Below are 51,567 nucleotides of genomic sequence, written 5' to 3'. Positions count from 1 at the left end.
AAGCCATTTATTCAAAAATGTTTATCACCCAAATTGAAGGTTTTTGGAACAAGTTGTAAATTACTTTGGAATTCTTTGAAGCTGGTTTCTGTTAAATAGGATTTGAACTTACACAAAATATGTCAAATGTATAAATGTCATGTTGCAGGTTTAGTAGATGAAGCAGTTTGGTCTTTTTTTTTTTTTATTTCACCAAATTGAAGGTTTTTTAACAAGTTGTAAATTACTTTGGAATTCCTTAAAGCTGGCACCTGTGGTTGAAAATTATTGAATAGGATGTGATTCTGCACAGTATATATCATCTTTACTTAAATGGAGCCGACAGTTAGAAATATGAAGCCATTTGGTCAATTTTTTAATCTCAGCCAGTCGAGGGTTTTTTTGCAAAAGTTGCAAATAACTTTGTAATTCTTCAAAATTGGTGTCTGTTTTTGAAATATGCTGAATAGGATGTGATTCTAAACAATTAATGTCTGATTCACTAGCATCCAGCCAGATGTTTAAACGATAAATGCATTTGGTTGAAAAGTTCTTACCTCACCAAGTTGAAGATTTTTGAAAAAAGTTTTGAATAAGAAGTGAATTGTTAAAAACTGGTGTTTGGTGCTGCAATATATTAAATATGAAGTGATACTACAAAATATATGTCACATTTACTGAAATCCAGCTGCAGGTTTAAAACATAAACCCATTTGGACATAAAGTGTTTATCACACCAGTTGAAGCTTTTTAGAACAAGTTTTAAACAAGAAGGGAATTCTTTAAAACTGGTGTCTGATGCTGAAATATGTTGAAAAGGACATGATTCTACACAATACATGTGACAATTACTGATATGGAGTCGCATCTTCAAAAGATAAACCCATTTGGTCAAAAAGTGTTTATCTTCCAAGTTTAAGGTTTTTGGCAATGGTATTAAAAAACTGGAATTCTTTAAAGCTGGTGTCTGGTGCTGAAATTTCCCGATAAGGATGTGATTATACACAATACAGAATCTAAACAATGTATAAATTCACTCAATCCCAGCCGAAAGAATGAAAGACAAAGCTATTTATTCAAAAATGTTTATCACACCAAATTGAATTTTTTGGAACAAGTTTTAAATTACTTTGGAATTCTTTTAAGCTGGTAATTGTTGAAATATATTGAATAGGATGTGATTCTGCACAGTATATGTCATCTTTATTTAAATGCAGCCGAGGGTTAGAAAGATAAAGCCATTTGGTCAAAATGTTGTATCTCAACAAGTCGAAGGTTTTTTGCAAAAGTTATAAATAACTTTGTAATTCTTTAAATCTGGTGTCTTTTTTTGGAATATGCTGAATAGGGTGTAATTCTACACAATATATGTCACATTTACTGAAATCCAGCCATTTGGACATCAAGTGTTTATCTTACCAATTGAAGCTTTTTAGAACAAGTTTTAAACAAGAAGAGAATTATTGAAAACTGGTGTCTGGTGCTAAAATATGTTGAAAAGGACGTGATTCTACACAATATCTGCGGCAGTTACTGATATGGAGCCACATCTTTAAAAGATAAACCCATTTGGTCAAAAAGTGTTTATCTTCCAAGTTTAAGTTTATTGGCACAGGTTGTAAATAACTTTGGAATTCTTAATGCTGGTGCCATGTGCTGAATTATGCTGAATATGATGTGATTCTACACAAAGTATGTCATCTTTACCTAAATCTACCCAAAGGTTTAAACCATAAACCTATCTGGTCAAAACTCTTCATGTCAGATGTTGAAGCTTTTTGGAACAAGTTATAAATAACAAGTGAATTCTTAAAACTGGTGTCTGGTGCTAAAATATGTTGAAAAGGCCATGATTCTACACAATATATGTCACATTTACTGAAATCCAGCAGCAGATTTAAAAGATAAAGCCATTTGGTCAAAAATGTTTATCTCACCAAGTCGAATGTTTATGGCACAAGTTGTAAATAACTTTGGAATTCTTTAGAGGTTGTGTCTTTTGCTGAAATATGCTGAATATTAAAGAATTCTACAAAATATAGAATCTACAAAATGAATAAATTCACTCAAATCCAGACTCAACAATGAAAGATAAAGGCATTTGGTCAAAAAGTTTTTATCTTCCAAGTTAAAGATTTTTGGCACATATTGTAAATAACCATGGAATTCTTAATGCTGGTATCTGGTGCTGAAATATGCTGAAGAGGACGTGATTCTACACAATGTCGTCACCTACTGCTGAAGGTTTTAACGATAAAGCCATCTAGTCAAAATTGTTTTGACTAGATGGCTTTATTGTGGCTTTATTGGCTTTATTGGGTCGAAGAACAAGAACGAGAAGAAGAGGAGTGCGTGTTCAGAAGCAGTGAGAGAGGAGGAAAGGAAAGAGCCTGGGAGTAGGGAGAGTAGGGACTTTGAATATTGGGACTATGACAGGAAAAGGTAGAGAGTTGGTCGACATGATGCAAAGAAGGAAGGTGGATATACTGTGTGTCCAGGAGACCAGGTGGAAAGGTAGTAAGGCTAGAAGTTCAGGAGCAGGCTTTAAGTTGTACTATTATGGTATTGACAAGAAGAGAAATGAAGAAGGAGTTATCTTGAAGGAGTTTGTTAGGAACGTCCTAGAGGTGAAAAGAATGTCAGATAGACTTATGAGTCTGAAATTGGAAATTGAAGGTGTGATGCTCAATGTTGTTAGTGGCTATGCCCCGCAGGTGGGAAATGAATCTGAAGAGAGGGAGAAGTTCTGGAATGAGTTAGATGAAGTGATGCAGAATATTCCCAGAAATGAGAGAGTGGTCATTGGTGCAGACTTCAATGGACATGTTGGCGAAGGCAATAGAGGGGATGAAGAAGTGATGGGCAGATTTGGTATCCAGGACAGGAATGCAGAGGGACAGATGGTGGTAGATTTTGCAAAAAGGATGGAAATGGCTGTAGTGAACACCTTTTTTCCGGAAAAAAACAGGAACATAGGGTAACTTATAAGAGTGGAGGTAAGAGCACACAGGTAGACTACATCTTGTATAGATGAGGTAACCTGAAAGAGATCAGTGACTGCAAAGTAGTTGTAGGTGAGAGTGTAGCCAGACAGCATAGGATGGTGGTTTGTAAGATGACTCTGGTGACAAGGAAGATGAAGAGGACAAAGGCAGAGAACAGGACACAATGGTGGAAGCTGAAAAGGGAGGAGTGTTGCATGGTTTTCAGGGAGAAAGGGTCTGGGTGGTCACGGTGAGCTTACAGATGATTGGACAACAGCAGCTCGTATTATCAAGGAGACAGATAGGAGAGTACTTGGTGTGTCATCTGGAGGGAAAGTCGATAAGGAGACTTGGTGGTGGAATGAGGAAGTGCAGGAGTATATGCAGAGAAAGCGGTTAGCAAAGACGAAGTGGGATACTGAGAGGACTGAAGAGAATAGACAGGAGTTCAGGGAGATGTGGCGAAAGGTAAAGATACAGGTAGCAAAGGTAAAACAAAGGGCGTACGATGACTTGTATGCTCGGTTGGATAGTAAGGAGGGTGAGAATGATCTATACAGGTTGGCGAAACAGAGATAACGATGGAAAGGATGTACAACAGGTCCAGGTGATTAAGGACAGAGAGGGAAATGTATTGACAGATGCTAGAAGAGTGATGGGAAGATGGAAAGAGTACTTTGAAGAGCTGATGAATGTGGAAAACAAAAGAGAGGCAAGGGTAGAAGAGGGGACTATTGTAGGCCACAAAGTAGCACAAATTACTAAAAGGGAAGTGAGGAAGGCATTGAAGAGCCATGAAGAGTGGAAAAGCAGTTGGTCCTGATGATATACCCGTGGAGGTGTGGAAGTGTCTAGGAGAGGCAGCGGTAGATTTTCTGACTAGATTATTCAACAGGATCTTAGAGAGTGAGAAGATGCCTGAAGAATGGAGACAAAGTGTGATGGTGCCTATTTTTAATAATAAAGGGGATATGCAGAATTGTGGCAACTATAGAGAGATAAAGTTGATGAGCCATACAATGAAGTTATGGGAAAGAGTAGTGGAAACTAGACTGAGAGCAGAAGTCAGCATCTGTGAACAGCTGTATGGCTTTATGCCTAGGAAGAGTACTACAGATGCAGTATTTGCGTTGAAAATGCTAATAGAGAAGTACAGAGAAGGCCAGAGGGAGCTGCATTGTGTTTTTGTAGACCTAGAATAGGCATATGACAGGGTGCCAAGAGAGGAGCTCTGGTATTTTATGAGGAAGTCTGGAGTGGCAGAGAAGTATGTTAGACTGGTGCAGGACATGTATGCTAGCTGTGAGACACTGGTACGGTGTGCTGTAGGGGTAACAGAGAAGTTCAAGGTGGAGGTGGGACTCCATCAGGGATCAGCTCTGAGGCTCTTCTTGTTAGCAATGGTGATGGACAGGCTGACAGATGAGGCTAGACAGGAATCTCCATGGACCATGATGTTTGCAGACATTGTGATCTGTAGTTAGAGCAGGGAACAGGTTGAGGAAACTCTAGAGAGGTGGAAGTATGCTCTAGAAAAGAGAAGAATGAAAGTTAGTCGCAGCAAGACAGAATATATGTGTGTGAATGAGAGGAACTCAGGTGGAACGGTGAGGCTACAGGGAGTGGAGATCAAGAAGCTGGAGGATTTCAGGTACTTAGGGTCAACAGTCCAGAGCAACGGAGAGTGTGGAAAAGAGGTGAAGAGACGGGTCCAAGCTGATTGGAATGGGTGGAGAAAAGTGTCAGGGGTACGATGTGATAGAAGACTATCGGCCAGAATGAACGGAAAGGTGTACAAGACAGTGGTGAGACCAGCGATGATGTATGGACTAGAAACTGTTACAATGACCAAAAGACAGCAGGCAGAACTAGAGGTTGCAGAGATGAAGATGTTAAGGTTCTCTTTGGGAGTGACCAGGATGGATAGGATCAGGAATGAGTCCATCAGAGGGACGGCACAAATTCGATGTTTTGGAGAGAAGGTCAGAGAAGCCAGACTGAGATGGTTCGGTCATGTACAGAGAAGGGATAGAGAATATATTGGTAGACGCATTCTGGAATTGGAGCTGCCAGGCAAGAGGTCTCGAGGAAGACCAAAGAGAAGATTTATGGACGTAGTGAGAGAGGATATGAAGGTAGTTGGTGTGAGAGAGGAAGACACAGAGAATAGGGTTAGATGGAGAAAGTTGACTCGCTGTGGCGACCCCTGACGGGAAAAGCCGAAAGAAAAAGAAGAAGAAGGCGTCCTATTGGTCGGCCGTGCACCACGTGACAGGGGAGATGCGGAAGATGCATCAGCGATGTTGTTTGAAGTGAAGCTGATGGTGCACCCTCTCAAATTGCAAATAATAACAAATTTGATGGCAGACATCTCAAAGATCGTGAAGACGAATGTTTAACGTGCCATTTGGTGCGTCTACTGTATTATGTTGGTAGATGATAATGCAAAGAGGCAGGAGGGTTGTGGGTGACGTGTGACATAAGTTTGTTAACTGGACAACCTGTCTCTACGCCTTGCTTCCGTGTACCGAAATAAATTCCCACCAAGGAATCCGATCTTAGCGCAAATGGATTGTGTTTGACGACAAAAGACGACAGCCCCGATCCGTCCACCACACTGGTCGCGTTTAAAGACTGTCAGACCGGGATCGTGGCAAAGTTCTCCCGTTTGTAAAACAATAGAAACCAATTGTGGCATCAGGAGGATGGACGGAATGTGTTCTGTGTTCTGACTTCTTCATGAAAAATTAAGCGTCTGTGTCGTTTCGGTCATCGGAACTCAGAGTTGACGTTTTTCTTGTCATTGAATGGCTGCGATGGCTGACCCTGGATCAGCTTCTGAAAGGAGCAATGCATGACTCAAAAACGAGTCATGTTCTCTGACTTTTGTATTAGTGGCTGTATTTGTACTAAGGAATCAATTACATGCTTGTGGTCATGTGGCACTCTCGTCTGTTGTTTGTACACATTTTCATCTGCTTGTTCATATGGGAAACGAAAACATTATTATTGAAAATCTCTGGTAAAACTGTTACAATGTTTTTTTTTTTATTTTACTGAGTTCTAAATTCACCTTTCTGTGAAAAGGATTTTTTAATCATCTCTGAACAAGCAAGGCTGATTTGTAGCGACTTGCACAAAGATCTACAGACACATTTTTAATTGCGTATTGTAAATGTGTAATACTGAAACACATCTCTTGTGTGTTTTGTAATAAATTTCAGGATGAGTAGAAAAGTCTGATGTTTACTACCTTTCAAGGGAAATCCTGCTTTTCCAATCCAATCTGTATCCTGTCCTACAACCCACTGAAGGGATTCAATGCAGCGTTGGTCTGTTCTGCATCTGAGGCTTCCACCATCCAAGGCTGGACCTGCAGCTCTGATATCAAAGGAATGGCTGTTTCGACGAGGTGGAACCGTGGCCAGTAAGCTTTCCTTTCACGATGGAAATGCTCCCTTACTTGTTGGCTTCCAACTTCTTCTTCCCCAGGTAGTGTTGGAGTGAAGCTTCTCCAGCTGGCATTTGGTAGAGGTGATGGTGGGGATCTAGGTGGTCATTTCATGTTCTTCAACTGTTGTACTGGGGGGCTTTTCCAATAATTATTTGGAGGCACGAATCGGAGGCAGCCGCTGTCAAGCCTGCAGTAGCTCCCCTCCGTCGCTCCACCGAGATGCACCGATGATCATCTCCATTGCCATGGTAAAGGCTGGAGGGGATGTGACGCAGCCTGCCCTGAAGCCCACTTCCAATGATCACCATGTTTTGTACTCTGTGGTTGTTTTACAGAATAAGAAATGCTGGAGGAAGCTTCTGACCAGGTTTGTGGTGGTTTCATGCACTTGGAAGAGGTTGAAGGCCTCCCAGATGACAGATGTGGGGATGGATTAAGAAGCCTTGGCTCGATTTAGGAATAAAACATGCAGGTCTCTTCTGTGCCCTTTGAAGATTTTATTTGTTTTTGTGTTTCAGGTAAGTTTGGAGTGAGAAGTTATGACTTGTTGTCACAAAGACATGCACCGGGGGTTCAAGATATGTTTAAAGAGGACAGAATTCACGCAGAGGTGCACTGTTTGTCATAGCTTAATTTTGACATTGATTTTCAGTCCAGTCAAGGTGCTGTGAGACTTCAGTGTGTTGTTGGTGCTGATTGCCATCACCCTGTTCATAGGTGAAACTAAAAACTTGAATGTTGTATTTGAATATTTGACAATTTGGTTAAAATAAGCTCAAAATGATCATTACAGTCTAAATCAGCTCATTTTAAAATGTTGATTTGAATAGGTGTCAGTGCCCAGTATCCAGATAAAGTGGGGCAAAACAGTATTTAGTCAGCCAACAATTGTGCAAGTTCTCCCACTTAAAAACATGATAGAGGTCTTTCATTTTCATCATTGGTATACTTCAACTATGAGAGACAGAAAATCACCTTGTCTGATTTTTAACAAACTTATTTGGACATAATGATGGAGAATAAGTAGTTGGTCAGGAACAAACATTCATTGCAATACTTTCTTATATACCTTTTGCTGGCAATGACAGGTCAAAGGTTTTCTGAAAAGTCTTCATAAGGTATTCCAGGGGCGGGCAAACTTTTTGGCTCAAGGGCCGGATTGACTTTTAAAATTTGACAATATGATACATGTAAAACAAAAAATGTATTTGTGAACAGTACATATCAGACTCTTTTGATATTCGCTTTGAAAATAAAACCAACTTGGTTTTGAAGGCTCTGACATTTGCTTGCATTTCATTCACAAACCGTTTTTTTGGTTGGATCTTCACGTCCAGCTCATTCATGTGTGTCAGTAGGTCCACAGTAAATGTTAAATAACAAAGCCAATCCGTGTCATTCAGTTCAGGACAAATTCTCAAGAGTTCTGAAGTAGCTCCAAAAATTGATAATCTCCACTTTGAGCTCCCTCATTCGTTGATCCAACCATACATATCAAGCATGAATTCTGTACCAATCTTTGATGGGCCAGATGTGGCCTGTTTAAGAATAAGAACAACTTTATTTATCCCAAAGGAAATTGTTGTGCCAGAGTTTCAAGTAAAACATAACAATAATAAATAATAGTCGGAAGGAGGGAGAATAAGAAATACAAATAAAACCATAAAGTGTCAAAGGCAAGGCTATAAAGTGTTTTAAGGTCTTAAAAAGTACAAAGACTTGAATATCCCCTTCGGCTGAAGGGTTTGCCTACCCTTGATGTATTCACAGGGTTTTTACACACTGTTGCTGGTAGTTTGGCCCATTCCTCCATGCAGACCTCTTACCTCTTGTAGATCCTGCCTACAAAGCCACTCCTTCATTGCCCGGGCGGTGTGTTTGGGATCATTGTCATGCTGAAACCCAGCCACGTTTCATCTTCAATGCTCCTGCAAATGGAAGGAGATTTTCACTCCAAATCTCAGAATCCATGGCCGCATTAATTCTTTCCTTTCAGCCTTTCTGATCAGTCGTTTGGTCCCTTTGTAGAAAAACAGCCCCAAAGCAATGCTTCACACTGGCAATGGTGTTATTTTGAATGTGATTCAGCATTCCTTCCCCCAGCTACGACACACTTAGCTTTTACTAAAAAGTTGTATTTTGGTTTCATCTGACCATAGGACATTCATAGTCCTCTTTTGGATCATCCAAATGCCCTCCAGTAAATTTAGATGACGCGATGGGACACATGCTATCTCAGTAGAGGGACACATCTGGCACTTCAGGGTTTGAGTACCTGGCGGCGTAGTGTGTTACTGATAGTAGCCTTTATTACTTTGGTCCCAGCTCTCTGCAGTTCATTCTCTAGGTCCCCCTGTGGGCGTCTCATCATTTTGAGCCCTCGGGGTGAGCTCTTGTGTGGAGCCCAAGATGGAGGGAGATTATTAGTGGTCTTGTATGTCTTCCATTTTCTAATAATTGCTCTCACAGTTGATGTCTTCACACCAAGCTGCTTTCCTAGTCCAGATTCAGTCTACCCAGCCTGGTGCCGGTTTACATTTTTGTTTATGGTGTCCTTAGACAGCTCTTTGGTCTTGGCCTGATTGAGTTTGGAGTGTGACGGTTTGAGGTTGTGGACAGGTGTCTTCTATCCTGGTAACCAGTTCAAACAGGTGCCATTAATACAGGTAAGGTGTGGAGAACAGAGGGGCATCTTAAAAAAGAAGTTACAGGTCTGTGGGAGCTCTGTGATATCTTGTTTATTGGTAACCAAATACTTATTTTACTGAAGAATTTACCAGTTAATTTATTAAATCTCTTTAACCCCAGCACTGTCTCTCATAGTTGAATAGCAACAGAGTGAAATGTTCAAAGCCAAAAATGACTCGGATTGGGACAAAGTGGGGATAAAAAATGGATGAACTTTTCCTTGTTTTATTCATTATGAACATTTTCCATCAGCCGTGTTACAGGCACTGCTTTTCCAGGACATATTTGCAAATGTTAACAGTATGTATCTAATTAAAAGTAAAAAAAAAAAAAGGTTAATGTGTAAATATCTCGTTACAATGTGAACACCTGCAGTTTCCAGACAAGTGCAGCTTATGTGTTTGTGTTTTTACCCGCTGTGGTTTATATTCAGATGAGCTCCAGATGTCCAGATGTCACTTTCTAGGACTTTCAAGTTGCACAACAGTGCTCATTATCACAGCATCTCCTCTGGTCCTGCTCACTCTAGGTGAAATGCAGGGGGTCCAGGGCGGGTCGGCGTTGGATCTCAGGTAAGACAGAACAACAAGGTGCTCAGAGGACGTCAGTCACTCCTACAGAGCCAGGATGGGAGATCTGTACCCAGGGTCCTGTGGTTCTTTGTTTTCCTGCAGACGGGGATGATGTTGGAGGTCTTGGAGCAGACCGGCGCACAGAAGGAGACTCCTGGGCTGCTGGGTGACTGGACTTGGACCTGATTCATCAACAGTGTGTCAGAACTTCTCTCCATTCAGTGCATTTAAAAACCTCTGCATGTCAACGATGGTGGTCTGGCATCAGTTAAGCCACAGAATGCCAGTATAAGAGTACAGAGAAGCGGGACTCGGGATGAAAGTGTCCACGGAGGGGATTCCACAGGTCCCACATCTCTTTTCTTAATTCATAATTTAAAGTACAGTTAATTCATATGGTTAGAATTAGAATTAATTCATATAGTTTGAAGTAGAATTAATTTAAATAGTTCGAAGTAGAATTGAACCGAAGAGTTTATGACCGTTTATGTCGGTCACTGAAGGCTCCGGGGTTCCACGATGTGTTTCCGGTCAAGAGCGCTGTCCAGCCCCGCGACGTAAGTTCACTTTTACAGAGAATAGTGACGATTCCTCGACCTACAACCGAATTGACCGTGTTTATAACAACCACGAAGCAACTCCCGGTGATTTTTGACGGTAATTTAGGTCCTTTCGGCCGAGAAATCTCGACGACGTCACTGATTTCGTGAGCTGAGGTAAGGCTAACTAAGCCGCTCCGCTAGCCAAACAGACTAGCTCGCAGCCTTCCGCCATCTTGCCTCGGAGCGCGTCGGTAATTGAATGTTGGCGACTCAAACGACAACGAAAAAGCGGTGGTCTAACCGAGCGCGATCGGCTCCGTCCGGACCAGCAGTCGTCGTAACAGCCGGTATTAGCCGGTGCGGGGCGGGGTTAGCGTTCAAGGCCGTCGAAGGCTGTTTGGGGTGCCGGGGTCGCCACGGGACGAGATGATTTACCGTCGTGTTTAAAAATTGTTCTGCTGGTAGTGACGAAAACATGAATGTAATTAAATGTAAATGTGGATTTAAATCCATTTTACTGTTGTCTTGTGTCTTGTGTTATCGTGAGCAGTGCAAACGTCCCGTTTCCACCTGTGTCTTTTCTCCTCAAGGGCGACTTTTTGCCACTTTCCAGGTGGATTTGAAGGGGACACGATTCCAAGAGTCTGGTTGTTGAAGTCCTGGGTTTACTTTGATGCTTTGGCGTCCTGTCGGGGGGCCGTGCACCACGTGACCGGGCAGATGCGGAAGATGCATCAGCCATGTTTTTTTTTTTGTAAAGCAGGAACATCGGCCTCCACGGGGACCTCCGTCTCCGGGGCGAGACGGAGGTCTTATCTTATCTTATCTTGACCTCCACCTGTGTTCTGCTCTCACTGCAGATCACAACGGCATCTGCAAAGGTCACGGTCCGTGGAGATTCACGTCTATCCTCATCCGTCACCGTTGCGAACAAGAAGGGGCTCAGGGCCTATCCCCAACAGAGTCCCGCTTCCACCTTGAACTTCTCTGGTCCCGTCTTACAGCACACCGCACCACTGTCTCCCAGCTAGCATACATGTCCTGCACCAGTGTAACACACTTCTCTGCCGCTCCAGACTTCCTCATAGGATACCAGAGCTCCTCTCTTGGCAACCTGTCGTACGACTTTTCAAGGTGTACAAAAAGGCAATGGGGCTCCCACGGGCCTTCTCTGTACTTCTCTATGAGCATTCTCGGCGCAAATACTGCATCTGTAGTACTCTTCCTTTTTCCATGTGTATTTTATTTAATTTTCTCTTTCTCTTGTCATGAAGTGTCCCGCCGTGCATTTGAGTCCTGGTATGGCCTTTGATAGATCCCTCTTTACCTTAGGCTTTAGCCTTAGGCTGTAGCCTAAGGCAGAGAGTGTGTGATGATTTATGGTTAGAGCAGTGTAGCACCCAACCTCTTAGTTAATGCAGTGATAGTACAATGGTTCTGGCCCTGGGAACGTTACTTAGATGAAATTTTCAATGGTAAATAGGAGAAACAATAATACTTAATTCTTTGATAACTTAAACTTATTTATGCTTTTTGATTAGAGCGGTGCCTCCATCTCCTAAGGATAAAATATGAATTAAGACAAACACAGATCTCTTTAAGTACAAATTTAAAGTTTAGTTTCACAAAATTAAAAGAAAGAAAAATGAAATAAAATTGGTAGTGCGTTCATTTGAGATTTTGTCGCTTTGCAACTACATAAACATATTCAAAAACCATGTACATCCCTTCAAGTTCAGTCCAGTTCAAAAACCATAACCTTAAAGTACTTTTTGTTTTTCTCAGAAAGTTCAATCGTGGCAGGCCTGATTCGATGCTCGGGATCGTTGGACCAGAAAAACAGAAAATGTCCGTTTCACTTGTTCACAAGCCCCAAAATAAAATGCATGTGCTTTGATGTACTCACTAATCCTTTTGGTGTTGAAGCAATGGATAGTCAAATGTTGTCCATCACCATGCGATTCCCTCTCGGCAAACGGGTTAGCAATGACTTGGCATCACGGCATCACGAAGTGCACTCGGTGAAACTCATCGGTTAAGCCTCAGCAGAAACGTCCAGAGAATTCCTCTCGGTCCACTGAGCATCAAAGGTCTCCAATTCCAAGCTCATATACTTTACATACAGAGTATGAAATTAACTCGCGGTAAAATGCTAACAATGCTAACGCTCGATTAGCATCGCATATGTGCACTTCAACATATCGTCTAAGCATAAAAATCATATACATCGAGTACTCACTCATCACAGGGTTAAATAGTCGAAAACAGCAACGTAGACTCTGCATCCACACTGTTTTATGACCATTCTCCTTTCAGCTTAGCTTCACAAACTTCCCTCGGCAAACGCAGCAGTCGAATGCCTCGCGCCTAGATGTTCTATTGCCTTCCTCATTCAGATCCCGCCCTCACGCATGGGATTGGACACTAAGTGTACATCAACCAATACAATTCAAGAAAATACCATATTGACACTTAACAGTTCGGATGCAAACAAAAGCACATGTTGAGCTGTACGTTTCACACAAGCTTGTGGCGATTAAAAGCACGATTCCCAAATAAATGACAAAAACCTTAGATAAGATTAAACCTTGTTTTTAACCATTTATGAACACATTTTAAACATGAAATATTAAATGTTTTACAGCCATTTCAGTCTTATTTAATTTTACTTAAATGTTAAAACATCTTTACATTTTAGCCTGTATGGTCTGTAATGAAATTTTAGACGGGCTACATCCTCCCCCTTCTAAAAGGTGTAGATGTCCTCATCTAACTGTACTGTTTAGACTTAGATCTGTAGGGGCATGTTTTAGGATGTTTCACAAGATCAGGGTTTCCTCTGGCACTGAGGTTCAAGTGAATGACCATGCTCTGGTGCACAATAGTCACAGGTTCCCCAGCTTGAGTTCCAGGTTTATCATAGGTCAAGCGAATCACTGGTTTTACTTCACGCGTTGACTTTCTGCTTCTAGGGCTCGTTTGAGTTCTCAACTCCACATCAGTGTCTTCAGCTGTATCATTGGTATCTGCGTCCTCGTTGGAGGACTGATATTCCTCTTCCTGTGAACTGACAGAATGTACTTTCTCCACCTCCGGTTCACTCTCAGATGAGGGGAAATTTTCAAAGGGAGTATGCTCTGGGGTGGTTCGGTCTGGTATGGACAGTGGTTTCCTGACCTTATCATAGGTTGGGCACTCGTAGACACACTCATACTCAGATTCAGAGTTTGAAGAGATGTCAGATGTCTGATCATTTTGGTGATGTGTTTGATGTCTTAGAGTATGTTGTCTCCTGGTAACTGGTGTTCTGACTCTTTTAGTTTGTTCAGAATTATCAGGAATCCTGACAAGATAACCAATTTGTAGAAGGTGGTCTCTGTGTTGAGTTTTGACACTTCCAGTTCCTTGTTCGGGTTTGACTCTGTCTACAGGTAAGTTGGAAAACTTTTTAATCACAATATAGGGTGTGGATTTCCATCTATCTTGTAGTTTTTGTTTCCCAGTGAGGCCAACATTTCTTACGAGGACTCGGTCTCCTTCTTGTAGAGGTTGGTCTCTTACTCGTTGATCATAACAGGTTTTGTTTCTCAGATGGCTCTTGGTTGCAAACTCTGCAGCTAAATGGTAAGCTTTTTGGAGTTCTTTTCTCATTTTGTCCACATACTGTAGGTGAGACGTCTCTGAATTACCGTCGAGAGCTGTACCAAAACAGAGGTCAACAGGCAATCTGGCATTGCGCCCGAACATTAAGTAGTATGGGGAATATCCAGTGGACTAATTTTTAGTGCAGTTATACGCATGTACTAACTGACTGATATGTTGACTCCAGTTTTGTTTCTGCACATTTTCAAGCGTTCCAAGCATTGAGAGAAGTGTTCTGTTGAAATGTTCTGGTTGAGCATCACCTTGCGGATGATAAGGTGAGGTGCGCGACTTTCTTACTCCAAGCATGGATAAGAGTTCTTTTATAAGGCGGCTTTCAAAATCTCTACCTTGGTCTGAATGTATTCTAGCGGGTAGGCCATAATGAACAAAGTACTTTCCCACAATACTTTGGCAACTGTAACTGACTTTTGGTCCTTTGTAGGAAATGCCTGAGCATACCTTGTATAACAGACCTGGGAATTGTACAGCCCACGGGCCACATCCGGCCCGCGGGATGGCACTGACTGGCCCGTATGACAGACCTGGGCATTGTATGGCCCGGGCCACATACCTTTGGTTGACTCTGACCGCCAGTGTAAGGTTAATTGGAAATTACAAAATAAACATACTTTCTAATTTCACCTCATCCATGGGCTAAAGCTGCACTGCTTTTATTCTGAAGTTGTTTTTTTTTCTAATTCACGCACATAATAACGTAATGCGTATATCAAGACATGCGCGCGATTGAATCACAAGAAGACAACTTTCACCCTCAAAAATGTCCACTCAGGCTAAAAAAAGAAAGGTAGATGCCGAATGTAGGATTTTCAACAAAAATTGGACAGCTAAGTATTTATTTACTGAAGTTGGAGGTAAAGCTGTGTGTTTAGTTTGCGGGGAGCAGATCGCCGTGTTTAAGGACTACAATTTGAGTCGGCATTACCAGACAAAACATGCAGAGAAATATAAAAACCTGACTGATGACGAAAGAGCGCGGACATCGGAAGCTTTGCTAGCTAAGCTGCAAACGCAGCAAGGCTTTTTTACCAAGCTTCATACATCCAGGGATCTAGCAACCAAGACCAGCTTTGTGATATCCCACAAAATAGCCAAAAACAGCAAGCCATTCGCAGAGGGGGAGTTTGTGAAAGAGTGCTTGGTAGACTCTGCAGCACTAATATGCCCTGAAAAAAAAGCGGCATTTGAGCAAGTCCCGCTGTCCAGGCGAACCGTGGCGAGAAGGATCGAGGACATTGCGGGGAATCTGGAGCTACAGCTGCAACGTGAAGTGCCAAGTTTTGACTTTTTCTCCTTGGCTTTGAACGAGAGTTGTGATGTCCGCGACACAGCCCAGCTACTCGTATTTGTCCGTGGGATAGCGCCGGACTTCAAGATTACGGAGGAGCTGGCAGCAATGCGGTCGTTAAAAGGGATGACGACAGGGAGCGATCTCTTCACTGAGGTAAATGCTTGTATGGACACGTTGGGACTGAAATGGGACAGACTGGCAGGTGTCACCAAGGACGGTTGTCCAAATCTTACAGGGAAAAATGTCGGACTTTTAAAACGCATGCAGGATAAAGTGACTGAAATTGACCCTGATCAGAAATTGGTATTTTTACATTGCATTTTACACCAACATGTGTTGTGCACATCAGTGCTAAAAATTAACCATGTTATCGATGTTGTTACTATAATAGTTAACTTCATCAGGGCGCGGGCACTGAATCACAGACAGTTTATAACACTTATGGAGGAGCATGAGAGTGAGCACAGTGACATTGGCTACCACACTTCTGTGAGATGGCTCAGCCTGGGCAAAGTGCTAAAAAGAGTCTGGGATCTGAAAGCAGAAATCCAGGAGTTTTGTGAGACAAAAGGCAAGGCCATCCCAGAGCTTGCAGATGAGGACAGGATGGCAGATTTTGCATTTGCTGTTGACGTGACTGCACTGATGAATGAACTGAACACCAAGCTGCAAGGCAAGGGCCTTTTTGTGCATGAAATGCACAGCCTGGTGAAGGCTTTTGTGAGAAAGATACAGTTGCTTTCAAGACAACAGGAGAGCAACACTCTCACTCATATGCTGACCCTGGAAGAAGTCACACCATCAGCTGATAACCTCTGCAGGTACTCATCCATGCTAGGAGCATTGCATGGTAAGTTTTCAAGGCGATTTGAGGATCTTAGAACAATGGAGAATGACATGCACATGGTTTCCTCTCCCTTTACCTTTACCTTCAGGTGTGGATGATGCACCCAGTGATTTTCAGCTGGAACTCATTGACCTGCAGTCTGATGTAGTACTGGCAGAGCACTTTAAGTCAGGATCTCTGCTGGATTTCTACTCTTCTCTCAAGGAGGAGAACTTTCCAAACATTAGGAGACATGCTCAGAAGATGTTTGTTCTCTTTGGCTCTACCTACATTTGTGAACAAACATTTTCAATGATGAAGTTTACAAAATCCAGGTATAGATCCTCCCACTGATGATCATCTGTCAGCTGTGCTTCACATCTCCACTTCAGACATTCAACCTGACTTAGATGCACTTGTTAAAGCCTAGCAGAGATTAGATTTCTCTCACTGAACAAGAAAGAAGAACTTTAAAACACCATATGAGGTAGCTAGAGCTCCTCTCTTGGCAACCAGTCGTACGTCTTTTCTAGGTGTACAAAAAGGCAATGGGGCTCCCACGGGCCTTCTCTGTACTTCTCTATGAGCATTCTTGGCGCAAATACTGCATCTGTAGTACTCTTCCTTTTTCCATGTGTATTTTATTTAATTTTCTCTTTCTCTTGTCATTTACTGTCCCGCCGTGAATTCGAGTCCTGGTATGGCCTTTGCTAGCTCCCTCTTTACCTTAGGCTGCAGCCTAAGGTAAAGTGTGTCTGATGATTTTTGGTTATAGTAACCTTGGTTGCCACTGGCTGTAATCATGGAAACGCAATAGAAGGAGCTCCAGACAGATCTGGAAATGACTGGAGGTGGAAAAGACGGAGGACGGCTGCTTATATAATGCCCTTCCGCGTAAGCTAGTCTCGTTTACGGACATACCACCCTGAACACGCCCGATCTCGTCTGATCTCGGAAGCCAAGCAGCGTCGGGCCTGGTTAGTACTTGGATGGGAGACTGCCTGGGAATACCAGGTGCCGTAAGCTTTTTCATGTTCGTCCTCTCTGTCTACAGCAGGGGGTGCTCTCTCTCAAGAGCGCCAACATTTCACACACGGACACACGCCGCTCATTCCCTTGTGTCTGTCCCACCGGAGTCACCGTGAAGCCCGGCGCGACACGCATTCAGTCATAGTTTCCCGCCTTACCTTTCGGGTCACTTTCCGTTGTCTCGCCGCCTCCGTCCCTCGCTCACCGCCTTTCTCGTCATCCCTGTACAGTATTTCTCCATGTGTGCTGAATTTCTTTTTCTCTCGTTTGTGCCTCTCGCTGTTGAATAATCCAGCCGCTGACCTCCGTACCACTGGCTCTCCTAGGCACTTACAGGCCTCCACATGTACGGTAAGTCATCAGGACCCACTGCCTTTGAACTCCTCATCCTCTTCGATGCCCTCCTCGCTTCTTTTTACACTTGTCTCTGGTCCTTTTGCGGTCGGCAGTAGTCAGCGCTTCTACCCTTGGCTCTCTTTCATTTTTCCCCATTCATTCATCATATTCATAGGAGTCTGGTTGTTGAAGTCCTGGGTTTACTTTGATGCTTCGGCGTCCTGTCGGGGGGCCGTGCACCACGTGACCGGGCCGATGCGGAAGATGCATCAGCCATGTTGTTTTTTGTAAAGCAGGAACATCGGCCTCCACCGGGACCTCTGTGTCCGGGGCGTGACGTAGGTCCTATCTTATCTTATCTTGACCTCCACCTGTTTTCTGCTCTCACTACAGATCACAACGGCATCTGCAAAGGTCACGGTCCGTGAAGATTCACGTCTACCCTCATCCGTCAGGCCATTCGTCACCGTTGCGAACAAGAAGGGGCTCAGGGCCTATCCCCGACGGAGTCCCGCTTCCACCTTGAACTTCTCTGGTCCAGTCTTACAGCACACCGCACCACTGTCTCCCAGCTAGCATACATGTCCTGCACCAGTGTAACACACTTCTCTGCCGCTCCAGACTTCCTCATAGGATACCAGAGCTCCTCTCTTGGCAACCTGTCGTAGGCCTTTTCTAGGTGTACAAAAAGGCAATGCGGCTCCCGCCGGCCCCCTCTGTACTTGTCTATGAGCATTCTGGGCGCCAATACTGCATCTGTGGTACTCGTCCTTTTTTCCATGTGTATTTTATTTATTTTTCTCTTTCTCTTGTCATGAACTGTCCCCGCGTGCATACCAGTCCTGATATGGCCTTTGGCAGCTCCCCCTTTACCTTAGGCTGCAGCCGAAGGTAAAGAGTGTCTGATGATTTTCGGTTCGCCGCCTTTCTTGTCATCCCTGTACAATGTTTCTCCATGTGCGCTGTATTTCTTTTTCTCTCGTTTGTGTCTCTCGCTGTTGAATAATCCAGCCGCTGACCTCCGTACCGCTGGCTCTCCTAGACACTTCCATTCCTCCACCTGTACGGTACGTCATCGGGACCCACTGCCTTTGAACTCCTCATCCTCTTCGATGCCCTCCTCGCTTCTTTTTATGCTGGTCTCTGCTCCTTTGCGGTCGCCAGTAGTCACCGCTTCTACCCCTGGCTCTCTATCATTTTTCCCCATTCATTCATCAGGTTCCGAGGAGTCTGCTTGTTGAAGTCCTGGGTTTACTTTGATGCTCCGGCGTCCTGTCGGGGGGCCGCGCGCCACGTGAGCGGGCAGATGCGGAAGATGCATCAGCCATGTTGTTTCTTGTAAAGCAGGAACGTCGGCCTCCACCGGGACCTCCGTCTCCGGGGCGATGGGGGCGATGGGGGCGATGGGGGCGATGCGCCGTCGCTCCGGGCCGAGCGGCGGAGACGGCGTGGGGGTTTATTTGTGAATGAAGTCGTGAGTGAAGCTGACGGTGCGGGGAATGCGTTGGTGTCGAGCGAGGGCGCGGGGCTATCGCTCCTCGGCCTTTTGGCTAAGATCAAGTGTAGTATCTGTTTTTATCAGTTTAACATCTGGTACGTCCCCTATCCTTGGACCTAATATTAAATTGATTTTTGGAACAGGGAGATGGAATAGGGGCTTGCTCCGTCCACTCCGCGCATCGACCTGGTATTGCAGTATCTCTGGGAACGGTGCACCCCCCGCTTTTGTGTCCGGTGTCAAGGTTGCCGTGTCCTCCAACAACGTCATACGTAACCAACATACATGGGATCCAGATCTTGTCTGTGCCCTGCGTGACCAGCGACACTGTCCCCGTTGTTTCTGCCGGTAGGGAGCGGTAGATAGCGACACACGAGCGTGTCTGCCTGAAACCCTGTCCCTACCATTCGCCCCGTGCAGCCCAATAAAATCCCACTATGGACCAGAACTGAGCTTAAATGAATCGCATTTGAAACGGATGGATTGCCCCCGATAGACTGTGTCAGACTGGGCTCAGGGGGAAGTTCTCCCGGCCGTAGAGCGGCAGAAACCCCTCGCGGCATCAGGAGGACGGACGGAACGTGTTCCGGTTGTCCTCTGACTTCTTCGTGAAAATTGAAGCGTCCGTGTCGTTTTCGGCGTCCCGGCCCGTCAGAACTCAGAGTTGACGTTTTTTTGACGGAGTGTGTGTGTGTGAGAGATTCACGCAGGGCGGTGTGTGTGTGTGTGTGCGAGACGGATGGTGTTTGAGCTCCCGGATCCTGCAGTATTTGTGAAGAGTCCGCGTGGGTTCCCCCCCCCGATTGAGTACGCGGTGCATACCCCCACTTCTCTAGATTGACCTCCACCTGTTTTCTGCTCTCACTACAGATCACAACGGCATCCGCAAAGGTCACGGTCCGTGGAGATTCATGTCTACCCTCATCCGTCAGCCCGTCCGTCACCATTGCGACCAAGAAGGGGCTCAGGGCCTATCCCCGACGGAGTCCCGCTTCCACCTTGAACTTTTCTGCTATGGCCTTTGCTAGCTCCCTTTTTACCTTAGGCTGTAGCCTAAGGAGTGTCTGATGATTTTCGGTTCGAGTAGCCTCGGGCGCCACTGGCTGTAATCATGGAGACTAAATAGAAGGAGCTCCTGACAGATGTGGAAATGACTGGAGGTGGAAAAGACAGAGGACGGCTGCTTATAAAATGCCCTTCCGCGCGGGTATCCCTCGTTTACGGCCATACCACCCTGAACACGCCCGATCTCGTCTGATCTCGGAAGCCAACCAGGGTCGGGCCTGGTTAGTACTTGGATGGGAGACCGCCTTGGAATACCAGGTGCCGTAAGCTTTTTCATGTTCGTCCTCTCTGTCCCCAGCAGGGGGTGCTGTCTCTCAAGAGCGCCAACATTTCACACACGGACACCCGCGCTCATTCCCTTGTGCCTGTCCCACCGGAGTCACAGTGAAGCGCTCATTCATAGTTCCTCGCCTTACCTTTCGGGTCACTTTCCGTTGTCTCGCCGTCTCTGTCTGTCGCTCGTCGCCTTTCTTGTCATCCCTGTACAGTATTTTTCCATGTGTGCTGTATTTCTTTTTCTTTTGAATCATCCAGTCGCTGACCTCCGTACCGCTGGCTCTCCTAGACACTTCCATGCCTCCACATGTACGGCATGTCATCAGGACCCACTGCCTTTGAACTCCTCATCCTCTTCGTTGCCTTCCTCGCTTCTTTTCTTAAGAATAAGAATAAGAATAAGAACAACTTTATTAATCCCGAAGGAAATTGCAGTGCCAGAGTTACAGAAAATATAACAGTAATAAATCATAAAAGAAAGTTGTCGTTGCACATGGCAGGTGCACCGCGAAAGCGTGGATTTACGATCGGGCCAGAAAACAATCCAGAGTGTCCAAGTCCCTGAAATGCTCCTGCTTCTTGATCTCCACTCCCTGTAGCCTCACCGTTCCACCCGAGTTCCTCTCATCCCCACACATGTATGCTGTCTTGCTGCGACTAACTTTCGTTCCTCTCCTTTCCAGAGCATACCCCCACCTCTCTATAGTTTCACCGAGACACTTTACAGTTTATAGTTTATTTTGATTTCTAATTCTGCCTTTTATTATTTATTACTGTTATATTTTCTGGAACTCTGGCACAACAGTTTCCTTCGGGATTAATAAAGTTGTTCTTATCTTATCTTATCTTATCTTATCTTATCTTATCTTATCTTATCTTATCTTATCTTATCTTATCTTATCTTATCTTATCTTATCTTATCTTATCTTATCTCGACCTCCACCTGTTTTCTGCTCTCACTACAGATCACAACGGCATCTGCGAAGGTCACGGTCCGTGGAGATTCATGTCTACCCTCATCCGTCAGCCCGCCCGTCCGTCACCAAGGCGAACAAGAAGGGGCTCAGGGCCTATCCCCGACGGAGTCCCGCTTCCACCTTGAACTTCTCTGGTACCGTCTTACAGCACACCGCACGCAGCACTGTCTCCCAGCTAGCATACATGTCCTGCACCAGTGTAACACACTTCTCTGCCGCTCCAGACTTCCTCATAGGATACCAGAGCTCCTCTCTTGGCAACCTGTCGTAGGCCTTTTCTAGGTGTACAAAAAGGCAATGGGGCTCCCGCCGGCCCCCTCTGTACTTGTCTATGAGCATTCTGGGCGCAAATACTGCATCTGTGGTACTCGTCCTTTTTTCCATGTGTATTTTATTTATTTTTCTCTTTCTCTTGTCATGAAGTGTCCCGCCGTGCATACCAGTCCTGATATGGCCTTTGGCAGCTCCCCCTTTACCTTAGGCTGCAGCCGAAGGTAAAGAGTGTCTGATGATTTTCGGTTCGCTGCCTTTCTTGTCATCCCCTGTACAGTGTTTCTCCATGTGCGTTGTATTTCTTTTTCTCTCGTTTGTGTCTCTCGCTGTTGAATAATCCAGCCGCTGACCTCCATACCGCTGGCTCTCCTCGACACTTCCATGCCTCCACCTGTACGGTACGTCATCGGGACCCACTGCCTTTGAACTCCTCATCCTCTTCGATGCCCTCCTCGCTTCTTTTTACGCTGGTCTCTGCTCCTTTGCGGTCGCCAGTAGTCACAGCTTCTACCCCTGGCTCTCTATCATTTTTCCCCATTCATTCATCAGGTTCCGAGGAGTCTGCTTGTTGAAGTCCTGGGTTTACTTTGATGCTCCGGCGTCCTGTCGGGGGGCCGCGCGCCACGTGAGCAGGCAGATGCGGAAGATGCATCAGCCATGTTGTTTCTTGTAAAGCAGGAACGTCAGCCTCCAACGTGACCTCCGTCTCCGGGGCGATGGGGGCGATGGGGGAGATGCGCCGTCGCTCCGGGCCGAGCGGCGGAGACGCGGTGCATACCCCCACTTCTCTAGATTGACCTCCACCTATTTTCTGCTCTCACTACAGATCACAACGGCATCCGCAAAGGTCACGGTCCGTGGAGATTCATGTCTACCATCATCCGTCAGCCCGTCCGTCACCATTGCGACCAAGAAGGGGCTCAGGGCCTATCCCCGACGGAGTCCCGCTTCCACCTTGAACTTTTCTGCTATGGCCTTTGCTCGCTCCCTTTTTACCTTAGGCTGTAGCCTAAGGAGTGTCTGATGATTTTCGGTTCGAGTAGCCTCGGGCGCCACTGGCTGTAATCATGGAGACTAAATAGAAGGAGCTCCTGACAGATGTGGAAATGACTGGAGGTGGAAAAGACAGAGGACGGCTGCTTATAAAATGCCCTTCCGCGCGGGTATCCCTCGTTTACGGCCATACCACCCTGAACACGCCCGATCTCGTCTGATCTCGGAAGCCAACCAGGGTCGGGCCTGGTTAGTACTTGGATGGGAGACCGCCTTGGAATACCAGGTGCCGTAAGCTTTTTCATGTTCGTCCTCTCTGTCCCCAGCAGGGGGTGCTGTCTCTCAAGAGCGCCAACATTTCACACACGGACACCCGCGCTCATTCCCTTGTGTCTGTCCCACCGGAGTCACAGTGAAGCGCTCAGTCATAGTTCCTCGCCTTACCTTTCGGGTCACTTTTCGTTGTCTCGCCGTCTCTGTCTGTCGCTCGTCGCCTTTCTTGTCATCCCTGTACAGTATTTTTCCATGTGTGCTGTCTTTCTTTTTCTTTTGAATCATCCAGTCGCTGACCTCCGTACCGCTGGCTCTCCTAGACACTTCCATGCCTCCACATGTACGGCATGTCATCAGGACCCACTGCCTTTGAACTCCTCATCCTCTTCGTTGCCTTCCTCGCTTCTTTTCTTAAGAATAAGAATAAGAATAAGAATAAGAACAACTTTATTAATCCCGAAGGAAATTGCAGTGCCAGAGTTACAGAAAATATAACAGTAATAAATCATAAAAGAAAGGCAGAATTAGAAATAAAAATAAACTATAAACTATAAAGTGTCTCAGTGAAACTATAAAGTGTCTTAGTAAGCAGTGATAAAACTATAAGTGTCTTAGTAACAAGTGAGGTAAGGAGTGCACAATAGTATGATAGAAGGGAACATTGTAGTGTAGCTGTTATGAGATGAGATGAAATATGATGAAATATTGCACAGTGTGACTGTTATGAGATGAAAGATTGCACAGTTTCTGAATATTGCACAGAAATGAGATATTGCACATTTTTGTTTGTTTTTAAGTTAAAGATAGGTTGTTATGGTTGCCGGCAGCTGAATGGAGAGGAGTTAGAGGAGAGGAGTCTGATCGCCTCAGGAGGAAAGACCTCCTGTGGCGTTCAGTGGAGCTCCTCGGTGGTATCAGTCTACGGCTGAAAGAGCTCTGACAGGACGTCAGTGTGGCATGCAGGGGGTGATGGATGTTGTCCATGATGCTGAGGAGCTTCTTCAGCATCCTCCTCTCTGACACCTGCACCACAGACTCCTGCTCCACGCCCAGGACAGATCCAGCTCTCCTGATGAGCTTGTTGAGTCTGTTAGCGTCAGCTGTCTTGAGCCTGCTGCCCCAGCACACAACAGCGTAGAAGATGACGCCGGACACCACCGGTAGAGTGGTAGAACATCTGCAGCATGGTCCTGCAGACATTGAAAGATCTGAGCCTCCTGAGGAAGAACAGGCGGCTCTGACCCTTTTTGAAGATGGCGTTGGTGTTAATAGTTGTAAAGTTGTAAATAGTTGACAAGTTGTAAATTACTTTGGAATTCTTTAAAGCTGGTGTTTGGTGGTTTGATGCCAAACTTATCTGGTTTTGTAGCAATATATTGAATCAAAGGGCAACGTTTCTGATGGGTAAAGCTGTTCATCAATTGTGATGGGACGACCAGGTCTGTACAGTCATGGCCAAAAGTTTGGAGAATGACACAACAATAGAACCATCTGGCAAACACCTAAAAACCATGAAGGAACAGACATTGTGAAAGTGGCAATCTCAAAACTTTTGGCCATGACTGTAGAATGTGAAGACCACGGCCTCAGCTACATTTCACACCTTGCATTGTACTCCCAGCAAGTGGCTGCCTGCCATTAGTGCCATATTAGAATAAAAGCAGGTGGTCATCAGAAGGAAACCCCAAGGCTCAGGAATCTCATATCAGTTTCGAGCTGGTAAAGGGCAGTGTTTCCTCAAAGCGTCTCCAAGTGCTTGTTTATTCGGGAATGTGGGTATTCTGTAAGTCTTTCCAAAGAGTGTGGTTCAGTCCTGCTCTATATTTGTACAGCATCATGGAAACGCTGTGTTGGTGTTTGGTGCTATATGAATAATCAAATTTGATTGCTCGTGACTCAACTCAGCAAGCTTTTGTGGCTCGTTGGTCTAGGGGTATGATTCTCGCTTTGGGTGCGAGAGGTCCCGGGTTCAAATCCCGGACGAGCCCGAGCCCTTCCAATGCTACATTCTGCTGTGTCATACGGACGTATCCGGTCTACTCTTCGCACACACCTTGCATCCTCTGCTTCAGCAGCGATGTTCAACCATCACAGACTTTTCCACCCAATGATTACTTATATAGAAGAAAAAACTCCCAAGTGTCAGCTTCACAAGGAAGACACCTTTGTAGTATTTGGTTTTCAGGACCACCTCGCTATAATGTCATCCAGAATGGTGAGACTGAAAATAGAGTCTACTCGTAAGCCCTTTAGTACCAGGGCTTACAATGGGCCCATGGCATTGCTGGCTACCTTCTCGTTTTCCATTGCAGTAACCAGGCACTTCACCGTTTGCTTGGGGCAACAGGTGAATCTGCCTTCAGATTAGCATGCAGGCTCTGATTATTCTTCAGGGGAGCCTGGTCTTACAGCCCTCAAGGATTTTCTTTGGGATTGCTTCGGCAGGACACTGGAAACAGGCTGGATCCTCTCCAAAATACTTTTGTACTTTGGCAGGAGGGGGCAGGACATCATACATGGATCTGATGGTCAAGCTCAGCTTGTGGCCTCCATGTTCCACTGCCGCTCCAAAAGATCATACTACTTTTTACACCATCTCAGCTCACCCAGCGGCCATGCTTGGTGAGGGACAAAGCTCTGGCAATTCAGTCTGCTTCTTCCTGGTGGTGCATGTCCAGTACCACCAGCTGGTGCTGCTCAGCGGGAGAAGCCTTCCGTCATGTGGGATATTTTTGTTTTCCTGCACCTCTTGCCATGTTGAATTGGCCCACAATGTCCCTTTGTCTCACGGCAGACTTTGCCTTTGCTTTACTTTTCATTTTCTCCCAGTCTCTACGGTAGAAGCAGCACTGCCGCTGAAGAGCTGTTGGGACTCTTTGACATTGTCTCATGTCTTGCTTAGTAATACTTGTATTTCTCCACCAGGCCCAATTATGGTGGGGATAGGGCTCCATTGATTGTGATCAGCGTTGCAGAGAAAATCAAGTCACATCTCATTTGCCATTAGGTTTTCTCACATTCAATACCTTTTCAAGGGTGACATTTTACCAGTTCTTCGGTCTTCCCTGTCCGGTCAACGTCAAGGTACGCTCTCACCTATCAGTTGTCTTCAACGTAGGTATCCTGTGCAACAAAGGAGTCGGAGCTAATATCCCGGTTCAAATGACAACAAAACAAAACAAACTTACTTGCTCACATTACAGCGCTGTGAAAAAGTAGGAGCAAAGGAGATGAGAGTCAGGGAATCATCAGTGATATGAATCCGGGACCTCTCGCACCCTAAGCGAGAATCATACCCCAAGACCAACGAGCCACGCCCACTGCTTGCATGTTGACTCTTTTTCGCGCTTTATTAAATCTCTATTTTAGTTTGTTTTCTTTATTTATATTCCCTTCATCCACCTGGATGAGCCCATGAGGCGGGGCAGCTAAATGACTCTGGTGACAAGGAAGATGAAGAGGACAAAGGCAGAGCAGAGGACAAAGTGGTGGGAGCTGAAAAGGGAGGAGTGTTGCATGGTTTTAAGGGAGGAGTTGAGAAAGGGTCTGGGTGGTCACGGTGAGCTTACAGATGATTGGACAACAGCAGCTCGTGTTATCAGGGAGACAGATAGGAGAGTACTCGGTGTGTCATCTGGAAGAAAAGTAGACAAGGAGACTTGGTGGTGGAATGAGGAAGTGCAGGAGTGTATACAGAGAAAGCGGTTAGCGACGAAGAAGTGGGATACTGAGAGGACTGAAGAGAACAGACAGGAATTCAGAGAGATATAGCGAAAGGTAAAGATAGAGGTAGCAAAGGCAAAACAAAAAGCGTACGATGACTTGTATGCTCGGATGGATAGAAAAGAGGGTGAGAATGATCTATACAGGTTGGTGAAAACAGAGAGATAAAAATGGAAAGGATGTACAACAGGTCCGGGTGATTAAGGACAGAGAAGGAAATGCATTGACAGATGCTAGAAGAGTGATGGGAAGATGGAAAGAGTACTTTGAAGAGCTGATGAATGTGGAAAATGAAAGAGAGGCAAGGGTAGAAGAGGAGACTATTATAGACCACAAAGTAGCACAAATTAGTAAAAGTGAAGTGAGGAAGGCATTGAAGAGGATGAAGAGGGGAAAAGCAGTTGGTCCTGATGATATACCTGTGGAGGTGTGGAAGTGTCTAGGAAAGGGAGCAGTAGATTTTCTGACTAGATTATTCAACAGGATCTTAGAGGGTGAGAAGATGCCTGAAGAATGGAGACAAAGTGTGATGGTGCCTATTTTTAAGAATAAAGGGGATGTGCACAATTGCGGCAACTATAGAGGGATAAAGTTGATGAGCCGTACAATGAAGTTATGGTAAAGAGTAGTGGAAACTAGACTGAGAGCAGAAGTCAGCATTTGTGAAAAGCAGTATGGCTTCATGCCGAGGAAGAGTACTACAGATGCAGTATTTGCGTTGAGAAAGCTAATAGAGAAGTACAGAGAAGGCCAGAGGGAGCTGCATTGTGTTTTTGTAGACCGAGAAAAAGCATATGACAGGGTGCCAAGAGAGGAGCTCTGGTATTATATGAGGAAATCTGGAGTGGCAGAGAAGTATGTTAAACTGGTGCGCGACATGTATGCTAGCTGTGAGACATTGGTACGGTGCGCTGTAGGGGTAACAGAGAAGTTCAAGGTGGAGGAGGGACTCAACCAGGGATCAGCTCTGAGCCCGTTCTAGTACGCAATGGTGATAGACAGATGAGGTTAGACAGGAAACCCCTTGATGTTTGCGGATGACATTGTGATCTGTAGTGAGAGCAGAAAACAGGTAGAGGAAAATCTAGAGAGGTGGAGGTGTGCCCTGGAAGGGAGAGGAATGAAAGTTAGTTGCAGCAAGACAGAATATATGTGTGTGAATGAGAGGAACTCGGGTGGAACGGTGAGGCTACAGGGAGTGGAGATCAAGAAGTTGGAGGATTTCAGGTACTTGGGGTCAAAAGTCCAGAGTAACGGAGAGTGTGGAAAAGAGGTGAAGAGACGGGTCCAAGCAGGTTGGGATGGGATTGAGAAAAGTGTCAGGGGTACTATGTGATAGAAGACTATGGGCCAGAATGAAAGGAAAGGTGTACAAGACTGTGGTGAGACCAGCGATGCTGTATGGCCTAGAAATGTTTGGAACAAGGTGTAAATTACTTTGGAGTTCTTTAAAGAATTCTAAAATAATTTTAAACTCGTTCCATTAACCTTCAACTTGTTGAGATTAACGCTTTTTGACCAAATGGCTTAATCTTTTATCCCTGCGACTGGATTTCAGTAAATGTGACATATTGTAATAGAATTACGTCTTACTCAAAACATTCTAACTCCAGACACTAGTTTTAAAGACTTCCATTGTTATTTAAGCTTGCTCAGAAAAGATTCAACTTGGTGAGATAAACACTTGCTGACTAATTTCCTTTATCTTTAATCCTGTTGCTGGTTTTCAGTAAATATGACATTTAATCTGTAGAATCACATTCTATTCATCATATATCAGCACCAGACACCAGCTATAAAAGAAGTACAAAATTAAAAAATGCTAAAAAAAAAAAGTGATGCTCAACAATATATAGTTTATATTTAATGAAATCCAGCCACATGTTTAAATGGTAAAGCAATTTGTTCAGGAAGTGTTTATCTCACCAAATTGAAGGTTTTTGGCACAAGTTAAAAATAATTTTGGAAGTCTTTCAAGCTGGTGTCTTTTGCTGAAATATGCGTAATAGGACATGATTCAACACAATATATTTCATATTTACTAAAATCCAGCCGCAGGATTAAAGGATAAAGCCATTTGGTCAAAATTGTTTTTCTCATCAAGTTGATGGTTTTCGTGTCATTCTTTAGAGCTTGTGTCTGTTGATGAAATATGCAGATATGGATGTGATTCTACACAATACAGAATCTACGCAATGTATGAATTCACTCTAATTTAGCTGCAAGAATGAAAGATGAAGCCATTTGGTCAAAAATGTTTATCTCGCCAAATTTAAGGTTTTTTGAACAAGGTGTAAATTATTTCAGAATTCTTTAAAGGTAGTTACTCTTGTTGAAAAATGTTGAATAGGATGTGATTCTACACAATAAAAAATCTACACATTATATAAATTCACTAGAATCCAGCAGCAAGAATGAAATGTAAAGCCATTTGTCCAATTATGTGTACCCTGCAAAGTGTAAGCTCTTTGGAACAAGTTGTAAATAACATTGGAATTCCTTAAAGCTGGTGTCTGGCGCTGAAATATGCTGATTAAGATGTGATTCTAGACAATATAAAATCTACAAAATGTATACATTCACTGAAATCCAGATGCAAGAAGGGAAGAGAAACCCATTTGATCAAAAATGTTTATTTCGCCAAATTGAAGGCATTTGGAACAAGTTGTAAATTGCTTTCAAATTCTTAAAAGCTGGTGTCTGTTGCTGAAAATTGTTGAATGTGATGTGAATTTGCACTCTATTGGTCAACTGTAATGAAATCCAGGCGGAAGTTTGAAAATAAAGGCATTTGGACCTAAAATGTTTATTTCACTAAGTTGAAGGTTGTTTGGCACAAGTTGTAAATATCTCTAATTCTTTAAAGCTGGTGACCGGTGATGAAATATGCTGATCTGGATGTGATGCTACACATGACAGAATCTACACAATGTATTAATTCCCTCAAATCCAGCCACAAGAAAGATGAAGCCATTTGGTCAAAAATGTTTTTCTTTTTTTTTTTGAACATTTATTAGAACAGGTTCCTTAACAGAGTTTTATACATTCTTACAAAACCTCATAACAAGATATACATTATACAATACTCTTTATAGGTCACTTATTTCCTCAATAGCAAGTGAAAAATAAAATAAAACTAAAAAAAAAACAGAAAAAAAAACAAAAAAAAACCAAAACACAAACACCAAGAAAAGCATCTAACTCAGTCAAATAGAGATAATATCTTCAACTCTCCAAATATTTTTTAATGGGTGCCCATTTGTCAAGATATAGGTCTGTCTGAAGTCGTAAGTTTGCTGTTATGCGTTCCATGCAGTTTACATCCTTAAGCCTCTGACGCCACTGGTCCAGGGTAGGTGGGTGGGGTTTGAGCCAATTTACTGTGATCATTTTATGTGCAATTAATAGAAGAACTCTAAGCGTAAACACCTGTTTTTTCCTTAGGCCGCTTGTTGATGCTGTACCCATAATAAATTGCTGTGGATCAATTGGTCTGTTTAATTTTAAAATCTCACTTATTTGTTTTTTTTATCTCTTCCCAGAATTTCATCAGTTTAGGGCAGTCCCAAAAAATGTGGGAAAAGTCCCCCGTTATGCCACAGCCCCTCCAACACAGGGGAGAACAGCTATTATCATACGAAGCTATTATCAAGGGAGATTTAAAATACCTTATTCTTAACTTCCAGCTGAACTCCCTCCATGTTGGGCTGCTTAAACATTGTTGCCAGGGCAACCAAGAACTCTCCCGTTCTCCATCAGCAATCATGGCATTAGATTGCAGTTCCCACTTAGCTTTCACATCCAGTGTGTCTACTGAAGTGTCCATATGTATCCTGCCATATATATCTGATATTGTATTTTTAATGTTCATTTTGTTCTCAACTATCTCAGTCCAATATTGTTCAAAATTAGTTGAAGCTTCTTTAATATTGTCCCATTCTTTGTGTGTCATCAAATAATGTCGAATTTGAAAATATCAAAATAAATCCTTAGAATCAATGTCGTATTTTGCCTGAAGTTGTGAAAAAGCCCTCAGAGTTCTTCCTTCAAATAACTGATTTATTGTGATTAAACCTTTCCCTGCCCATCTAATGAAACCACCGTCCATCTTTGCTGGCAGAAAGTCACCTGCTGCTGTTATTTTTGCTGCCCTCGATAGAGCTAGAGGTAGATTCAGGAATCGTCTTGTCTTTTCCCAAACCTTAAGTGTATGGTTGACATATTCATTTTGTATCTTAAGTCCACGTCTTGCTTTTGAATTTAGAAAGGGGAGAGTTGAAAGCGAAACATTTTTAACTGAACCTTGCTCTATATGCACCCATCTTGTGTCCATATCTAGTTTTATCCATGAGACCATTTTTCCAAGTTGTGCTGCCAGGTAGTAACTTCTTAAGTGTGGCAAGGCCAATCCGCCCTTATCTCTGGGTGCACAGAGTATTTTCAATCTCACTCTGGGCCTCTTGTTCTGCCATATATATTTGGAAATGAGCTTATCCAGTAATGTAAAGGTAGATACAGGAACAGTGATAGGCAGAGCATTGAACAGAAACAGCATTCTAGGTAGGACATTCATCCTGATACTTTCTATCCTCCCAACTAAGGACAAAGGAAGCACCTCCCATCTTTCCATGTCATTTTTGATCTGAGAAATTAGTTTGCCATAATTTGCCTTATATAGCTGACTTGTGTCGTGTGTGAGAATGATTCCCAGGTATCTAAAGCCCCCTTTTGACCACTTGAATTTCACCTGTCCGTCCAAGCATGTCGGCCAGCATCCTGTTATCATCATTGCTTCTGATTTCCCCTCATTCACCTTGTACCCTGACACCTCCCCATAGTCCCTCAGGCATTGCATAAGGGCCGGTATAGATGACTGAGGGTTTCTTATAAACAAAAGAACGTCATCCGCGAACAACGAAATTTTGTGTATCTCCCCTTCTTCATCTACTATTACCTCGATCTGATCGTTTGTCCTTATCAATTCAGCAAGCGGTTCGATACACAATGCGAACAAAATAGGTGAGATTGGGCTCCCCTGCCTAACTCCTTTTTTAAGGTGAAAAAATTGGGAGCGGTACCCATTCACCCTGACCCTTGATATTGGGTCTTTATTCAGTGCTTCAATCCATTTATAAATGTCATATCAAATCCCATTTGTTCCATAGTAAATTTCAGATATGTCCAGTCCACTCTGTCGAACGCCTTCTCAGCATCTAGACTGAGAAGCATTGACGGGTGAACTGAATGTCTTGCCACTGATTGTGCATTTAATGCTCTTCTAATATTTGCTCCTTGTCGACCTGGTATGAAACCGGTCTGGTCTGGATTAATCAATTTACCTAAATACTTCTGCATTCTATTTGCTAATATGGCACTAATAATCTTTACGTCATTCCCCAACAAACTGATTGGCCTATAGGCACCACAATCTAATGGATCTTTCCCCTCTTTGTGTATAACCGCTATTACTGCCTCAGACCAGGTCTTAGGTGGGTCAGATAGGTGGGTTTTCTCAGATAGGAGCTATTAATTCGTCCGCCTCAGATGCAGAGAGTTTTCTTAAATCAAGATTTTTGAATATATCTTCTAATTTCCTTTTGTCTTGTGTTTCTCCTGATGTATCATAAAGATTTTTATAGTAAGTTTGGAATGCCTCAGCTATCTCCTCTGGGTGGGAGACCTCGGTCAGAGAGGAGGGGTGTTTTATCTTAGGGACAATACGGCTTGATTGTTGTTTCCTCAGTTGAAAGGCAAGTAGCCGGCTTGCCCTATTTCCCTTTTCATAGTACCTTTGGCTTGTGTATCAAAGTGCTCCCTCTGCTTTTTGTGTGAGAAGTTCATCCAAGGAGGTTTTACTTTCTTGTATTTGTTTAAAGACATTTTTGTCCCTTGTCATTTTGTGTTCATGTACTAGTCTTTTTATGTCACTTTCCAGCTGTTTTTCCTTTTCCGTTCTCTGTCGGTTTAATCTAATCGCAATTTCAATACATTTCCCTCTCAGCACCACCTTTGCCCCATCCCAAAGAGTCGAGGGGGATACTGATCCATTATCATTAATTTTGAAGTACTCATCAATTGCTTTTTTTATGTTTTCCTTTATACTTGAATCTGTCAACAATGAAATATTTAGTCTCCAGTATTTGAAGTGCCAACCAAAGCCTAAATTTAATTTCATATATACAGGACCATGATCAGATAGGGTACCAGGTTCAATAACACATTCTCTGACTTTATATAAGCTTTGTTTTGAAATGCAAATCAAATCAATTCTTGGGTATGACCCATGTACCATGGACAGAAAGGTGAAATCTCTCGTGGTCGGGTTCTTAGCCCTCCAAACATCCACAAGTCCTAATTCCTCCAACATATGTTTTGCTGCCCTGGATTTCCTGCTAATGGGCCCATAATCATAAGGAGTTTTATCCAATTTTACATTTAAAACACAATTGAAATCTCCTCCTAAAATTATAGTACCTCTGGCTTCTCTTGCCATTACAGTTGCCACTTCTTTAAAGAAATTGGGGTCATCTTCATTAGGGGCATAGATATTCATGATAGTTAGCTCTACTCCACTCAAGGTTCCCATAATAAGTATATATCTCCCCGCTTTATCCTTCACTTCTCTCTGAATTGCAAAACTAATTGAATGACTAATTAAAATTGCTACTCTCCTCTTTCTGCTGTTTGAAGAAAAAGCATAGAATACCTGTGCAACCCAGTCTCTCCTCAATTTCTTATGTTCTACCTCATTTAAGTGTGTTTCCTGTAGTAACGCTATTGAGCAATTACATTTCTTCAACTGAGTCAGCATTTTCTTTCTTTTTATAGGATTATTTAATCCTTTGACATTATAACTGACAATCCCTACCTCTGACATAAATCGGCATTTCTTATTTTCATTTTACTCTCCCCAGATTCACCTTTGCATAAAGTAACTATCCTTGCCCTCGTAGTAACAAAAATCACTTGTGCCGACCTAACCGACATGTCAAGGAAATAAGAACTCTTAAAACACAGAACAGAAAAAATAAAGTAAACATATGTGACTTCCAATAGTCCAGCTGAGTACAGATATCTGTCCAGCTCCTGTTGTAATGCAGGCAGAGGGTTGTGATTTAAGATTCCCTCTGGGCAAAGTGCACTGAGTGCTGTCCAAACCACAGACCAAAGAAAAAAACAAAATCTTTGGTGAGGCGGTGATCCCAACACGGGTCTCATCGTAAAAAAATATTAATTGAAAATAATAGCAAAGTTAACTCTCCTCTCCTCTCAATAACTTTACAATATGATTCACTTAACTTCAGCATATTTGGCTGTTTAAACTATGAACAGTAATACACATAGAACTTTAAGATTGACAGTAATAACGTTATCTAATTATTTTAACATTACCCGGGCACAGTACTCCTCATCATTTTAGTCCAGCAAAACCGCCCGCAGGTCTGCGGCGGACAGTGATGTGTCCTTTCTTTCTCTCTTCCCACCATCCTGTCTTGTATGTATCATGTATCTTTTGAGAGTTCCCATTCCAGTCTCTCTCTCTTGCGAACCTGCAACTCGATGCCCAGCTTCTTCAACGTTGGCACAGCATCCACCAGCGGAGGAAATGTTTTTACTCCCGACTCCAAGTTGATTCTCAGCTGCGCCGGATAGCGGCACATTGCCCGGATCTCCTTCTCCTTCAGCTGCTTGATCACTCCTCGGACCCGCGTTCTCTTCCTCTGTATTTCTGGAGAGTAATCCTGGTTAAAGTAAATCACTCCCTTCTGGAACTTCACTCGTTTTTGGGCCCATGCTTGTCGCAGCACTGCTTCCTTTTTCTGTATAATCCAGAAACCTCACGATAATGGAGCGCGGAGGCGCTGAACTCGCAGGCTTTAGCCCCAGTGATCTGTGTGCCCTCTCGATTTTTATATTTAGCTCGGGCGGGAGTTGTAGCGCCGTCTCAATTAAGTTCCTCACAAAACCAATCATGTCACCTTTCTCACTTTCCTCGGGGACTTGATAAATTCTCAGATTGTTGCGGCGCATCCGATTCTGTAGATCGTCGCACATGTTCGTCAGGGCCGCCTCCCGTTTCAACAGGTGCCTCAGCATCCTGTCATGGCGCTGGCTTGTGTCTTCCACCTGGCATACCCTGGTCTCCGCTTCCTCAGTTCTCCGCTCTAGCTTCTCCATCCTTTGAATCAAGTCCGTGACCGACACCTCCAGTCTAGTTAATTGTTCCTTAGTGTCTGCAAATGCTTGCTTATTTTCTTTCCTCAACTCTTTCAACTCGCGAAGAATGTTCTCCATGTTCTGTTCATCTGTTTTTCCGCTCACCTGGCTTGGGGAAGATGGCGGCCGATTTTTTCCTTTCGCTTCTTCTTGCTGTTTTTGCTGTTTTGCTGCGTTCCGTGTGTCTCTGACTGTGCTCATCCCAATTTGCAATGCTTCAGACTCACTTTTCCACCATTAAACTGTCAAGTATTTTTTCATAAACAGCCGAATACTACCAATTTTCGGGAGAGCTCAACTCCGTGCATGTGTCTCAGTACATTGCGTCACCGGAAGCCCCATGTGGAGGATTTTTGCTACAAGTCTCACGAGTGTTTGGCTTGCAGCCGATGACCTACAAGACAGACGAACAGAAGATAGCATATACCATCAGTCTACTCACCGGAGCTGCACTACGCTGGGGGTCGGCGGTGTGGCGGAGAGACGGACTGCCGTGTCGGTCCTATGCCGCTTTCACCGCCGAGATGAGAGAAGTTTTCGACCACCCTCTCCAGGGAGACGACGCAGCGAAACGCTTGGGCGACCTCACCCAAGGGGGACAGAGTGTGGCTGAGTATGCTGTTGAGTTTCAGACCCTGGCGGCAGCGTGTGACTGGAACGACCTGGCACTACGATACGCCTTTCAGAGAGGACTCAATGATGAGCTGAAGGACGAGCTGGCGGGGAGGGACGGACCTAAGGACACTCCGCCCAAATTCATTTGCCCGTCCTTTGCCCTCGGCCCCAGGACCCGCCGCGTCGGGGGAGGAGCCCATGCAGCTGGGCCGAGCGCACCTCACCGCTGAGGAGAAGACTGCCCGGCAGCGCCGAAACGCCTGCCTCTACTGCGGTGAGGTGGGCCACTACGCCGCCACCTGCTCGGCCAGGCTGGGAAAAGCCAAGGCTCGCCAGTGACCGGGGGGGCTCTGGTGAGTTGTACGGTGATCTCCTCCCCGCAGGCCCACCTACGGGTGCCAACCTCGCTGGAGTGGGGCATGCACCAGCGCTCGGTCTCGCCACTGGTAGACTCAGGGGCAGAGGGCAACTTCATAGACGGGGCCCTGGTTAAAGAGCTCCTCTTCCCCACCACAGCTATCCAACCACCCCGCTGCGCCCTGTCATTGAACAACCGCCGGCTGGCCCATGTACAGCGCCAGACCGTCCCCGTCCGTATCCGGATTTCTGGTAACCATTCCGAATCAATCTCCTTCACCATCCTGTCTGGACTTCACTCCCCCCCTGGTGCTCAGGTTCCCCTGGCTGCAACTACAAAATCCCCACATCGACTGGGCCGCCGGCAAAATCCGGACCTGGAGCACATCATGCCATGCAACCTGCCTGACCTCCGCCCCACCCCCGGTAGTTCCGCAGCCCCAGATCGACCATTAACCCCGGACCTATCCTGCGTCCCTTCCGAGTATCATGACCTCACCCGGGTATTCGACAAGGACAAAGCCCTGACCCTCCCCCCTCACCGGCCTTATGACTGCGCCATAGACCTCCAGCAGGACGCAGTTCTACCCAGAGGTCGACTATATAATCTGTCAAGACCCGAGAGAACCGCCATGGAAGAGTATATCAGAGATTCCCTGGCGACGACCATCCACCTCTCCGGCCGGGGCGGGGTTCTTCTTCGTGGGGAAGAAGGATGGGGGCCTCAGACCCTGCGTGGACTACCGGGGTCTGAACAGGATCACCATCCGGAACAAGTACCCTCTTCCCCTTATTGACTTGGCTTTTACTCTGCTCCACGGGGCCCAGATTTTCATGAAAATGGATTTAAGAAATGTGTATCATTTGCAATATCTGGTGGACTGGAAGGGCTATGGTCAGGAGGGAAGATCCTGGGTTTCGGCTCGGCGGATCCTGGACCCCTCGTTAATACGGCAATACCACCACGACCGCCCAGGCCGGCTCCGTGGGGCGTAGGGAGGCGCCCGTTGAGGGGGGGGGTACTGTCAGGATCTCCTCTCGGCAGCCGAGAGGAGACATGGCTGGGTCCAATTGAGAATCAGCAGCTAGCTGCCGCTAATCAACATCCCCATAAAGAGCAGCGGCACGCACTGCCTGGCGCCAGAGAATTGTAACCCTGCTATAACTCTACTGAGACCCTGCCTAAATAAAGAGATCGGATTCCAGCCCTGTTGGTGTGGTTCCCTGCCCGAGTCCGCCCCCGACTCGTGACACTATCCCATATAGCATGATTTCAGTAAATGTGAAATATAGCGTATAGAATCACATCCTATTCAGCATAATTCAGCACCAGACACCAGCATTAACCATTTCCAAAGTTATTTACAACTTGTGCCAAAATCTTTCAAATTCGTGAGACAAACACTTTTGGACCATATAGCTTTATCTCTGAAACCTGCGGATTGATTTCATTAAATCTGACAAAAATTTTGTAGAATCACATCTTGTTCAGCATATTTAAGCACCAGACACCGGCTTTAGAGAATTATCTTGTGATTTAAAAGGTGTTCCAATAAGCTTAAACTTGGTTAGATAAACTATTTAACCAAATGGCTTTATCTTTTGAACCTGCGTCTGGATTTTGGGAATTGTGAAGTATTTTATGCCATTTAAGCATATTTCAGCACCAGACATGAGTTTTAATGATTTCCAAAGTTATTTTCAACTTGCGTGAAAAAGCTTCAAACTGTGGAGGTAAACACTTGTTTACCAAATGGGCTTATCCTTTAAACCTGATGCATGGTTTCAGTAAATGTGACATATATTTTATGGAATGATATTTTAAACGTTTTTGACAACCACATACCTGCTTTAACGAATCGCGTAGTTATTTCCAACTTGTGCCAAAGTCTTTCAACTTTGTATGTTTAACACTTTTTGACCAAATGGCTTTATCTCTGAAACTTGCGGCTTGATTTCAGTTAATGTGACATAAATTGTGTAGAATCACATTCTATTCAGCATATTTCATCACCAGACACCAGCTTTAAAGAATTCCAAAGTTATTTACAACTTCTGCCTAAAACCTCAAACCTCTTGAGATAAACACATTTTTTTTTCCAAATGGCTTTATCCTCTTAACCTTCGGCTGGATTTAAGAATAAGAATAAGAATAAGAATAAGAACAACCTTATTAATCCCGAAGGAAATTGCTGTGCCAGAGTTACAGAAAAATATAACAGTAATAAATAATAAAGAAAGGCAGAATTAGAAATAAAAATAAACTATAAACTATAAAGTGTCTCAGTGAAACTATAAAGTGTCTTAGTAAGCAGTGATAAAACTATAAGTGTCTTAGTAACAAGTGAGGTAAGGAGTGCACAATAGTATGATAGAAGGGAACGTTGTAGTGTAGCTGTTATGAGATGAGATGAAATATTGCACAGTGTAGCTGTTATGAGATGAAATATTGCACAGTTTCTGAATATTGCACAGAAATTAGATATTGCACATTTTTGTTTGTTTTTAGGTTAAAGATAGGATGTCAGATTTCAGTAAATGTGACATTAAGTGTGTAATCATGTCCATAGGTCAGCAACAGACACCAGCTTTAAAGAATCCCAAAGATGTGCCAAAAACCTTCAACTTGGTGAGTTAAACAGTCTTGACCAAATGGCTTTATCTTCCATTCATGTGGCTACATTTGAGTGAATTTATAATTTATTGCATAGATTCTGTATTGTGTAGAATCACATCCTTAGCAGCATATGTCATCACCAGAAACCATCTTTAAAGAATTATAAAAATATTTCTAACTCTTTCCTAAAAGCTTCATCTTGGTGAGTGAAATACTTGATGTCCAACTGGCTTTATGGTTTAAACCTGCGGCTGGATTATAGTAAATGTGACTTTTATTTTGTAGAATCACATCCATTTCAACATATTTTACCACCAGACACCAGTTTTAAAGAATTCTCTTGTAATTCAAAACCTTTTTCCGAAAATCTTCAACTACTTTAGATACATAATTTTGACCAAATGGCTCTATCTTTTAAACCTGCTGCTGGATTTCAGTGAATATAACATATATAATGTAGATTCACGTCTTATCCAGCACATGTCAGCAACAAACACCAGCTTTAAAGAATCCAAAAGTAATTTACAACTTGTTCCAAATTCATTCAATTTGGCAAGATGAACATTTTTTACCAAATGGCTTTATCTTTAATTCTTCGGCTGGATAATAATGAATTTATGCATTGTGTGGATTTAAGATTGTGTATAATCACATCCATTTCAACATATTTCAACAAAAGAAATGGGCCTCAAAGAATTCCAAAGTAATTAACAACTTGTTCCAAAACCTTTCAATTGTGAGATAATTTTTTTTGAAATAATGGCTTTATCTTTCATTCTTGCAACTGGATTTTAGTGATTTTATACATTGTGTGGATTTGATGTTGTGAAGAATCAGATAAAATTCAGCATATTTAATCCCCAGACACCAGGTTTAATGAATTACAAATTTATTGACAGCTTCTGCCAAAAACCTTCATGTTGGTGAGATAAACACTTACCGTCCAACTGGCTCTTTATTTTAAACCTGAGGCTGGATTTAAGTAAACATAATATATATAGTGTAGATTCACGTCCTATCCAGTATATGTCAGCAACAGACACCAGCTTTAAAGAATCCAAAAGTTATTTACAGTTTGTGCCAAAAATCTTCATCTTGGTAAGATAAACACTCTTGACCAAATGGCTATTTCTTTCATTCATATGGCTAGATTTGAGTGAATTTATACATTGTGTTTATTCTGTATTGTGTAGAACCACATCCTTATCAGGAAATTTCATTACCAGACACCAGCTTAAAAGAATGAAAAAATAATTACAACTTATTCCAAATGACTTCAATTTGGTGAGATAAATACTTGATGTCCAACTGGCTTTATCATTTAAACCTGCGGCTGGATTATTGTAAATTCAACATATATTGTGTAGAATCACGTTCAATTCGACATATTTAACCACCAGACACCAGTTTTAAAGAATTCCCTTGATATTTAAAACATTTCCCAAGATGCTTCAACTTGGTGAGATAAATAATTTTGACCAAATGGTTCTATCTTTTAAAACACAGGGCTGGATTTCAGTAAATGTAAAATATATAATGCGAAGTCCCGTCCAATCCAGCATATGTCAGCAACAAACACCAGATTTAAAGAATGCCTTCAACTTGGCAAGATAAACATTTTTTACCAAATGGCTTTATCTTCCATTCTTGGGACTGAATTTGAGTGAATTTATACAGTATGTGGTTTTAATATTGTGTAGTCATTCCTAATCAGCATATTCGTTCACCAGATCTTCTTCTTCTTCTTCTTCTTTCGGCTTTTCCCTTCAAGGGTCGCCACAGCGGGTCAACTTTCTCCATCTAACTCTATTCTCTTATCCTCCTCTCTCACACCAACTACCTTCATATCCTCTCTCACTACGTCCATAAATCATTACATTACATTACATTACATTGCATTTGGCAGACGCTTTTATCCAAAGCGACTTACAATAGAGGACATAGGGACTGCAAATACACTTGCAAATACACCTGCAAAATACACGATGCACATGAAATATACAGAACAGTAAGCTTAGGTTAGTGAGCTTTTTTTTTTTTGTTTTTTTTTTGACAAAGACATACACAAACGTACACACACACACACACACTGCATAGCCTAACTTGCTGCCTAACCTGACTTGGGGCATCATCGCAGTAAAAAGTCCTGAAAGAGAACAGTTTTTACCTGTTTCTTGAAGGTTGAGAGAGATGATGCTAGTCTTGTTGCTTCTGGAAGTTTGTTCCACCACTGAGGTAGTAGAACTGAGAACAGTTTTGCCTGAGATCGCTTAGAGCGAGCAAAAGGTACTGCTAGTAGGTTTGTATTAGAGGAACGCAGCTCTCTGCCGGGAGCATAAGGTCTTATCATTTCGTTCAGATATGCTGGACCTGTTCCTGAGGTGGTTTTGAATGCCAGGGTCAGGGCCTTATGCTTGACACTTGTTGGCTTCCAACTTTTTCTTCCCCAGGTAGTGTTGGAGTGAAGCTTCTCCAGCTGGCATTTGGTAGAGGTGATGGAGGGGATCGAGGTGGTCATTTCATGTTCTTTGACTTTTGTGCTGGGGGGCTTTTCCAATAATCATTTGGAGGCAGCCGCTGTCAAGCCTGCAGTAGCTCCCCTCCGTCGTTCCACCGAGATGCACCGATGGTCATCTCCATTGCCATGGTAAAGGCTAGAGGGGATGTGGCGCAGCCTGCCCTGAAGCCCACTTCCAATGATCACCATGTTTTGTACTCTGTGGTTGTTTTACAGAATAAGAAATGCTGGAGGAAGCTTCTGACCAGGTTTGTGGTGGTTTCATGCACTTGGAAGAGGTTGAAGGCCTCCCAGATGACAGATGTGGGGATGGATTAAGAAGCCTTGGCTCGGTTGAGGAATAAAACATGCAGGTCTCTTCTGTACCCTTTGAAGATTTTATTTGTTATTGTGTTTCAGGTAAGTTTGGAGTGAGAAGTTATGACTTGTTATCGCAAAGACATGCACCGGGGGTTCAAGATATGTTTAAAGAGGACAGAATTCACGCAGAGGTGCACTGTTTGTCATAGCTTCATTTTGACATTGATTTTCAGTCCAGTCAAGGTGCTGTGAGACTTCAGTGTGTTGTTGGTGCTGATTGCCATCACCCTGTTCATAGGTGAAACTAAAAACTTGAATGTTGTATTTGAATATTTGACAATTTGATTAAAATAAGCTCAAAATGATCATTACAGTCTAAATCAGCTCATTTTAAAATGTTGATTTGAATAGGTGTCAGTGCCCAGTATCCAGATAAAGTGGGGCAAAACAGTATTTAGTCAGCCAACAATTGTGCAAGTTCTCCCACTTAAAAACATGATGGAGGTCTTTCATTTTCATTATTGGTATACTTCAACGATGAGAGACAGAAAATCTCATTGTCTGATTTTTAACAAGCTTATTTGGACATAATGATGGAGAATAAGTAGTTGGTCAGGAACAAACATTCATTGCAATACTTTCTGATATACCTTTTGCTGGCAATGACAGGTCAAAGGTTTTCTGAAAAGTCTTCATCAGGTATTCCAGGGGCGGGCAAACTTTTTGGCTCAGGGGCCGGATTGACTTTTAAAATTTGACAATATGATACATGTAAAACAAAAAATGTATTTGTGAACAGTACATATCAGACTCTTTTGATATTCGCTTTGAAAATAAAACCAACTTGGTTTTGAAGGCTCTGACATTTGCTTGCATTTCATTCACAAACCGTTTTTTTGGTTGGATCTTCACGTCCAGCTCATTCATGTGTGTCAGTAGGTCCACAGTAAATGTTAAATAACAAAGCCAATCCGTGTCATTCAGTTCAGGATGAATTCTCAAGAGTTCTGAAGTAGCTCCAAAAATTGATCATCTCCAGTTTGAGCTCCCACATTCGTTGATCCAATCATACATATCAAGCATGAATTCTGTACCAATCTTTGATGGGCCAGATGTGGCCTGTTTAAGAATAAGAATAAGAACAACTTTATTTATCCCAAAGGAAATTGTTGTGCCAGAGTTTCAAGTAAAACATAACAATAATAAATAATAGTCGGAAGGAGGGAGAATAAGAAATACATATATATTATATACAGGACATTCATAGTCCTCTTTTGGATCATCCAAATGCCCTCCAGTAAATTTAGATGACGCGATGGGACACATACTATCTCAGTAGAGACACCTTCGGCACTTCAGGGTTTGAGTACCTGGCAGCGTAGTGTGTTACTGATGGTAGCCTTTATTACTTTGGTCCCAGCTCTCTGCAGCTTATTCTCTAGGTCCCCCTGTGGGCGTCTCATCATTTTGAGCCCTCGGGGTGAGCTCTTGTGTGGAGCCCAAGATGGAGGGAGATTATCAGTGGTCTTGTATGTCTTCCATTTTCTAATAATTGCTCTCACAGTTGATGTCTTCACACCAAGCTGCTTTCCTAGTCCAGATTCAGTCTTCCCAGCCTGGAGCCGGTTTACATTTTTGTTTATGGTGTCCTTAGACAGCTCTTTGGTCTTGGCCTGATTGAGTTTGGAGTGTGACGGTTTGAGGTTGTGGACAGGTGTCTTCTATCCTGGTAACCAGTTCAAACAGGTGCCATTAATACAGGTAAGGTGTGGAGAACAGAGGGGCATCTTAAAAAAGAAGTGACAGGTCTGTGGGAGCTCTGTGATATCTTGTTTATTGGTAACCAAATACTTATTTTACTGAAGAATTTACCAGTTAATTTATTAAATCTCTTTAACCCCAGCACTGTCTCTCATAGTTGAATAGCAACAGAGGGTCAAATGTGCAAAGCCATAAATGACTCGGATTGGGACAAAGTGGGGATAAAAAATGGATGAACTTTTCCTTGTTTTATTCATTACGAACATTTTCCATCAGCCGTGTTACAGGCACTGCTTTTCCAGGACATATTTGCAAATGTTAACAGTATGTATCTAATTAAAAGTTAAAAAAAAAGGTTAATGTGTAAATATCTCGTTACAATGTGAACACCTGCAGTTTACAGACAAGTGCAGCTTATGTGTTTGTGTTTTTACTCGCTGTGGTTTATATTCAGATGAGCTCCAGATGTCCAGATGTCACTTTCTAGGACTTTCAAGTTGCACAACAGTGCTCATTATCACGGCATCTCCTCTGGTCCTGCTCACTCTAGGTGAACAGCAGGGGGTCCAGGGCGGGTCGGTGTTGGATCTCAGGTAAGACAGAACAACAAGGTGCTCAGAGGACGTCAGTCACTCCTACAGAGCCAGGATGGGAGATCTGTACCCAGGGTCCTGTGGTTCTTTGTTTTCCTGCAGACGGGGATGATGTTGGAGGTCTTGGAGCAGACCGGCGCACAGAAGGAGACTCCTGGGCTGCTGGGTGACTGGACTTGGACCTGATTCATCAACAGTGTGTCAGAACTTCTCTCCATTCAGTGCATTTAAAAACCTCTGCATGTCATCGATGGTGGTCTGGCATCAGTTAAGCCACAGAATGCCAGTATAAGAGTACAGAGAAGCGGGACTTGGGATGAAAGTGTCCACGGAGGGGATTCCACAGGTCCCACATCTCTTTTCTTAATTCATAATTTAAAGTACAGTTATTCATATGGTTAGAATTAGAATTAATTCATATAGTTTGAAGTAGAATTAATTTAAATAGTTCGAAGTAGAATTGAACCGAAGAGTTTATGACCGTTTATGTCGGTCCCTGAAGGCTCCGGGGTTCCACGATGTGTTTCCGGTCAAGAGCGCTGTCCAGCCCCGCGACGTAAGTTCACTTTTACAGAGAATAGTGACGATTTCTTGACCTACAACCGAATTGACCGTGTTTATAACAACCGCGAAGCAACTCCCGGTGATTTTTGACGGTAATTTAGGTCCTTTCGGCCGAGAAATCTCGACGACGTCACAGATTTCGTGAGCTGAGGTAAGGCTAACTAAGCCGCTCAGCTAGCCAAACAGACTAGCTCGCGGCCTTCCGCCATCTTGCCTCGGAGCGCGTCGGTAATTGAATGTTGGCGACTCAAACGACAACGAAAAAGCGGTGGTCTAACCGAGCGCGATCGGCTCCGTCCGGACCAGCAGTCGTCGTAACAGCCGGTATTAGCCGGTGCGGGGCGAGGTTAGCGTTCAAGGCCGTCGAAGGCTGTTTGGGGTGCCGGGGTCCAGTGGGTGTTCGCCACGGGACGAGATGATTTACCGTCGTGTTTAAAATTTGTTCTGCTGGTAGTGACGAAAACATGAATGTAATTAAATGTAAATGTGGATTTAAATCCATTTTACTGTTGTCTTGTGTTCGTGACGCTTTTTGAATTGTGTTTCCCGGCGATGAGCAACGAGTCTCTGTGAGAGCTGGTCGCAACGATGCGGTAACCAGACGGGTTCACAAGATGGCGCCCGTTTGCAGCCCAGTGTATCGTGAGCGGTGCAAACGTCCCGTTTCCACCTGTGTCTTTTCTCCTCACGGGCGACTTTTTGCCACATTCCAGGTGGATTTGAAGGGGACACGATTCCAAGAGTCTGGTTGTTGATGTCCTGGGTTTACTTTGATGCTTCGGCGTCCTGTCGGGGGGGCGTGCACCACGTGACCGGGCAAATGCGGAAGGTGCTTCAGCCATGTTGTTTCTTGTCTGAAGTCGTGAGTGAAGCTGACGGTGCGGGGAATGCGGTGGCGTCGAGCGAGGGCGCCTTTTGGCTAAGATCAAGTGTAGTATCTGTTCTTATCAGTTTAATGTCTGATACGTCCCCTGTCCGGGGACCAAATATTAAATTGATTTTTGGAACAGGGAGATGGAATAGGGGCTTGCTCCGTCCACTCCGCGCATCGACCCGTTACTGCAGTATCTCTGGGAACGGTGCACCCCACACTTTTGTGTCCGATGTCAAGGTTGCCGTGGCTTCCAACAACGTCATACGTAGCCGACACACACGGGATCCAGATCTTGTCTGTGCCCTGCGTGACCAGCGACACTGTCCCCGTTGTTTCTGCCGGTAGGGAGCGGTAGATAGCGACACACGAGCGTGTCTGCCTGAAACCCTGTCCCTACCATTCGCCCCGTGCAGCCCGATAAAATCCCACTATGGACCAGAACTGAGCCTAAATGGATCACATTTGAAACGGATGGATTGCCCCCGATAGACTGTGTCAGACTGGGCTCGGGGGGAAGTTCTCCCGGCCGTAGAGCGGCAGAAACCCCTCGCGGCATCAGGAGGACGGACGGAACGTGTTCCGGTTGTCCTCTGACTTCTTCGTGAAAATTGAAGCGTCCGTGTCGTTTTCGGCGTCCCGGCCCGTCAGAACTCAGAGTTGACGTTTTTTTTGACGGAGTGTGTGTGTGTGTGTGTGTGTGCGTGTGTGCGCGTGTGCGCGTGTACGTGTGTGTGTGTGTGTGCGCGCGCGAGAGGGATCGCGTGTGAGCTCCCGGAAGAGTCCGCGTGGGTTCCCCCCCGACTGAGAACGGCGTGCGTGTGAAAGCGGTCCGTGCGCGGGGCGCGTGCGACTCATACTTACCTGGCAGGGGAGATACCATGATCAAGAAGGTGGTTCACCCAGGGCGAGGCTCAGCCATTGCACTGCGGCTGTGTTGACCCCTGCGAATTCCCCAAATGTGGGAATCTCGAGTGCATCATTTCTGGTAGTGGGGGACTGCGTCCGCGCTCTCCCCTGTCGTGCTGTTCAAGAGCAAGTCTGTGTCGCTGGAGGCCGGGTTCACTGTTTATGGTCGCGCGCGCCCACCCTCCCTGGCCGGGCTGTGACCCAACCAGGGAGTTGTCGTTGCACATGGCAGGTGCACCGCGAAAGCGTGGATTTACGATCGGGCCAGAAAACAATCCAGAGTGTCCAAGTCCCTGAAATGCTCCTGCTTCTTGATCTCCACTCCCTGTAGCCTCACCGTTCCACCCGAGTTCCTCTCATCCCCACACATGTATGCTGTCTTGCTGCGACTAACTTTGGTTCCTCTCCTTTCCAGAGCATACCCCCACCTCTCTATAGTTTCACCGAGACACTTTACAGTTTATAGTTTATTTCGATTTCTAATTCTGCCTTTTATTATTTATTACTGTTATATTTTCTGGAACTCTGGCACAACAGTTTCCTTCGGGATTAATAAAGTTGTTCTTATCTTATCTTATCTTATCTTATCTTATCTTATCTTATCTTATCTTATCTCGACCTCCACCTGTTTTCTGCTCTCACTACAGATCACAACGGCATATGCGAAGGTCACGGTCCGTGGAGATTCATGTCTACCCTCATCCGTCAGCCCGCCCGTGCATCACCATTGCGAACAAGAAGGGGCTCAGGGCCTATCCCCAACAGAGTCCCGCTTCCACCTTGAACTTCTCTGGTCCCGTCTTACAGCACACCGCACGCAGCACTGTCTCCCAGCTAGCATACATGTCTTGCACCAGTGTAACACACTTCTCTGCTGCTCCAGACTTCCTCATAGGATACCAGAGCTCCTCTCTTGGCAACCTGTCGTACGACTTTTCAAGGTGTACAAAAAGGCAATGGGGCTCCCACGGGCCTTCTCTGTACTTCTCTATGAGCATTCTCGGCGCAAATACTGCATCTGTAGTACTCTTCCTTTTTCCATGTGTATTTTATTTAATTTTCTCTTTCTCTTGTCATTAACTGTCCCGCCGTGCATACGAGTCCTGGTATGGCCTTTGATAGATCCCTCTTTACCTTAGGCTTTAGCCTTAGGCTGTAGCCTAAGGTAGAGAGTGTGTGATGATTTATGGTTAGAGCAGTGTAGCACCCAACCTCTTAGTTAATGTAGTGATAGTACAATGGTTCCGGCCCTGGGAACGTTACTTAGATGAAATTTTCAATGGTAAACAGGAGAAACAATAATACCTAATTCTTTGATAACTTAAACTTATTTATGCTTTTTGATTATAGCGGTGCCTCCATCTCCTAAGGATAAAATATGAATTAAGACAAACACAGATCTCTTTAAGTACAAATTTAAAGTTTAGTTTCACAAAATTAAAAGAAAGAAAAATGAAATAAAATTGGTAGTGCGTTCATTTGAGATTTTGTCGCTTTGCAACTACATAAACATATTCAAAAACCATGTACATCCCTTCAAGTTCAGTCCAGTTCAAAAATCATAACCTTAAAGTCCTTTTTGTTTTTCTCAGAAAGTTCAATCTCGGCAGGCCTGATTCGATGCTCGGGATCGTTGGACCAGAAAAACAGAAAATGTCCGTTTCACTTGTTCACAAGCCCCAAAATAAAATGCATGTGCTTTGATGTACTCACTAATCCTTTTGGTGTTGAAGCAATGGATAGTCAAATGTTGTCCATCACCATGCGATTCCCTCTCGGCAAACGGGTTAGCAATGACTTGGCATCACGGCATCACGAAGTGCACTCGGTGAAACTCATCGGTTAAGCCTCAGCAGAAACGTCCAGAGAATTCCTCTCGGTCCACTGAGCATCAAAGGTCTCCAATTCCAAGCTCATATACTTTACATACAGAGTATGAAATTAACTCGCGGTAAAATGCTAACAATGCTAACGCTCGATTAGCATCGCATATGTGCACTTAAACATATCGTCTAAGCATAAAAATCATATACATCGAGTACTCACTCATCACAGGGTTAAATAGTCGAAAACAGCAACGTAGACTCTGCATCCACAATGTTTTATGACCATTCTCCTTTCAGCTTAGCTTCACAAACTTCCCTCGGCAAACGCAGCAGTCGAATGCCTCGCGCCTAGATGTTCTATTGCCTTCCTCATTCAGATCCGGCCCTCACGCATGGGATTGGACACTAAGTGTACATCAACCAATACAATTCAAGAAAATACCATATTGACACTTAAGTTCGGATGCAAGCAAAAGCACATGTTTAGCTGTACGTTTCACACAAGCTTGCGGCGATTAAAAGCATGATTCCCAAATAAATAACAAAAACCTTAGATAAGATTAAACCTTGATTAAACCATTTATGAACACATTTTAAACATGAAATATTAAATGTTTTACAGCCATTTCAGTCTTAATTAATTTTACTTAAATGTTAAAACATCTTTACATTTTAGCCTGTATGGTCTGTAATGAAATTTTAGACAGGCTACATCCTCCCCCTTCTAAAAGGTGTAGATGTCCTCATCTAACTGTACTGTTTAGACTTAGATCTGTAGGGGCATGTTTTAGGATGTTTCACAAGATCAGGGTTTCCTCTGGCACTGAGGTTCAAGTGAATGATCATGCTCTGGTGCACAATAGTCACAGGTTCCCCAGCTTGAGTTCCAGGTTAATCATAGGTCAAGCGGATCACTGGTTTTACTTCACGCGTTGACTTTCTGCTTCTAGGGCTGGTTTGAGTTCTCAACTCCACATCAGTGTCTTCAGCTGTATCATTAGTATCTGCGTCCTTGTTGGAGGACTGATATTCCTCTTCCTGTGAACTGACAGAATGTACTTTCTCCACCTCCGGTTCACTCTCAGATGAGGGGAAATTTTCAAAGGGAGTATGCTCTGGGGTGGTTCGGTCTGGTATGGACAGTGGTTTCCTGACCTTATCATAGGTTGGGCACTCGTAGACACGCTCATACTCAGATTCAGAGTTTGAAGAGATGTCAGATGTCTGATCATTTGGTGATGTGTTTGATGTCTTAGAGTATGTTGTCTCCTGGTAACTGGTGTTCTGACTCTTTTAGTTTGTTCAGAATTATCGGGAATCCTGACAAGATAACCAATTTGTAGAAGGTGGTCTCTGTGTAGAGTTTTGACACTTCCAGTTCCTTGTTCGGGTTTGACTCGGTCTACAGGTAAGTTGGAAAACTTTTTAATCACAATATAGGGTGTGGATTTCCATCTATCTTGTAGTTTATGTTTCCCAGTGAGGCCAACATTTCTTACGAGGACTCGGTCTCCTTCTTGTGGAGGTTGGTCCCTTACTCGTTGGTCATAACAGGTTTTGTTTCTCAGATGGCTCTTGGTTGCACACTCTGCAGCTAAATGGTAAGCTTTTTGGAGTTCTTTTCTCATTTTGTCCACATACTGTAGGTGAGACATCTCTGAATTACCGTCGAGAGCTGTACCAAAACAGAGGTCAACAGGCAATCTGGCATTGCGCCCGAACATTAAGTAGTATGGGGAATATCCAGTGGACTAATTTTTAGTGCAATTATACGCATGTACTAACTGACTGATATATTGACTCCAGTTTTGTTTCTGCACATTTTCAAGAGTTCCAAGCATTGAGAGAAGTGTTCTGTTGAAATGTTCTGGTTGAGCATCACCTTGCGGATGATAAGGTGAGGTGTGCGACTTTCTTACTCCAAGCATGGATAAGAGTTCTTTTATAAGGCGCCTTTCAAAATCTCTACCTTGGTCTGAATGTATTCTAGCGGGTAGTCCATAATGAACAAAGTACTTTCCCACAATACTTTGGTAAATGTAACTGACATTTGGTCCTTTGTAGGAAATGCCTGAGCATACCTTGTATAACAGACCTGGGCATTGTACGGCCCACGGGCCACATCCGGCCTGCGGGATGGCACTGACTGGCCTGTATGACAGACCTGGGCAATGTATGGACCGGGCCACATACCTTTGGTTGACTCTGACCGCCAGTGTAAGGTTAATTGGAAATTACAAAATAAACATACTTTCTAATTTCACCTCATTCATGGGCTAAAGCTGCACTGCTTTTATTCTGAAGTTGTTGGTTTTTTTTTAATTCACGCACATAATGACGTAATGCGTATATCAAGACATGCGCGCGATTGAATCACAAGACAACTTGCACCCTCAAAAATGTCCGCTCAGGCTAAAAAAAGAAAGGTAGATGCCGAATGTAGGATTTTCAACAAAAATTGGACAGCTAAGTATTTATTTACTGAAGTTGGAGGTAAAGCTGTGTGTTTAGTTTGCGGGGAGCAGATCGCCGTGTTTAAGGACTACAATTTGAGTCGGCATTACCAGACGAAACATGCAGAGAAATATAAAAACCTGACTGATGACGAAAGAACGCGGACATTGGAAGCTTTGCTAGCTAAGCTGCAAACGCAGCAAGGCTTTTTTACCAAGCTTCATACATCCAGGGATGCAGCAACCAAGACCAGCTTCGTGATATCCCACAAAATAGCCAAAAACAGCGAGCCATTCGCAGAGGGGGAGTTTGTGAAAGAGTGCTTGGTAGACTCTGCAGCACTAATATGCCCTGAAAAAAAAGCGGCATTTGAGCAAGTCCCGCTCTCCAGGCGAACCGTGGCGAGAAGGATCGAGGACATTGCGGGGAATCTGGAGCTACAGCTGCAACGTGAAGTGCCAAGTTTTGACGTTTTCTCCTTGGCTTTGGATGAGAGTTGTGATGTCCGCGACACAGCCCAGCTACTCGTATTTGTCCGTGGGATAGCGCCGGACTTCAAGATTACGGAGGAGCTGGCAGCAATGCGGTCGTTAAAAGGGATGACGACAGGGAGCGATCTCTTCACTGAGGTAAATGCTTGTATGGACACGTTGGGACTGAAATGGGACAGACTGGCAGGTGTCACCAAGGACGGTTGTCCAAATCTTACAGGGAAAAATGTCGGACTTTTAAAACGCATGCAGGATAAAGTGACTGAAATTGACCCTGATCAGAAATTGGTATTTTTACATTGTATTTTACACCAACATGTGTTGTGCAAATCAGTGCTAAAAATTAACCATGTTATCGATGTTGTTATTATAATAGTTAACTTCATCAGGGCGCGGGCACTGAATCACAGACAGTTTATAACACTTCTGGAGGAGCATGAGAGTGAGCACAGTGACATTGGCTACCACACTTCTGTGAGATGGCTCAGCCTGAGTAAAGTGCTAAAAAGAGTCTGGGATCTGAAAGCAGAAATCCAGGAGTTTTGTGAGACAAAAGGCAAGGCCATCCCAGAGCTTGCAGATGAGGACAGGATGGCAGATTTTGCATTTGCTGTTGATGTGACTGCACTGATGAATGAACTGAACACCAAGCTGCAAGGCAAGGGCCTTTTTGTGCATGAAATGCACAGCCTGGTGAGAGCTTTCATGAGAAAGATTCAGTTGCTTTCAAGACAACAGGAGAGCAACACTCTCACTCACATGCAAACCCTGAAAGAAGTCACACCACCAGCTGATAACCTCTGCAGGTACTCATCCATGTGAGGAGCATTGTATGGTGAGTTTTCAAGGTGATTTGAGGATCTTAGAGCAATGGAGGATGACATGCACATGATTTCTTCTCCCTTTACCTTCCGTGTGGATGATGCACCCAGTGATTTACAGCTGGAACTCATTGACCTGCAGTCTGATGTAGTACTGGCAGAGCACTTTAAGTCAGGATCTCTGCTGGATTTCTACTCTTCTCTCAAGGAG

General features: G+C 44.0%; 2 protein-coding genes and 7 non-coding genes across 9 annotated transcripts; all 9 read left to right on the top strand.

The window, feature by feature from the left end:
- Positions 1–15,338: 15,338 nt before the first annotated feature.
- On the top strand, positions 15,339–36,087 carry LOC147220027 (general transcription factor II-I repeat domain-containing protein 2B-like). The gene is made up of 4 exons (XM_086171185.1): positions 15,339–16,023; positions 35,447–35,601; positions 35,658–35,883; positions 36,062–36,087. Exons 1-4 carry the CDS (start codon positions 15,339–15,341, stop codon positions 36,085–36,087), a joined length of 1,092 nt encoding a protein of 363 aa, XP_086027311.1.
- LOC147220032 (5S ribosomal RNA) lies at positions 16,907–17,025 on the top strand. The gene has a single exon (XR_015108652.1). It is a non-coding gene; the product is annotated as a 5S ribosomal RNA (ribosomal RNA).
- LOC147220031 (U2 spliceosomal RNA) lies at positions 18,895–19,085 on the top strand. Its single transcript, XR_015108184.1, has one exon. It is a non-coding gene; the product is annotated as a U2 spliceosomal RNA (small nuclear RNA).
- LOC147220030 (5S ribosomal RNA) lies at positions 20,079–20,197 on the top strand. Its single transcript, XR_015108561.1, has one exon. It is a non-coding gene; the product is annotated as a 5S ribosomal RNA (ribosomal RNA).
- LOC147220029 (5S ribosomal RNA) lies at positions 22,626–22,744 on the top strand. Its single transcript, XR_015108560.1, has one exon. It is a non-coding gene; the product is annotated as a 5S ribosomal RNA (ribosomal RNA).
- trnap-ugg (transfer RNA proline (anticodon UGG)) lies at positions 24,636–24,707 on the top strand. The gene has a single exon. It is a non-coding gene; the product is annotated as a tRNA-Pro (tRNA).
- Positions 36,088–44,885: 8,798 nt separating the features above from the next.
- LOC147220026 (U2 spliceosomal RNA) lies at positions 44,886–45,074 on the top strand. Its single transcript, XR_015108194.1, has one exon. It is a non-coding gene; the product is annotated as a U2 spliceosomal RNA (small nuclear RNA).
- Positions 45,075–45,711: 637 nt separating this feature from the next.
- Positions 45,712–45,875, top strand: LOC147220025 (U1 spliceosomal RNA). Its single transcript, XR_015108232.1, has one exon. It is a non-coding gene; the product is annotated as a U1 spliceosomal RNA (small nuclear RNA).
- Positions 45,876–50,685: 4,810 nt separating this feature from the next.
- Positions 50,686–51,357, top strand: LOC147220024 (general transcription factor II-I repeat domain-containing protein 2B-like). Its single transcript, XM_086171184.1, has one exon. It carries the CDS (start codon positions 50,686–50,688, stop codon positions 51,355–51,357), a length of 672 nt encoding a protein of 223 aa, XP_086027310.1.
- The last annotated feature ends 210 nt before the right edge of the window (positions 51,358–51,567 follow it).

The sequence above is a fragment of the Fistularia commersonii genome, chromosome 24, assembly GCF_037954325.1.
Source record: "Fistularia commersonii isolate RoL2024-O1a breed Wild chromosome 24, RoL_Fcom_v1.0, whole genome shotgun sequence".
Lineage (NCBI taxonomy): Eukaryota > Metazoa > Chordata > Actinopteri > Syngnathiformes > Fistulariidae > Fistularia > Fistularia commersonii.
The sequence above is the reverse complement of the archived record's forward strand: the minus strand, read 5'-3'. Positions and strand labels throughout refer to the sequence as shown.

What these genes read in the sequence shown, in the direction of transcription:
- LOC147220027 (XM_086171185.1), top strand. Translation starts at nt 15,339, where the DNA reads ATGGACACGTTGGGACTGAAATGGGACAGACTGGCAGGTGTCACCAAG. An exon ending in CCAGGCTGGGAAAAGCCAAG is followed by an intron (nt 35,602 to 35,657) that starts GCTCGCCAGTGA and finishes TCCTCCCCGCAG; the next exon opens with GCCCACCTACGGGTGCCAAC. An exon ending in CGTCCGTATCCGGATTTCTG is followed by an intron (nt 35,884 to 36,061) that starts GTAACCATTCCG and finishes CACCCCCGGTAG; the next exon opens with TTCCGCAGCCCCAGATCGAC.
- LOC147220024 (XM_086171184.1), top strand. Translation starts at nt 50,686, where the DNA reads ATGGACACGTTGGGACTGAAATGGGACAGACTGGCAGGTGTCACCAAG.